Source organism: Erinaceus europaeus, chromosome 14 (assembly GCF_950295315.1).
Source record: "Erinaceus europaeus chromosome 14, mEriEur2.1, whole genome shotgun sequence".
Lineage (NCBI taxonomy): Eukaryota > Metazoa > Chordata > Mammalia > Eulipotyphla > Erinaceidae > Erinaceus > Erinaceus europaeus.
Genome location: NC_080175.1, coordinates 65,975,220 through 66,047,308, shown reverse-complemented (window position 1 = coordinate 66,047,308; position 72,089 = coordinate 65,975,220). Strand labels below are relative to the sequence as shown.

At 38.9% G+C, this 72,089-nt stretch overlaps 1 protein-coding gene across 1 annotated transcript; it reads right to left on the bottom strand.

Moving 5' to 3' along the window:
- Positions 1 to 43,418: 43,418 nt before the first annotated feature.
- On the bottom strand, positions 43,419 to 45,595 carry LOC103108860 (TBC1 domain family member 23-like). The gene has a single exon (XM_060171951.1). It carries the CDS (start codon positions 45,585 to 45,587, stop codon positions 43,797 to 43,799), a length of 1,791 nt encoding a protein of 596 aa, XP_060027934.1. The 5' UTR covers positions 45,588 to 45,595; the 3' UTR covers positions 43,419 to 43,796.
- Positions 45,596 to 72,089: the final 26,494 nt, after the last annotated feature.

The following is a 72,089-nucleotide window of genomic DNA, read 5'->3' as shown; positions in this document are numbered from 1 at the left end:
GGCAGAACAAAACTTCTCAATCTGTATAGCCAGTTTTTGCAGGTACATTTTCACATCTTATATAAAGTTGACTTGTAGTGGACTCACAAAATCTGAATGTAAATAAGATACCCACCAACAAGCTAATTAAGGGCTGACACAGCATCTCTCATTAGAAGAATATACATTGTACAGTCAAGTTATTGGGTAGCTTTACTGCCACTTCATTCAGCTTCCCAAGGATCAGCTCTCAGCCAGGAGGCACAAAGACTGGCAGCCCCACCATGGTAAATCCACAGAGTTCTTATCAGTCACCTTGGAGTCACAACACACCCCAGAGAACATTCTAACTGGAGTCCAATCAGCAACTGTCATCCTGGACTGTGACATGGTCAGGGGGCAAAGAAACTAGTAAATAAAATTTGATTGCTTTTTAAATATCCATCTTTCTTTTTTCCAAGAGACCCATTTGAACTTTAATAATAAACATTGGCTCAGAGTAAAGGTTTGGGGAAATAATCATACAATCAAATGGTAGGCCAAAAAGGCAGGGCCAGCTTTGTGGACAAAATAGACTTTCAGGTTAGAAAGGTATTAAAATTCAGGGACTATGAAGAGTGTGCAGCAGCTCTGATATTTTTCACTGTTTCCCAAGGACCAGCCCTAAACCAAGAACCACAGAAGATGGCAGGGAAATCTCTGCTCTTATTGTAACCATGGGTCCACCAACCACAACAAACTTCTGGGAATACCTCCACATTCCACCCAGAACTCAACCAACTGGCTTCTGCATTATTTAGTATTATGGGTCTTAGAGGTTGATGATAGAGGAAATTTGTAAATAATTTCCCTCCAGTAGCGTTTAATAATGATTCATCTTTACTTCTTGGGTTGGATGGGGAAAATTTCTCTCTAGTTATGTGCAGCCATATAATACTAACCTGTCTCAACACCTGTATCACATCCAGGTTCATAGGGTGGGGAAGATGAGGGCAGCAAAAGGTTATTGATGGTATATCTACTCCAGGTATCAACATAGTCTACCAAGTGACTCAAGAAATTTTCCAAATGTCAGGTGCCAAATTTCAAGTGGATTTCACTGTCCAAAGACTTGCTAGTACACCTGAGGAAGATGGGTCCTGAAATTGGGGCAGCTTGGAATATTCTTACTCATGATTACAGAATGTGAGCTCAGATCTACAGAGATGCAGAGGTCACTCACATAGGCTCCTAAGCTGAATATGAGCCCCAGATCACATCAAGTCAATAGAGTTCACAGTCAGCAATATTTATACACCTTTCCTTTATTAGGGAGCTACTCTGTTCTCTGATCCAGCTTTCTGGTCCTTTTTCCAGCCAGGACATCATCTCCCCAGACAATAACTTGGATCCCACTGCATATCAGATTTCAGGCTCAGGGAAAAAAAAAAGACAAAAAGAAAAAAAAAAACTAGTATAGCTACAGGTCCTTTGGAATATAACTAAAATAGAACTACTAGCTATCTATAAAATGGAGACCCACCTCCCCCAACTTTTCATCTGCACTATTCCAGCTTTTAAATTCATAATTAGTCAATAATTTGTTTGGCTTTGTATGTTAAATCTCTTTTCAGCCATCAGCTTCTGGATGCTAGCATGATGCCAACCAGACTTCCCTGGACAGACAGCCCTACCAAGGTGTCCTGTCCAGCTTAGGCAGAGCCCCGCCCCACTGGTGAAAGAGAGAGGCATGCTGGGAGTATTGATCGACCTGTCAACACCCATGTTCAACGGGGAAGTAATTACAGAAGCCAGACCTTCTACCTTCTGCATCCCACAATGACCTTGGGTCCATACTCCCAGAGGGTTAAAGAATAGGAAAGCTATCAAGGGAGGGGATGGGATACGGAGATCTGATAGTGGGAATTGTGTGGAGTTGTACCCCTCTTATCCTATGTTTTTGTCAATGTTTCTTATTTATAAATAAAATTAACAAAAACAAGAATATTATGGGAATTATTTGGAGTTATTAAACTGTGTACTTTCTTCTTACTTTTTTATTTTTCTGTTACCTACCTCTTCTCTCTCTATAACCTCTTTGTTGCCTGTTATGTCTCTGCTACCTCTTTCTCTATTACTTGGGGGAAGTGTGAAGCAGATTATGTTTCTAGGTATTAATTGCTACTACTCAACTTTGAAAGAGAAATTAGGCTAGGTGTTGAGAAAATAAAATGGAGATTAACCAACGTTAATCTGTATATACTGTATCTGTATATACTGTATCTGTTTACCAGATACAGTATAGGTAGGGACTTTCCTAATCTTGAAAGAAATTTATATGGGAGTAGGAGAATGTAGGAAGGAAGACAAGAATGTATCATAGGAAGAATTTAGGCTCTGTGTCTGACCTCTAGCAGCCTCAAGAAGGGAGTTATAAGGTTCCATGAAAGAAATGGATTCTTGGAATTCAAAGAAATGAAATGAAGACATTCATTCTTGCTTTAGCAACCATTCTGGAATTATTCAGATCAGTATACTGAATTACCTTGTATGCTTATGTAAGGTTTTTTTTCCCCCCTGGAATTTAAACTTCAGAAGTTGGCTTGCAGGGTCATAGGCTTCAAACTTTGTTATATATTGCCAAAAATGATTTCCAATTCATACCAATTTGCTTTCTCCACCTTGAATTTAAATAATACCCTTCAATGGTGAAACTTAAATGATCATTAATCATCAACAATTAAACTAAGACTTTGAAAGTTCCTGTTTCCTCTGCTTCCTCAGAGATTGCCAAAGACAGACTTATGAATTTTTTCCTATCTGATGGCATGAAAGGGGTCTTGTTTTAATTTGCAGGCTTCCATTACTAGCAACGTACACTCTCTTTCCCTCCCATGCCTTTATTGCTCATATAATACTTCTCTTCTGTGAACTGAAGGATTAGATTCATATTTTTTACTCATCTTGACTATAGAATGTTTTTTTTTAGATCTTCTAGATTGCAATTATTTCTAAAATGCCTTGTAGATGTGTTCATTCTCTCCAGCTTGCCTCTTTAACTTTGTGCATGATGTCAATACATACAAACTAAAAATATTAAGGTCCAGTGGCCAATGGTGGAGGAAAGTGACAGTATGATATGACATGACACCTGCCATTTACTATGAAATGCCAGTTGTCTTAGAGAGACATAAAACTATACATCTGTGATTACAGCAGTCTTATCAATATTTCTTCAATAAAATAACTAAAAATAAAATGTTAAGGTCATCAAAGACAGTAATCTCTTAGTTTGTGCTTAATAGGTTGCTATGTTTTTCTTGATAAGTTTTGTTTTCTTGACCAATTTCATTTTAATAGCAAAATTAAACAGAAGGTACAGAAATTTCTCACCTACCATTGTTTACACATATATGTAGTCTGCTTTAAAAAATATTTATTTATTTATTCCCTTTTGTTGCTTTATTGTTGTAGTTGTTGTTGGATAGGACAGAGAGAAATGGAGAGAGGAGGGGAAGACAGAGAGGGGGAGAGAAAGAGACACACCTGCAGACCTGCTTCACCACCTGTGAAACGACTCCCCTGCAGGTGGGGAGACGGGGGCTTGAACCGGGATTCTTACAAAGGTCTTGGGCTTCGCGCCACGTGCGCTTAACCTACTGTGCTACCACCGACTCCCTGTACCTTCTTTATTATTGACATTTCCACCAAAGTAGTACATTTGTTACAGGGATAGCCTTTTTTTTTAATTTTAAGAACTTAATGACTTATTTCAATGTTATGAGGTAGTCTCCTATGTATCTTTTCCTAAAACTCTTAAGGATTGCTTTTAGCCTTTAAGTCTCTAACCCATGTGGACTTCCCATTTGTCTATGGGATAAGCAAGTTTTAATTTTTTTTTTTTAAACACTTCTGGGTAATGAACCCAGAGTCTTGAGTGAAATGAACCTGACTATGGCCTTGAACATGCTTAATACCACAAAACAGCCTCCACAGCACAATTTCTATTCTATATTCAGATGACAGAGAGAGAGGGAGAGAGAGAGATAGAGATATGGAGAAACAGAGAGAGTTAAGAGAGGGAGAGAAAATAAAGTACTGGTCTACCACCCATGGAACTCCTTTTGTGTTACCATATGGTCCTAAGCATTGAATCCAGGACATTGTGTCTGCTGAAGCTTTATGCTCTACCTGTTGAGTCATTTCCTGGCCCCTTGATTTATGGATACGTTTTAAAATTTGTTCCTAATTACATGGGATCAGACCACTGTATTTGTAGATATACTTGCACCAGCATTGAAAAACTCAGGATAGTGAAGCAGTTGATAGCAAACATTTGGATAAGACATTATGAGGGGACAGTTGGGCTCCTGGATAAAGCTCAGAAACCAAAATGCAAACTAGTGGTGTTGTCTGGATTAGTGAGTGATGACCTCTGTGAAGTTCTCCATGGTGGGGACATTACTAGATAGGATTCAGGAACATTTACCAATTGATAATAGACACAACTGACCTGGCTTTCCAATTGAATTCCAGAATCTGTGTTTAAACACCCAACCAGCAAACAAAGAAGCAAATATGGCAAAACCAGCACAGCTGAAGTATTTTCCAAACAATGGACAGAGAACTCAGTGGGAAGCACTTTCTGAATAATATTTCCTCTTGGTAATATACTTATGTGATATATAACATTACTAGTATCTTCTTTAAGTTGTTAAAAATGAGCATAAAGTAAGCACAGTGGAAAATATGGGAAATTCTAGTTTTATTGTTTAACTGGAAACATGATTTGTATCTATCTCCCCCAGAGAAAGAAAATAAAATCAATTTAAAAAAATGATCAGAGATTAAAATTTTTTCCTATAGAAGTTCTCCTGTAAGTAAAAGAACTACAGGAAGTTTTGTGAAGACCCATATTTACTCAGTTTTTAAATAAATCAAAAAAATCTTGAATTATATAAAGTAGTTCTACTGGCATTTTGTTTTCTGAAATCAAGTCACATACATCATCTCAGCAGAAGAAAATGTATATCTCAAAATCCAGTGTGTAAATTCTAAGATGAATGTCAACTTACATATTTGAAATATAGAATAATTTTTATAGTAAAGTAAAAAAAATCAAAATAACTACGTGGGAATATCCCACATGCATTCTGAATGCCCCAGTTAGTTTGGGTAATTTTTCTTATTCTTCCACAGCATATAGCATTTTTTTTTTCTGTGAATGACATCAGCTTGGAAAAACCCTGTGCTTTTCTGAGTTATAAATGGATATCTCACTATGAACTCCTGATTATATTATGATTCATACTTTCACTTCTGTTTTTTTTTATACTATCATTTTGAAAAAGTGAAAATGAAACTGTTTCATTAATCACTTCACTAGGCTTGGGTGTGTGTGTGTCGGGGGTGAGTGTAATGATTTATCTGAGCATATGGGCATATTGTGAAAAATAGTTCTTAAGGAGAAGGCAATGCAGTTGTAACAAAAGTGAGCCTGGCATTTAACAGTTACTGTTGTCGGAATTCTGCTTTATTTTTTAAAATTTCTTTATAGGGGGATTAATGTTTTACAATCAACAGTAAGTACAATAATTTGTAAATGCATAACATTTCCCAGTTTCCCACATAATAGTACCCCCACTAGGTCCTCTGCCATCATGTTCCAGGACCTGAACCCTCCCCTCACCCACCCTACAGTCTTTTACTTTAGTGCAATAGAATTCTGCTTTAAATGTAAACACTGCTTAAGATGTCTCATGAGTCCTGTCTCTCATTTTTTTTTAAAATCTATTTGTGAAGTAGTTTTATATTGTGGCATAGACTTCCACCTGAAGAGGTTGTTCTCTTGATCACTACAGCATGGTAGAAAGGTGATAGCTAGCTTGATTTCACTGGGAAGAAAGAGAGAAAGAGGGGGTCCATGTGGTGGCACACCTGGCTGAGCACACATGTTACAATATGTGAGCATTCGAGTTTGAGCCCCCAGTCCCCACCTGCAGGGGGAAAGCTTTGCAAGTGGTGAAGCAGTGCTGCAGCTGTCTGTCTCTCTCTCTCTCTCTATCACCTCCTTTCCTCTAGATTTCTGGCTGTCTCTATCCAATAAATAAATAAATAAGATTAAAAAAAGAAGAAAGAGAGAAAGAGGAAAAGAAAGGTAAGGATGAAGAAAAGAGGGGAGGAAAAAAGGAAAGAAAAATGAAGAAGGAAAAGAACAACTAATGTGAGAAAATTTCAACATGATTCCGTATTTAAAGACTTTTTCATCCTTTATGCTACTTTAGGTTAGTGGGTCACACCTGCTCAAGACTGTATCCAGCGCTCCTTTGTCAGTCCCTGGTACATAGCACCATCCAACAAATATTTGTTGAATAAATTCACACAAGAGGTTGGAAAAAAATTGTACTTCATAGTTTTCTGTGGAAAACCACAAGAGAAAAGGTTTTCTGAGGTCTCAGTATTATAGTAACCATGGAGCATCTCTTAACAGTTCCTTAAAGTGGTAATATGTAGTCTCATGTGTTATGAAACCTAAGATTGGATGCCTTAAGGCCTTGCAGTTCTTTATTTGATATTACTTATAAAAGAATGGGAATTTTGGTGGGTTATGGGGATTGGGTGGTGGGAATTGTGTGGAGCTGTACCCCTCCTACCTTATGTTTTTGTTCACTAATCCTTTCTTAAATAAAAAATTTAAAAAAAATGAATGGGAATTTTGCCAGAAGAGATAAGTCCTTATAAAGATTGATTTTTAAAAATCTTATTGTTAAACATAAATTGCTCTTCCTGGGCTGCTTTTCATCATATAGCAGTTCCCAACAAAAACAATATGTCTTGTGGATTATATCCTTTCCTATAAGTGAATGAAGGATTCACTGTCAAATCTCTGTTTTTCCCACCTACTTTGCTTTGATGCTTGTATTCAAATCTCTCAGTTCCTTTAACTCAAGTCATTGGGGTATGGTCTTATGTAAGAGAGACTCATTTTAAAGAGGGAGCAGTTTATCAGACAGTAGTTAGGCACAATTAGTATTTCTAAGAGATCAGAATTTAGGAAAGTTATGGATGGGTAAAGGTAATGTATGAAAAGTATTTATAGGTCAGCACATTTTTTTTGGTAGGAGACAGAAAAATAGCTTCCCTTCAGAAAGTGTTAGTGAAGTTCAAAACCCTACTTGGAAATATAACATCCTCAAGTCAATGAAAATAACAATGAGAATGTATGAAGAATAGTAGTGATGCTTATAGGATGACTGTGTTAAGCCTTTACATTTTGATAATTCTTAAAAAATATTTTACTTTTATTTTTTATTAGTAGGACAGAGAGATATTGAGAGAAAAGAGGGAGGTAGAGAAGGAGAGAGACACCTACAGCACATCCTCACCACTTGTGAAGCTTCCCCCCAGCAGGTAGAGACTGGGGGCTTGCACTCTGGTCCTTGCACTGACTAACATTTGCATGCAACCATATGGCCACTTACCAGGCAGAAATACTACAAAGAAAAAAATGCATATCAATGAAAAGAAAGTTAAGCAGTAAGATATTTTCTTGAAGAATTAAGGAAATTAAGAACAGAAATGTGGAAGTTATCTCACCAGATAGAATAGTTTATAAACCAATAAGACTTCACTAGTAAACAGTTATATGTAATTTTAAAGGAAGCAACGTGCCAAACAGAAAAGGTGTCTATAAAACTTACATATCAAAAAAAGAAAACAAAGACTGTGAGGTACACTTTGGTAAAGATGTTTGCTCCTAAAAGTTTATCAATACTGGTGCCTTTTGTTCAAATTGTAGCATTAGTTTTAGTTTTGTTGTTGTTTGATACCATCTGATCTTGCTTGCTTGCTCTTTATTCAAACTCACTAAGTTATATTTTGATGACAATTTAGTTTCTCTTTTATATTTATTTTTAATTTATTATTTATTGGATAAAGACAGAGAAATGAAGAAAAGAGGGGGAGATAGTAAATGTAGAGGAAGAGAGAGAGAGAAAGGGAGAGAGAGATGCAACACTGCTTACCACTTGTGAAGCTTCCCCCTTGTAGGTAGGGACCAGGGGCTTGAACCCAGGTCCTTGTGCATTTTATCATGTGTGCTCAACCAGGTGACTTCCCAGCCCCTATAATTTACTTTCTAATATAACTTTATAAAGGAGGAATGCTTTAACTAGAGAAGCCCATGACAGCTGTTATCTCTCCTTATAACTATGAAGTATTTCCTTGGTTTTTCAAAGTCTCCTGAATCTAGTTTGTGTAAGTTACTATTCCCAGATTTGACTTGACTTTTCAAAAACACAAGACTGAGCACTGAATTTGGGATACAACAGCTTCCCCAAGACCATTGCCACTTTTATTAGATCTCCTGCCAGTGGCCCTTTTTGTGGAGACTTTGAATGAGCACTTGGGAAAAGTGTAACATAGAGTTGTGTATCACAAATGTTATCTTCAGTCAAAAGTATTTTCCTCAAGAGCTTGTATGAGAAAAAGGGAAAGAAATTTCTCTTGCTGCCATCCTGTATCTGGTGTTTTAAATTTATTTTATTACATATGAGACTTTCTTTCACATGACACACAGACATCACACACACACACACACACACACAAACATGTACACAGAGAGAAAGAGAGAGAGAGAGAGAGAGAGATAGAAGTCTGTCACTCTGTTCATAGTCATGCAGTACTGGAGATCAAACTGGGAACTTTAGGAATGCAAATCAAATGTTTTACCAGTTGAGCTATCTTCCCAGCCACTGTCTTGTGTCTTGTTATTTGCGATGACTTGTTTTTCTTTCTAAATAATTTTCTTAGGGAGGGATGGTGATTTATAAGACTGTCTCTGTCTCATGTTATACTTCCTTTTTTTCTCTGTGATAGGTGTCAGCATACACACCTTCTACCAACCTGTACTCTTCCAGCACCATGAGACACTGGGCCCTCAACTTCTATTCAGTCTCCTCCTGCCTTTTATCTTTTGAGTGTGGTCCAGGTCATGCTGCAATAGGCCATAGCAAATTAAAGTTTCACCCCACATCTTCTGAAATGGAAAAATAGATGAACACAGAGTACATACTCTCTTGATTCTCCTATGTAGGTATTTTAATCTATGTGTCTGGTAGAGGTTTGTATTTCCTCTGTGATATAGGGACATATAGCCTAAGGCTGTATTTCCTCTGTGCCTGATGGGCCTTCCAGCAGTGACTGCAGCTACTGTATGTCCTCCCTCCACATTCCTAAGCTAGTAGGTCCAAGTCAATGGTGCTTGAACATAAAGATGACTAGGGAGAAAGAATCCAGCTAGTCTGGGACTGAGACATACTAGGCCTCTATCTCTGCATGCACCAAGGCCAAATATCAGGTGCATGTATAGTAACTATGTGAAAGATTGCCTTTGTCTGTTTCCTGCTTACTTTGATGTAATGAGATAAGTCCATCTGGTCTGTTCCATTGCCCCTTTTTGAGGACTGCAATGTAACCAGAATAAAACTGTGGGCTTCTCCAAGGTTCGGGGGGGAACTTCCTGAAGTGATCCGGAGTCTCCTATACACACCAGTGTATTAAACTACTCTCTATTTCACCTTTACTGTCTGGTCTCATGTTTGGGGATAATTTCTGCAGCCAGCACTTCTCTTTCTTTCTTTCTTTCTTTTTTTTTTCTTAAGTACTACCTATGAGTGAGATCATCCAATATTTATCTTTCTCCCAGCTGATTTCAATTAACATCATTAACTCACATATTATCCAAACTGTAGAAAAGGTGTTATCATTTCTTTTTTAAAAAAATATTTATTCCCTTTTGTTGCCCTTATTGTTTTATTGTTGTAGTTATTATTGTTGTTATTGATGTCATCATTGTTGGATAGGACAGAGAGAAATGGAGAGAGAAGAGGAAGACAGAGACGGGGAGAGAAAGATAGACACCTGCAGATTTGTTTCACCGCTTGTGAACTGGGATCCTTGTTTTTTGCGCTGCCTGCGCTTAACCCACTGTGATACTGCCCGATTCCTTCGGTGTTACCATTTCTTACAATTCAATAATATTCCATAACTTCATTTGATATACTAATTTATCTCATAAATATCTATCCAAAGAACACAAAATATTTATCTGCTATGTTCATCAAAGTACTGTTCGTAATAGTCAAAAAATTCAAACAACTGAAATGTCCAATAACAGGTAAGTGATTATGGAAGTGATGGCTCACTTAACTGGGCCACAGAGCACTTGAATAATTGTTTAGCTATTCTTCTGGGTGTATTAGAAAGAGCAATCCTGGATGTGATTAACACCGAGTGGGCTTCATACATAACACCGAGTGGGCTTCATACAATCAGTTAAAGATCTGAACAGAATGAAAGGCTGACCATACTGTACAAGAGAGAAGTTCCCCCATTACCACTCAGCTTATTTTTATCAGATGTTTCTCTTAGTTTTCAAATTTAGCTGGAATATGGGTGCTTTTCCAGGTTTTGAGCCTCAAGGCATTGATGCTGGACCTCTATCATCAATTCTTTTGGGTCTTTAACTGCAAAGCTGGAGAAGGTCATGTGCCTGAAGATCTTGGTTAATGTCTTCGACTGTGGTCATTCAAGCTACTTTCTTGAAGTGAATCTTTTCTTTCTTCATCCTCTTGATTATGTTATTCTAGAGAACCTTGTCTACTTCTATATCAGGTGTCTTCAAAATGTAGCAAGTTACCAGAACACTTGAAAAATGTCTTTTTTTCTTTAAGAAAGGAGACATTAACAAAACCATAAAATAAGAGGGGTACAATTCCACACAATTCCCATAACCCAATCTCCATATCCCATCTCCTCCCTTGATAACCTTCCTATTCTCTGTCTCTCTGGGAGTACGGATCCAGGGTCATTGTGGGTTGCAGAGGGTGGAAGGTCTGGCTTCTGTAATTGCTTCCCCGCTGAACATGGGCGTTGACTGGTCGATCCATACTCCGTCTCTCTTAGTCTGCCTCTCTCTTTCCCTAGTAGGGTGGGGCTCTGAGGAAGCGGCTCTCCAGTACATATTGATGGTGTCATCTGTCCAGGGAAGTCTGGTCATCATCTTGCTGGCATCCGGAACCTGGTGGCTGAAAAGAGAGTTAACGCCCTTGTTCAGCGGGGAAGCAATTACAGAAGCCAGACCTTCTACCTTCTGCAACCCTCAATGACCCTGGGTCCATGCTCCCAGAGGGATAGAGAATGGGAAAGCTACCATGGGAGGGGGTGGGTTATGGGGATTGGGTGTTGGGAATTGTGTGGAGTTGTACCCCTCCTACCTTATGCTTTTGTTCACTAATCCTTTCTTAAATAAAAAATTTAAAAAAAAAAAAAAAAAGAAAAGAGAGTTAACATACAAAGCCAAACAAATTGTTGAACAATCATGGACCTAAAGACTGGAATAGTGCAGATGAAGTGTTGGGGGTATTCCCTGCATGCTCTTGTGTGCTTCTGCTTTCAGGTATATATTTTTCCCTAGTTTATGGGCACGTGTGAACCTATGCTCTATCTCAGGGGACTTGTACTATATCTAGGTTTGGGGACTTTATTGGGGAGTGGACCACCTGGAATGGAATTAGAGAATACTATGAAAGGAAAGGTCTCACCCGAGTGATGAAGCTGAAGGGTTGTCATTCCACACCTGAAGTCTCTGATCACAGTCCGAAGTGAAGCATGCTGGGGTGGCACTTGTTGTGTTGATTAGGTTGCGATCCATGGATGCAATATTATTTGATTTGAATTGAGAGCAGCATGCAGAAAAGTGGGCCCCACCCTAAGGTTCCAGGACTGGGGCAAGTATAGGCTCTATAGTGGAAATGTGAGGTTCCTGTTGTCTTAGGGTTCAGGAAGACAATGGACAGTTATTGTTATCGTCACATTATTTGGTGATAGGGTTAACTTTGGAAAGTCCCTTTGTTAGGGTTTGGGATATAATACCCAGCATCTTGTATATAGCTGTGCTACCGGTTGCTTCTGTTCTCCCTGGTCTAGGCTTTTAAAGAGTCAACAAAAAATGTCTTTTAATGTACTCACTGGCAGGGAGAAAATATTTTCATCTAAACTAGATTTTCTATGACTCAACTCAGTGTGAATATATTTCCTAGTTTTTTTTTTCATTAATGAGAATACATCCCATTTCATTAACACTTGCCAATTTTTTTTCAGTAATGGAAAATTTTACACAGTAATGAACTTAAAATCTTGGTGTACTCCTATGTCAGCTATGTCTGTGCTTTCTCTCGCCTGTTGGTTTTATTTGTGATGCTGCCACATTTCCTTTCGCTTCATAGGCTCTATTCCTTAACTCCTAAATTCAAACCTGACTTATCCTTCCACCGGACCACCCACTGCAATGTCAACAGTTTTGCAACTTGCAAGTCTTGTCATAATGCTTTTAAGAATGATTTATTAGAAGAAAATAGAAATCAACAAATGTATACACCCCACTACAGTAACATAAACCATTTGCAAATTCCACAAAGCTACAGAGTCCATCAATGTATCATACTGGAGGAAGAGAGCTAAAGCAAATATAGACCATTTTCTTAAAGAGGGAAGAAAGCAGCTATGAAATCTAGAAAGGGACGGAAAGCACCTGATGTTTACTGGGTATTTATAATTCCTTGGGCTTCTGTTAGAGGCTTTGCAATGAATCTTCACAAGAGCTCTCCAAGGTGGAAGCTATTGATATTACCCCTCATGTAAATGTATGAGAAAACCTAGACTCAGAGAGGTCTTCCAATTAGGACAGTGGAAGTTGTAGCTAGCATTCACCGAGTCTCTGTGACAGAGTGGCATTCAAGCCCAGGTCTCCAGCTTCACAGCTGCTTTTCTTTTCATGTCATCCTGTTGCTTTGTTGTAGACCCACAGTGTCTGATATATAACACTAGCTTCAGTTGGTTATTGAGCAACTGAAATGTGGTCAACTGAAACTGTTATGTGCTACAAGTATAAAATGCAAACCAGATTTTGAAGACTTAGTACAAAAAAATGAATATAAAAACATCTCATCAGTGATTTCCATATTGGCTAGCTGTAGGAGGGATAGCAGTTTAGATATATCGATGTATTATGTATTTATCAGTTTAAAATTTTAAATTATTTAATTTATTTATTGTATAGAGACAGTCAGAAATCAAGAAGGAAGGGGGAGATAGAGAGAGAGACAGAGAGACACTTGCAGACTCGCTTCACCACTCATGAAGCTTTCCCCCTGAGATGGGCACTAGGGGCTCAAACCTGGTCCTTGTGCATTGTAACATGTGCACTCAACCAGTTGTGCCATCACCCAGCCCCATCAATTATTTTTTTCAGAGAAGTAAAACCAGTAGCATTCCCCCCTCACCACCTCTCTCTCATCTTAGAATCATAGAAAGTGAGAGATTGGGATTTATTTTAAGAAAGTGGCTCAAGTGATAACATGATTTGACAAATTGGGAATTAGCAGAGCAGGCAGATGGAGATTCAAGAAAGACTTGACATCTGTCTTGAGTCTGAATTTTGCAAAGTAGACCAGACAGGCTACAATCTTGGGGAGCTCAGTGAATTGAATTCTTCTCTACAGCCCATAATTCAAATGTTTCAACCTTCACTACTGATGTGATTGTATTTGAAAAAATATGGTTTTTAAAGAGATAATTCAAGTTAAATAAAATCATGCTGCTGGGGTCCTAATCCAATAAAACTGTTGTCTTTATAAAAATAGACGTCAAGACTGCATGAGGCAGAGATGAACATATGAAGACATAGTTAAAAGGAAGATCCTTTGCAAGCTAAGGACCAAGGTTTTAGGAGAAAACAAATTTTGACACTTGGCTTGCCAGTCTTGAAGACTGTGAAGAAAATTTTCTATTGCCCTATGCCACCCATTCTCTGAAATTTTGCTATGGCAGCCCTAGGAAACTAACACAGGTCGCTTTTTCCATAGTGTTGTCTTGAGGTCAGATATTATAAGCCCTCTTGTGGGTTTCTATAGGACCTTGTCCTCAATGTAGAACTACAATGGTAGAAACTGTCCCACTCTCCAAAGGGAGGCTAGGTCAACATACTCTGTCACTCGAGGAAGACTGGTGCTGAAATGAGTGCAGCCTAGAATGTTCCTAGCTGTGACCATGGACTGTGAACTCAAATGAACAGGGATGCAGAAGTTACACAGGCTCCTGTGCTAAATATGAATAGATATAGGCACTAGGTCAGATTGGTGGGGTTTATAGTTAATGGTATTTATATACTTTCTTCATATATTGGAGCTACTGTCTGCCATGATCCAGCTATTTAATCCTATTCCCAACTCTGACACCATCTTCCGAGCAATACTTTCAGCCTACCTGCATGTTAGCTACCTAGCTCAGGCAAAAATTAGTAGTGTCATGGGCCCTTTGGTATATACCTAAAGTAGACTTCCTAGTTTCTTCCTACATGAAGACCTCAAATTTCATCTGCTCTATTCTTACCTTTAGTTTCCTGATTATTAAAGAATTTTTCCTGCTTTATGTCTTACTGCTTATCAGCAACCCAACCAAGTTGCAGATGCTACCATGACTTTGGCCTGATTTTCCTGGGCAGACGATCTTATCAATGTGTTCTGCTACTTCACTTCTCCAGAGCCTTACCCCACTAGGAAATGATAAATAGTCTGGGGTATAGATCTATTTGAGAAAGCCCATGGCCAGAAGAGAAGCAATTACAGAAGCCAGAACTCCCACCCTTTGCACCCCATAAAGAATTTTGGTCCATCCTCCCAGAGGGATAAAGAATAGGGAAGCTTCCAATGAAGGGGATGGGATACTGAACTCTGGTGTTGGGAACTGTATGAAATTGTACCCCTCTTATTCTACAATATTGTTCATCATTATTAAATAACTAATGAAAATAAGATAAAATAAGAATATGACTACATTTCTTTTGGATGATCTAGGATGTGAGGGTGATCTGGCTGTGATATCTGTCACCCCATTGATCACCAGGGTTGATTCAGCTGATGTGGCTGGCTAGGCGGGAGTCCCCTTCCTCCCTCACCGTTCCATGGGTGTCCCTTCTGAAGCTGGTGCTCAGTCAAAGAGGACTGCCTTTCCCAAATAGAGAATGACCGGTCTTCTGTCGAGTATAAGAGTAGCTGGGCTCCCCTGCTAGGACCTCTAAACAAGCTCTCTTTTGGGTGATCTAGAAGGAATCAGAGAAGTATGAATACTACATAATTGCACTTAGAAATAGAAATTAAGAATAAAGAAAGAAAAGGAAAACACAAAATGAAACTTGAACTAGATGTGATTTATTACAGTAAAACAAAGGACTCTGGGGGAGTAAGGAATGGTAGGGTATGGAAAGTACATTCATGTCTCCATATCTGACGGTTATGGTAGAAATAGACCTAAATTAGTGGTGAGAGTATTTTGTAGATATTGTTCACAGGGAGATGAGAAAGTATAGCTATGTGTTAAGACCTATATTGTAAATAATTATTCTTTCTTCTCAATAAAATATTTTGGGAAAAAAGAGAAGGTTTCAGTTTCTGAGTTTCTAGTTCCCAATCTTTCTTTAAGACTACCTTCTGGGACCTCACCAATATGTCCTGGAACCCCACCTCTCCAGAGCCCTGCCCCACTAGGGAAAGACAGAGACAGGCTGGGAGTATGGATGGACCTTCCAACGCCCATGTTCAATGGGGAAGCAATTACAGAAGCCAGACCTTCCATCTTCTGCCCCCCCCCCCCATAATGACACTGTGTCCATGCTCCCAGATGGATAAAGAATAGGAAAGCTTCCAATGGAGGGGATGAGATGGAGAACTCTGGTGGTGGGAATTGTATCCCACTTACCCAACAGACTTGTCATTCATAATAAAAAAAAAGAATATCTTCTGGAGGCCAGTGGTGGCACTCCAGGTTAAGCACACATAGAACAAAGCACAAGGACCTGCTCAACAATCCTGGTTTGAGCTTCTGGCTCCCCATTTGCATGGGGGCCACTTTACAAGCAGTGAAATAGGTCTGCTGGTGTCTATCTTTCCCTTTACCTTTCTATCTTCCCCTCCCCTCTCAATTTCTCTGTTTTATCCAATAAAATGGAAAAAAATGCCACTAGGAGCACTGAATTCATAGTGCAGGCACCTAACCCCATCGTTAACCCTGGAGGCAAAAACAAAATAAAACAACAGAACAACAACAACAAAAACAACAAAAGAATACCTTATGTACTTGATTTCTTACCACTGAACAGTCATGAAATTTGAATTTTTGAAGCCTTCTCATAGAGGTCATTTTGTTTGTTTTTGTTAGGGACAAAATTTCACTACTCTATAACCCACAATGTAGTAAATGTCATGAAGGACAATATCTAGTGATGAGTTAGCTAGGACAATTCCTGAACCATCCTAGCTAGAACTGAATGATATGATATATGTGAGGTTTTGCTTTCTTTTCTTTATGAACTATAAAGAGAACACTAGGGCAGTTATTTAAAAAAAAACTTTTTCTTGCGAAACTTGGCTTTCGGAATGGAAATTCATTTCAACCAAGAATCATTGTGGGGTGCAGAGGGTGGAAGGTCTGGCTTCTGTAATTGCTTCTCTGCTGAACATGGGTGTTGGCAGGTCAATCTATACTACCAGTCTGTCTCTCTCTTTCCCTAGTAGGGCAGGGATCTGGGGAGGGTAGGGCTCCAGGACATATGGTGGGGTTGTCTGCCCATGGAAGTCAGGTTGGCATCATGGTAACGTCTGGAACCTGGTGGCTGAAAAGGAGTTAAGATATAAAGCAGAATAAATTGTTGACTAATCATGAACCCAAAGGCAAGAATATTGCAGATGAAGATTTGGGGTCTCTGTTTTGGAAAAAGCTAGTAGATCTATTTTTGGTATAATCTAAGGGGTCTATGGCTTTACTAGTTTTTTCCTAAGCCTGACAGCTAATATGCAGGTGGACCCAGGTTATTGTCTGGGGAGATGGCGCCATAGTTGGAAAAAGGACTAGAAACCCGGATCAGGGAAGAGAGTAGCTCCCAAATCTGGGGATAATATATAAGTATTATTAATTATAAATCCTACTGGTTTCATCTGGAGCGCATATTCAGCATAGGAGCCTATGTAACCTCTGCAGCCCTGTTGGTTTGAGCTCACATTCTGTTGTCACAGCTAGAAACATTCCAGACTGCACTAATTTCAGGACCCATCTTCCTCAGGTAGTAGGTGGAGTATGTTGTCCAGCCTCCCTTTGGAGAACGGACCATTCCCTATCATTGCTGATCCACATTGAAGGCAAGGTCCTATAGGGGCCCACAAAGGGGTCCATTATGTTGTTCCTGATGGAGATGACCAGTGACAGTGGTGAGAGGGATCTATTAGAGGTCTAAGCACATCATGTCTGTGTGGGAATTGCAGGACTCCCTGACTAAGTCCCCAGGTGATTGGGTGACCTGGTAGTGACTAAAGAGTCATCATTAAAGTATGTCTGTATCTTACCCTTATTCAACTTTTATAGTCCTTACTTTGTCTGACAAGGTTAGGTTTGGAATGATAGCTATAACCAAAATTTAATCTGATTACCAGTTTGAATTTTTAAGTGCTTAGAACTATGGCCTATGCATCAAAATATTTGAGATATACAATCCGTTTTTCTCACTCTCATATTAACTCAATAGTTATTTGTGAGACAGTAAGTTAATGGAAGTGTATATTAGCACCATTCCCACCACTAAGGTCTGTGTCCCTTCCCCTGCCTTGACACTCCCCCCTCTCCAGTGAGGCTGAACATTTACCCTCACCCTCCACCCAGAGATTTTTACTTTGGTGCCATACTCCAGACACAGTCAGATTCTGCTTTGAGTTTCCATTTCTGTTTTTCCTTAACTCTGTTTATGAATGAGATCATCACATACTCATCTTTGTCTTTTTAATTTATCTCACTTCACATAATTCCTTCCAGCTCCATCCAAAATGGGTCAGAGAAAATGGGTTCATTGTTCTTAATATCTGTGTAATATTCCATTTTGTAATTATAACACAGATTTCTCAGCCACTAATCTTTTCCTGGGCACCTGGTTTGCTTCCATATTTTAGCTATTATGAATTTTCCTTCTATGAACATAGGTGTACACATATCTTTTTGGTTGGATTTTATGGAGTCCTTAGGATATATTTCTAGGAGAGAAATTACTGGGTGGTAAGGGAGGCCTGTTTATAGCCTTTAGAGAGTTCTCCAGACTTCTCTCCATAGAGGTTGGACCAATTTACATTCCCACCTGTAGTGTAGGAGAGTTCCTTTGTCCCTATAAAGGAACCTCTCCAGCATTTGTTGCTGGTGTCATTTTTGATGTATGCCATTCTCACAGGGGTGAGGTGGTATCTCAATGTTGTCTTTATTTACATTTCTCTTACAATTAGTGACCTGGAGCAACTTTTCATGTATTTGTTAGCTTTTTGGATCTCTGTAGTGAGTATTCTGTTCGTATCCTTTGCCCATTTTTTGGATGGGCTTATTTGCTTTTTTGTTGCTAAATTTGGTTTTTAGTCTCTTGTCTGATGTGTGGCATGTGAAGATCTCCCATTATGTGAGGATCTTTTTGTTTGTGTGATGGTTTCTTTTGCTGTGTAGAAGCTTTTCAATTTAATGTAGTCCCATTGATTTGTTTTTGTTTTAGTCTTCCATGTAAGTACAGCATGCTAACCAGTTGTTTTGGTTTTACTTTTCCTTGCAGTTGGGTTTGTATCATCAAAGATGTCCTTGAGGTTTAGGTGGGAAAGTGTTCCACCAATGTTTTCCTCTAAGTATTTGATAGTTTCCGGTCTAATATCCAGGTCCTTGATCCATTTGGAGTTGATTTTTGTTTCTGGTGAGATAAAGCGGTTCAGTTTCATTCTCCATGTTTCAACCCAGTTTTCCCAGCACCATTTATTGAAGAGAGCCTCCTTCCTCCATTTAATACTTTGGGCTCCCTTATCAAAGATCAGAAATCCATAGGTGTGGGGGTTTAGTTCTGTTTCTTCGATCTTTTGGAAGAGTTTTAGAAGTATAGGTATTAAGTGTTTCCTGAAGGTTTTGTAGAATTCATTTGTTAATCCATCTGGTCCTGGACTTCTGGGAAGATTCTTAATAACTATTTTGATTTCTTTGTCTGTGATTGCTCCATTTAGGTTTTGTAGTTCTTCCTGGTTCAGTTTTGGATGGGTATATGTTTCTAGGAATTCTCCCATTTCCAGAGTGGCATATAATTGCTTGTAGAAGCTTCTTAGGATTTTTTGGATTTCAGTGGTGTCTTTTGTACTATCTTCTCTATCCTGTACAATTTTATTTATTTGATTCTTCTCTTTTTTTTAGTGGGTCTGGCTTGTCAATTTTATTTAATTTTTCAAAGAACCAATATGTAGCCTCACTGATTTTTTTTTTGTATGGTTCTCTTATTTTCCATGTTGCTTATTTCTGCTCTATTTTAGTGATTTCAGTCCTTCTGTTTAATTTAGGGTACCTCTTCTTCTAAGTAGTTAAGGTATGCAGTAAGGTCATTTATTTGAGCTTATTCTTGTGGTATTGTATCCCTGTTATGTCATGCTACAATTTTATATACCAATATTAAATAAGTAATAAAAAAGCAGAGGCAAATAAAGAAGAAAATACTCAAAGAAGATTTTGAATTTTCTGTCTTGACAATTTGATCAAAGGAGTTGCTGCTCAGGAGGAAGAAGAGATCATTGGGGAAATGATGAAATGCTTCAACAAGATGGGAAGGTTTAGCTATCTACAAAAGGATAAGCAGAGAATTAATTACAAGCTAAAGATAGATTCATGCATTAATTAGCATAAAGGTGGTGAGTGGTGGCACACCTGAATAAGTGCACATGTTGCCATGCATGAGGACCGAGGTTCCAGGTCTTGACACCCACCTGCTGGGGATATTCTTCATAAATGGTGAAACAGTGTTACAAGTCTTTCTTTCTCCCTCTCTATTCTTCTCTTACAATTTCTCTCTGTCCTATCAAAATAACTATCTAACTAAATAAAAATGAGTAAAAAATAAAGGAAGGGTAGAGGAAACAGAGTCCTTGAAAAATAAAATCAAAGAAAAACAAAGTAGATAAAAGTAATTTAGTTAATAAAAAAGTGGCAGGAAAAAAATTCCCCAAAGGGAGTGTAGCGAATAACTACACATTCCTCAGAGAAGTGAAAAAAAAAAAAAAACAATTGAAAACCATCCTTCACATTTAGTAACAGAGTAATGATTGTGATGGCTCTTATCTAGCTTAAAGAAAACTATTTTTTTATTTGATAGTGATTTATGCTATTGTAAGATAGGCTGAGTAAATTTCCACACCACACCCACCACTAAAATTATGTACCTGCCCTTTAACAAGCATACACCCTAGTTCTTCTAAGATAAGACAACTTAAAACTTTTTTTAAAAAAAATCTTTATTGATTTTGAATAGAAACAGAGAGAAATTGTGAGGGGAGGGGAAATAGTGCAGAAGAGAGACAGAGAAACCTGTAGACCTGCTTCACCACTTATGAAGCTTTCCCCTGCAGGTAGGGACCAGGGACTTGAACCCCAATCCTTGCGCAATGTAATGTGTGTGCTTAACTAGGTGCGCCACCGCCTGGCCTCAAGACAACTTTTTTTAACAAAAAAAAATTTTTTTTCTATACTTATCATTTTATTGGGTCATTAATGGTTTATGGGGCAGTTATAGACACACAAGTACAATTTCTTATCTCCTCGTGGCAGGTGTTTAACAAACACTCTCAACACTCAACTAAGGTCCCTTTCCAACATCCTGCATCAGGACCCAAAGCTCCACCGCCCTGAACCTCCCTCCCTTCATCAGTTCCCAAAAGTTCTTTGCTTTCATGCAATACACTTAACTCGATCCAAATTTTACTTTGTATTTTTTGTTTCTGAGTAAGATAACTTTTGTTCTTCTCTTTCCTCACTGGGAAAGGGATTATGGCTAGAGTTGTCTAGGGAGAGTGGTGTTAAGTTGTGGTACACACACCACCTCAATGTTCACAAACAAGTAGTGTGATAGAAAGACATTTATTTTTAACTTTTTGAGACGAAATGATGACAACCAATCAGGTATAACTTCTCTATTATTTGTGTAGCTCATTCATGAATATCAGGGGGACTGATCATTAGAAGGAAACTCCTTTAGGGATAACGTTTACCCAGGTGACAACAGATGACTTAATAATTATTATTTTCCTAGAAAAACAATAAGAGGAGGTTAAACAATAAGTAGCAGGTTAAAAAAAACAATTTATTTGTTTATTTTCTCAGAGACCACTGAAATATAATCTGTGCAGCAAACACTGGATGAAGAATCTGTATTTTCAGCATCTAACATTGTGAATGTCTAAATTATATATGCTTGGAGATCAGTTTTAAGACATAACATCTACAATTAGGCTGTGTAAAAATTGCATAGTTTGATGACACTATGCAATTAATCAAAAGCCAAACCATCCGATGATTGAGCTTGAAATCAGTAAGTCTGTGTTTGAATGGTACCTCCTGTTTTCTGGGTTATCTGGGCAAACTCCTTCATTTCTTTTAGTTTCAGTTATCTCAGAGGTGAAGTGAGGAATGTTGATGCTTACTTTATTATGTTTTTATTGGAATTTAAAGCAATGATTTACATTAGACACATAGAGCAGTTCTCTGCATATAACTATTGCATAATGACTGTTAACCACTTTTATCATATCTATTCTAATCTCTAAATTGTCTTTTCTTCTCATCCAGGGATCTATCCCTAACTCAGATCAGAGACAATGCACCTTTTCCTTTCCACACCTCCCCACCTTACCCTTCTTGGGTTCATTTTTCTTTCATTCTTTCATTTCCCCCTCTAAAATTTATCTTTGCTGTAATTATTCCATGAGGTCAATTATCTTAAACCAAAACATTTTTTTCATTGGATCTTATTTATTTATTTAATAATTTATTTCTTTATTGGGGAATTAATGCTTTACATTCAACAGTAAATACAATAGTTTGTACATGCATAACATTCCCCAGATTCCCATTTAACAATACAACCCCCACTATTTTATTCATCATTTTTCATGGACCTGTATTCTCCCCACCCACCCACCCACCCCAGAGTCTTTTACTTTGGTGTAATACTCCAATTCCATTTCAGGTTCGACTTGTGTTTTCTTTTCTAATCTTGTTTTTCAACTCCGGCCTGAGAGTGAGATCATCTCATATTCATCCTTCTGTTTCTGATTTATTTCACTCAACATGATTTTTGCAAGGTCCATCCAAGATCAGCTGAAAACGGTGAAGTCACCATTTTTTACAGCTGAGTAGTATTCCATTGTGTATATATACCACAACTTGCTCAGCCACTCATCTGTTGTTGGACACCTGTGTTGCTTCCAGGTTTTGGCTATTACAAATTGTGCTGCCAAGAACATATGTGTACACAGATCTTTTTGGATGGGTGTGTTGGGTTCCTTAGGATATATCCCCAGGAGGGGAATTGCAGGGTCATAGGGTAGGTCCATTTCTAGCCTTCGGAGAGTTCTCCAGACTGTTCTCCACAGAGGTTGGACCAATTGACATTCCCACCAGCAGTGCAGGAGGGTTCCTTTGACCCCACACCCTCTCCAGCATTTGCTGCTGTTACCTTTTCTGCATGCCATACATCAGATAAGAGTTTAATAACCAATATATATAAAGAGCTTGCCAGACTCAACAACAAGACAACAAATAACCCCATCCAAAAATGGGGGGAGGACATGGACAGAATATTCATCGGATCTTAATACCTACTTATTAAAATCTGAGTGTATTACCTTCTTTTTCATGTTCAGCTCTTCAAAATACATGGTTTAACATCTCCCTCCCCTCCCTCCTTCCTTCCTTCCTTCCTTTCTCTATTTCTTTCTTATCTGTTTCTTTTACAAATTTGAAATGAAAGATTTTCTGCCTGAAACTGCTTCTAAGAAGGACTTTGATGACCTAGTTCTAGTGAAAATAACCTTTAAAAAAACTTTGGCCTCTTGGATTATTCAGCAGCATGTGGTTCTGTTGAGATCTCCCTCCTTGAAACACACTCTACTCAGGGGGCCAGGTGTTGATACATTTGGTTGAACACACATGTTCCAATGTGAAAGGACCCAGGTTTAAGCTCCTGGCCACCATCTGCAAGGAGGAAGCTTTGCAAGTGGTGAAATAATATTGCAGGCTTCTTTTTGTCTCTTTCCCTCTCTATCTTTCTCTTCCCTCTAAAACTCTCTTTCAAAGAAAGATAGAAAGGAAGAAAGAGAGAGAGAGAGAGAGAAAGAAAAGCATCTTATTATCTTATCAATATCCTCCACCTTTTCTTACATGTGTCTCTTTCCCTCCCAAATCCCAATCACTGGAGTTTCACAGGATCAGTCATGAGCTTTCTTTTCTTTTGCATATAGTACTTTTTTCAAAGAGGTGTCTCTGCTTAGGAATTTCACCATAACATTGGTGATGAAAAGAACTGCATCTACATTTGTACTCTGTCTTTTAAAAACTTGTACTTAACCTGCATTTTTCCAAACACCTAGGACCTCTGTGGTCTTCTCGTTCTTCTGCAGGTAAACTTGACTGTCATGCCTTACTTGGGCTCTGACTAATTTTAAACCAATTAATTAGTTTCATTTTCTCTGTGCTTCTTTTAAAATTTATTACTTATGTACACAGTGTGAAAAAAACAAAACAGAACAACACTCTAGTAATATTCAGTTTCCAGGATTGAACCCAGTGCCTCAGACAAGTCAAGCATGTTCAACCTAGATAATCCTTCTGTACTTATTTTATGTTATATATTTCTGATTAATACCTGCCTTAATTGGTGTGAAAGTGCTATCTCCTGCAGTTTATTCACAATTTGACTATAATGCTCAGATCGTATTTCTTCTGTGAAACTTAGAATTAATAACTCATAATTGTGTCTTCTTAAAAAAATTCAGTGATGAAGATGAAAAGCAAAACATAGATAAACATCAGAGTAGAAACTATTTCACACCCTTGAATACTGTAATACTTATTTAGTTGGCATTAAGAGCCATAAATAGAATATGAGATTTAAGTGTATTTAATATTTAGGGTCATTAGGGTCAAATTAAAACAGTAAATAAATGTTACTGGAACTTAATCTCCTCTAATCTCTTTCTTCACAACCCTTATTTTGAAATGAACATAGAGAATGACATTTATCTTTCTCTGGAATGTTAAAATTGGATATTTAGCAAGCATTTTATGACTCACAATTTGAGAACACGATTAATTTTGAGTGTAATTTATTTCATTAAAAAACATTACAATCTGATTTGTGCTGTTTGGAAAAAAAATAGGTGGCAAACACCAGTGTTGAAGAGCTGTTATGTGTGTGGCATTGAGAAAGCTTTCTCAAAATTTCTTTTTTTTTTTTTTTGATTTGAACAGACTCAAACTTAATCTCAAATTATTAGAAGACTCTGTAAAAAATAAATGAAATAGTATCCATGTTTCATCTTTGTATAAAAGGAAACAATATTTCATCAATTTGAACAAAAGGATTATTTCCCTTGTCCTTAGTTGGTATACCAACTTCAGTCTCAGAAAATTCATAGACTTGTTTAGGCATTGTCTGGTTGAGAAATGACTAAGATTCTATTCTGGACAGGGTCACTTGGAAGGCTTCTTGGCAGTGGTCAAATATTAATTATGATACTATTTGGGGCTATATGCTGGGATATTGAAAGCCCAGTTTGAATTGTTTTCAGCAGCTTACCGCATTGCCTCTGTGATGAGGTTTTCTTTTACACCTCAAATTTTCTATCACATTTCAAAGGGGGGAAATTTTGATCAGAAAATATAATAAGCTGTAATAGTGAGAAAAAAAATAGAAGTCAGGAAAAGGGAAAATGAAAAAATGAGGGGCCAGGTGGTGGTATATGCTACCATCACGCAGTTTGAGTCAACCCTATCCCCCACTCCCACCTGCACCCCAACTGTTGGGGGCAAGACTCACTAGTAGTGAAGCAGGTCTGCAGGTGTCTATTATTATCTTTTTTTTTTTTTTAAAGATTTTTATTTATTTATTTATGAGAAAGATAGGGGAGAGAGAGAAAGAACCAGACATCACTCTGGTACATGTGCTGCCAGGGATTGAACTCAGGACCTCATGCTTGAGAGTCTAGTGCCTTAGCCACTGCACCACCTCCTGGACCACATCTATTATTATCTTTTGCTCTCTATTTCTCTATGTCCTATCAAGTAAAATGGAAAAAAAAAAAAAAGGCTGCCAGGAGCAGTGAATTTCTTGTATTGACCCACAACTCCAGTGACAATTTTGGTGGGGAAAGAAAGTCTTGGCAATTTTTTTTAAATTTTTTTATTTAAGAAAGGATCAATAAACAAAACCATAAGGTAGGAGGGGTACAACTCCACACAATTCCCACCACCCAATCTCCATAACCCACCCCCTCCCCTGATAGCTTTCCCATTCTCTAGCCCCCTGGGAGCATGGACCCAGGGTCATTGAAGGTTGCAGAAGGTAGAAGGTCTGGCTTCTGTAATTGCTTCCCCGCTGAACATGGGCACTGACTGGTCGGACCATACTCCCAGTCTGCCTCTCTCTTTCCCCAGTAAGATGTGTCTCTGGGGAAGCAGAGCTCCAGGACACATTGGTGGGGTCTTCAATCCAAGGAAGCCTGGCCAGCATCCTGGTGGCATCTGGAACCTGGTGACTGAAAAGAGAGTTAATATACAAAGCCAAACAAATTGTTGAACAATCATGGATCCCAATCTTGGAATAGTGGAGAGGAAGTGTTAGGGAGATACTCACTGCAAACTCTAGTGTACTTCTGCTTTCAGGTATATATTTTGCAGTAGTTTATGGATACATGTGAACATAAGCTCTCTCTCACAGAAACTGGTGTATATCTAGGTTATGGGACTTTGTTAGAAAGTGAACCACCTGAGATGAAATTAAAGTGTACTATAAAAGGAAAGGTCTCACCCGAGTAATGAAGCTGAAGGGTTGTCATTCCACACGTGAAGTCTCTGGACACAGTCTGAGGTGAAGCATGTTGAGGTGGCAATCGTTGCGTTGGTTAGGTTGTGATCAGCAGATGCAATATTATTTGGTATGGATTGGGAGAGGCATACAGGAAAGTGGGCCCTATCCAAGGGTTCCAGGACTGGGGGAAGTAGGGGCTCTATAGTGGAGATGTGAGGTTCCTGCTGTCTTAGGGTTCCAAAAGACAATGGTTAGTTAATGTTATCATCACATTATTTGGTAATTGGGTTAACTTTGAAAAGTCCTTTTGTTAGGGTTTGCTGTACAGTATCCAGTATCTTGTATATAGCTGTGCTATTGGATGCTTCTAATCTACTTGGTCTAGGCTTTTGAGAGAGTCCGCATATCAAATACACAGCCTATATATTAAAAAGATTCAGTTTGTGTTTTGAGAAACTTTGAGATATACAACTGATTTTCCCCCTCTCATATTAATTAACTACTGATTTATATGTCTACATTTTGCTAGGAGTGTACAAAAACACTATTCCCATCACCAAAGACTGTCACCCATCCCTCCCACCCACTCCCACCCCCCACTGGCCCAGGAAGATGCATGTATACCCCTCACCACAGGGATTTTACTTTGGTGCCCTACTTACAATTTGGTCAGGTCCTGCTTTTAGTTTCCCTTTTAGATCTTCTTAGTCAACTTCTGTTGATGAGTGGGATCATCCCATACTCATCTTTATCTTTCTGACTTAGTTCACTTAACATAATTCTTTCTAGCTCTGTCCAAGATGGGTCAGAGAAGGTGGGTTCATTGTTCTTGATAGCTGCATAGTATTCCATTGTGTATATATACCACAGCTTTCTCAGCCACTCATCTGTTGTTGGGCACCTGGGTTGCTTCCAGGTTTTGGCTATTATGAATTGTGCTGCTATGAACATAGGAGTACACACCTCTTTTTGGTTGGGTGTTATGGAGTCCTTGGGGTATAACCCCAGGAGAGGAAGTCCTGGGACATATGGAAGGTCCATGTCTAGCCTTCTGAGAATTTTCCAGAGTGCTCTCCACAGAGGCTGTACCAATTTACATTCCCACCAGCAATGTAAAAGGGTTCCTCTGTCCCCACATCCTCTCCAGCATTTGTTGCTGCTGTCCTTTTTGATGTATGCCATTCTTACAGGAGTGAGGTGGTATCTTAGTGTTGTCTTAATTTGCATTTCTCTGACAATCAGTGACCTAGAGCAGTTTTTCTTATGTTTGTTAGCCTTTTGGATCTCCTCTGAGGTGAATGTTTTGTTCATATCCTCTGCCCATTTTTGGATGGGGTCATTTGCTTTTTTGGTGCTAAGTTTGCTGAGCTCTTTATATATTTTGGTGATAAGTTTCTTGTCTGATGTCTGGCATGTGAAGATCTTCTCCTATTGTGTGAGGGGTCTCTCTGTTTGTTTAATAGTTTTTTTGGCTGTGCAGAAGCTTTTCAATTTGATATAGTCCCATTGGGTTGTTTCTGCTTTAGTCTTCCTTGCAATTGGGTTTGATTCATCAAAGATGTCCTTGAGGTGTAGGTGGGAAAGTGTTTTACCAATGTTTTCCTCTAAGTATTTGATTGTTTCTGGTCTGAAATCCAGGTCTTTGATCCATTTGGAGTTGATTTTTGTTTCTGGTGAGATAAAGTGGTTCAATTTCATTCTTCTGCATGTTTCAACCCAGTTTTCCCAGCACCATTTATTGAAGAGAGCCTCCTTTTTCCATTTAATTATTTGGGTCCCCTTATCAAATATTAGATGCCCATAGGTGTTGGGAGTCTTGGCAATTTTTTTTTTGCCATCTCAGAGCTGGGGGATCCAATGTAGCTATATTATAATGAGACAAGTGTGGCAGAATTGGTATCTTAATTCAGTGTCGTTAAAAGAAGTCTGACTCTACTCTGGTGGTGAAGACTGGAATTATACCCCCGTTGTATGACAATCTTGCTAATCATTATTAAATCACTAATAAAAATCATTATCAAAATTTAACAAAAGAAGTCTGATTCTATGATGACATATTTCTAGCATCAGGTAGCAGCTTTATTTGATGTGTTGCTGCTCTGCTCAATTATGCACACTTTTATTCTGTCAGACAGATAGGTATTACACACCAACTATGTGACAAAGTACTGGTAATTGGTATAACCAGTAAAGCATATGTTAAGAGTTACAGTCCTTAAGTTTTCATTCATTTTCATCTGGACCATATATCAAGATAGGAGTTACTTATAGGAATCACAAAATGTGGGCTTAGTACTTTGGTAATTGTGGGATCTACATAGGGAAAATATCCTTCTGGTGTTTGAACACTCCCAGTTTTCTTTTTGGTCCTAATTTCTTAGAAACAGCAATGTTAGGAATATTAGGAAATAAAAACTAAGAGGTGAGAGTGGGAAAGTCTGAAAGCTATTTTGAATAATTCCAGTGCCCTTAAGAGGAGAAAAACAACTGCTCTAAGTTCCAATTCTGTGGCTATGTGGTCTGTTAATGACTATGCTTAATGATTTTGTGAGATGTATTTAGGTGACAAATAACTTTTAGAATATTCAAAACTCAAAGTTGGCATAACTATTTTAATAATTTTTGATTCTAATGAATTGTTTATTTTGCCTTTCAACTAATGAAGTAGGTTGTAGAGTACTATAGAAGAAGTACTCTTTTAAATAGTTCTGTTGCTTTATTTTCTTTGTTTTAAACTTTTCTATCATTTTATTGGTGGGGCATTAATAGTTTATAGTACAGTTGATGATACATGGGTGATTTCTCATCTTACTGCGACAGGTATTTGCAAAATACTCACTCCCGACTTGAGTCCTTTTCCATCATCAAAGACTAGGACTCCAGTCCATTCCCTTTCCCTCCTTCCTTAGAGCCTTATGCTTTGTTGCAATGTTCTTTTTAAGAGGAGATTTTTATCGCAGTTATCCTGTCTCCTTTTTTCTCTCTGTTTTTTTACACTTTGTAAATTTACAAAAATCTTTTTTATAAAAAAATCTTAGTGGTACAGGTCTTGGACTATAATGTCAGAGGAAGACCTAGAGGAGGTTGAGTTGTTCTGTGAAAAATGTGAAATATTACACATGTACAAATTACTGTATTTTATTGTTGAGTGTAAACCATTAATCCCTCCAATAATGAAAAAAACCCCAGAAAAAATCTTAGTGGTTTATAAATAAACTAAAAAATGAACAACATAATAACCCTGGAGGCAAAAAAAAAAAAAAAGAACAACATACTGGTTTCTTTCTTAGATGTTAGCTTTATGAAAATTAGAATACTTGTTTGGAAATAGATTCTATAAAGGATAAGTAGTATAGAAGAGATGCAAATTTTCACAGTATTTCTATATAAAATTGAGGCAAATTCCAGCATGACTTGGCAGTCCTAGAGGATATTTTCTACATGAGGGAGAAACTAACTACTGCATAACTCCTACCCTCCTAGGGTATGCCCCCAGCCAGACTTACCCTTCTGACTTTCTTGACCCAGTATAACTTATAATCAGAGGGGAATTTCCTGTCTTTTCAGTGACTTTCTAGACAGAAATGGGAGAACCCAGAAAAAATTCTGAAAATATAATATTTCTTTCCGGCAATTACATTTCCCTCCCTATATTTCTCTGAGCAATAAATTGCATTTTGGGTCAACAACTATAGAATACTATTTTCTCCTTTCCCATAAGCTCACACTGGAATGTATATGTTCATTGTAACTGAGGACAAAGACTACAAATGCTGTTTTTTATTCATATGGGTTCCCTTGGATAAGTATAATAAAGGCACTAAGAGTATCAAATTTATACATGTTCCAATTTTCTTAATATTTAAAAATGGAGTATATTGTACACATTGGAGAGTCACCTGGAAATTTACTTCAAATTTCCACTATCTCATGTAGAAACAGATACCATCATATTGCTTTTCTAAAAAGTGAAAAAGAGAAGTGACAAGTGTTCACATGCATCATTGGTTAGAAAACTCAAAAGGACTGGCATGTGTGCCTGTTGTGTATGTGAATAAGAGGGAAAACAAAAGAAGAGAAAGAAGCTTGAAGGAGGATAATGGAAACTTTTATAAAATTTATCTTGTATATACCTATATATAAAACAAGTTTTAGCCCAAGTAGTACAAAGTAGAAAAATGACTATAAAGTAAAGCAAAGGATAAAGAGATTGGGCGTATAGGACAGAAATTGAAAACTTTATAGTTATGTTTTTATTTTCTAAACTAAAGGAACTGGCTCTGAACACAAACTTTTCTTTCTTTTTTTTTTGTAATCAGGGTGAAAAGTTTTATTTTTTTTAATTTTTTTTAAAATTTTTTATTTAAGAAAGGATTAGTGAACAAAAGCATAAGGTAGGAGGGGTACATCTCCACACAATTCCCACCACCCAATCCCCTAACCCACCCCCTCCCATGGTAGCTTTCCCATTCTCTATCCCTCTGGGAGCATGGACCCAGGGTCGTTGAGGGTTGCAGAAGGTAGAAGGTCTGGCTTCTGTAATTGCTTCCCCACTGAACATGGGCGTTGACTGGTCGGTCCATACCCCCAGTCTGCCCCTCTCTTTCCCTAGTAGGGTGTGTCTCTGGGGAAGCTGAGCTCCAGGACACATTGGTGGGGTCTTCAATCCAGGGAAGCCTAGCCAGCATCCTGGTGGCATCTGGAACCTGGTGATTGAAAAGAGAGTTAACATATGAAGCCAAACAATTTGTTGAGCAATCATGGATCCCAAGCTTGGAATAGTGGAGAGGAAGTGTTAGGGAGGTACTCACTGCAAACTCTAGTGTAATCCTGCTTTCAGGTATATATTTTGCAGTAGTTTATGGATACGTGTGCACATAAGCTCTCTCTCACAGAAGCTGGTGTATATCTAGGTTATGGGACTTTGTTAGAAAGTGAACTACCTGAGATGAAATTTGAGTGTACTATAAAAGGAAAGGTCTCACCCGAGTAATGAAGCTGAAGGGTTGTCATTCCACACGTGAAGTCTCTGGATACAGTCTGAGGTGAAGCATGTTGAGATGGCAATCGTTGCTTTGGTTAGGTTGTGATCGGCGGATGCAATATTATTTGGTTTGGATTGGGAGATTCATACGGGAAAGTGGACCCTATCCAAGGGTGCCAGGACTGGGGGAAGTAGGGGCTCTATAGTGAAGATGTGAGGTTCCTGCTGTCTTAGGGTTCAAAAAGACAATCAATAGTTAATATTATTATCACATTATTTGTTAATTGGGTTAACTTTGAAAAGTCCCTTAGTTATGGTTTGCTGTACAGTACCCAGTATCTTGTATATAGCTGTGCTATTGGAAGCTTCTAATCTACTTGGTCTAGGCTTTTGAGAGAGTCCGCATATCAAATACGTAGCCTATATATTAAAAAGATTCAGTTTGTCTTTTGAGAAACTTTGAGACATACAATTGATTTCCCCCTCTCATATTAATTAACTACTGATTTATATGTCTACATTTTGCTAGGAGTGTACATAAACACCATTCCCACCACCAAAGGACTGTGACCCATCCCTCCTGCCCACTCCCACCCCCCACTGGCCCAGGAAGCTACATGTCTACCCCTCACCACTGGGTTTTTACTTTGAGGCCCTACTTACAATTTGATCAGGTCCTGCTTTTAGTTTCCCTTTCATATCTTCTAAGTCAGCGTCTGTTGATGAGTGGGATCATCCCATACTCATCTTTATCTTTCTGACTTAGTTCACTTAACATAATTCCTTCTAGCTCTGTCCAAGATGGGTCAGAGAAGGTGGGTTCATTGTTCTTGATAGCTGCATAGTATTCCATTGTGTATATATACCACAGCTTTCTCAGCCACTCATCTGTTGTTGGGCACCTGGGTTGCTTCCAGGTTTTAGCTATTATGAATTGTGCTGCTATGAACATAGGAGTACACACCTCTTTTTGGTTGGGTGTTATGGAGTCCTTGGGGTATAACCCCAGGAGAGGAATTATTGGGTCATATGGAAGGTCCATGTCTAGCCTTCTGAGAGTTTTCCAGACTGCTCTCCACAGAGGCTGTACCAATTTACATTCCCACCAGCAATGTAAAAGGGTTCCTCTGTCCCCACATCCTCTCCAGCATTTGTTGCTGCTGTCCTTTTTGATGTATGCCATTCTTACAGGAGTGAGGTGGTATCTTAGTGTTGTCTTAATTTGCATTTCTCTGACAATCAGTGACCTAGAGCAGTTTTTCATATGTTTGTTAGCCTTTTGGATCTCCTCTGTGGTGAATGTTTTGTTCATTTCCTCTGCCCATTTTTGGATGGGGTCATTTGCTTTTTTGGTGCTAAGTTTGCTGAGCTCTTTATATATTTTGGTGATTAGTTTCTTGTCAGATGTCTGGCATGTGAAGATCTTCTCCCATTCTGTGAGGGGTCTCTCTGTTTGTTTAATAGTTTTTTTGGCTGTGCAGAAGCTTTTCAATTTGATGTAGTCCCATTGGTTTGTTTCTGCTTTGGTCTTCCTTGCAATTGGGTTTGATTCATCAAAGATGTCCTTGAGGTGTATGTGGGAAAGTGTTTTACCAATGTTTTCCTCTAAGTATTTGATTGTTTCTGGTCTGACATCTAGGTCTTTGATCCATTTGGAGTTGATTTTTGTTTCTGGTGAGATAAAGTGGTTCAATTTCATTCTTCTACATGTTTAAACCCAGTTTTCCCAGCACCATTTATTGAAGAGAGCCTCCTTTTTCCATTTAATACTTTGGGTCCCCTTATCAAAGATTAGATGCCCATAGGTGTTGGTGAACACAAACTTTTAACTTAATTTATGAACTATATTTTTATTTTTTCCTTTACTTAAGTGTCAGGATGGTCACACTCTTGCTAAAAAGAATTTAAATTAGTGTGAAAAATTACAGTAGTATTAGATCAATGAGTTAGGCTAGAATTATTATCTAAAGAGTTTTAAATTATATAAAGTAAATCTATTCTAACAATTTTTTAATTTCCTAAATCACAGAAATAGGTTCTGATTAGAAACTTTTAATTTATTAATTGTATTAATTTTTTGTTTTCCTTTATTTAACTGTCAAGAAAATCTGCTGCTAGAAATAACTCATATTAACAAAATAATTTGTAATCATACCAGATTGGTGAGTTAAAAAAAAAACTCATCCTCTAAAGTTTTAAATTACATAAGTTGAATCTATTCAAATAACTTTATGTAAAATAGTGAAAAATAGAGTAGCTAAAGGCACAGTTCCAAGAGAGAAACACTTCAAGTATAAGACTATTCACTTCATATTTAAAAAAGTATTAGTAGTTTTGTTTTCAGAGAGAAAAATTAATTTCCCAGGATAAATAGTTCTGTGATTTTTAAAGTGTTACAAGTGAATGAAACAGATGCTATGTTTGATGTTTGTTCACAGATACATAACATATTAATAAACCCAAACAAAATTTTCCTCTTTTTTCCTTTTGAATAGTAATAACAATAACAATAATATTCTCATGCTTCTAGGAACATTCCTAAAATAGACTTTCTAGCTTCTACCCACCCTTAAATTCTTTATTCCTATGCAGCTATCAAGAACAATGAACCCACCTTTACTGACCCATCTTGGACAGAGCTAGAAGGAATTATGTTAAGTGAACTAAGTCAGAAATATAAAGATGAGTATGGGATGATCCCACTCATCAACAGAAGTTGAGTAAGAAGATCTGAAAGGGAAACTAAAAGCAGGACCTGACCAAATTGTAAGTAGGGCACCAAAGTAAAAACCCTGTGGTGAGGGGTAGACATGCAGCATCCTGGGTCAGTGGGGGGGTGGAAGTGGGTGGGAGGGATGGGTCACAGTCTTTTGGTGGCGGGAATGGTGTTTATGTACACTCCTAGTCAAATGTAGTCATATAAATCACTAGTTAATTAATATGAGAGGGGGAAAATTAATTGTATGTCTCGAAGTTTTTCAAAACACAAACTGAATCTTTTCAATATATAGGCTGTGTAATTGATATGCAGACTCTCTCAAAAGCCTAGACCAAGTAGATCAGAAGCAACCAATAGCACAGCTATATACAAGATACTGGGTACTGTACAGCAAAACCTAACAAAAGGACTTCTCAAAGTTAACCCAATTACCAAATAATGTGATGATAACATTAACTATTGATTGTCTTTTTGAACCCTAAGACAGTAGGAACCTCACATCTCCACTATAGAGCCTCTACTTCCCCCAGTCCTGGAACCCTTGGATAGGGCCCACTTTCCCATATGCCTCTCCCAATCCATATCAAATAATATTGCATCTGCCGATCACAACCTAAACAACATAATGATTGCCACCTCAACATGCTTCACTTCAGACTGTGTCCAGAGACTTCACGTGCGGAATGACAACCCTTCAGCTTCATTACTCAGGTGAGACCTTTCCTTTCATAGTATTCTCTAATTCCATCTCAGGTGGTTCACTTTCTAACAAAGCCCCCAAAACTTAGATATACACCAGTTTCTATGAGAGAGAGCATATGTTCACACGTATCCGTAAACTACTGCAAAATATATACCTGAAAGCAGAAGTACACTAGAGTTTGCAGTGAGTACCCCCCCCCCCCAACACTTCCTCTCCACTATTCCAAGCTTTGGGTCCATGATTGCTCAACAATTTGTTTGGCTTCGTATGTTAACTCTCTTTTCAGTCACCAGGTTCCAGATGTCATCAGGATGCCGGCCAGGCTTCCCTGGACTGAAGACCCCACCAATGTGTCCTGGAGCTCCACTTCCCCAGAGACCCACCCTACTAGGGAAAGAGAGAGGCAGACTGGGAGTATGGACTGACCAGTCAATGCCCATGTTCAGCGGGGAAGCAATTACAGAAGCCAGACTTCTATCTTCTGCAACCCACAATGACCTGGGTCCATGCTCCCAGAGGGATAGAGAATGGGAAAGCTATCAGGGGAGGGGGTGGGATATGGAGATTGGGTGGTGGGAATTGTGTGGAATGTACCCCTCCTACCCTATGGTTTTGTTAATACTTTCTTAAATAAAAAATTTAAAAAAATTAAAAAAATTCTTTATTCCCATCTACTCTATTCCTACTTTATGGGTCCTGTTCATTAAACATTTTTTCCTGCCTTATATTGTACTACATTTGAGCCACCAAGTTGCAGATGATACTACATTTTCATTCTGATCTTCCTGGTCAGTTGACCTCACCAATGTGTCTGGGAAACTCTCTAGACCTCTACCCCTCACTAGGGAAAGATAGGAACAGGTTGGGTGTATGGATCAAGGCCCATGTCCAATGGGGAAGCAGTTATGGAAGCCAGAACTCCTACATTCTGCACCACAAAAAGAATTTTGGTTCATACTCTTGAGTGGTAAATGTTAGGGACAGATCATCAGAGGGCTCTGAACTCCAGTTCCATTAGTAATAGATGTAGACTTGATTTAGAAAGGAAGAAAAGGAAGGGCCATAGGAAACCCCCCCCACAAAAATATAGATATAGTTATACAAATAATTGTCAACCCATGACTGTAAACTTGGGAGAACCATTGTAGTTTCCAGTGGTGAATGAGACACAAAACTCTGGTGGTGGGAATGGTGTTTAATTATACCCTTGTTATCTTGTAATTTTGTAAACCAGCATTAAATTGCAAATAAAAATATAAAAAATAATTAATGGCTTTTGTCACATGTCTAGCTAGTCTTTTTCTCATGACTATTTTTCCATTATGTTTCTTTAATTTAAACTTTATTTTTTATTTAGTAGAGACAGAGTGAAATCAAGATGGAGGGGGGAGATAAAAAGGGAGAGAGAGAGACAGAAACCTGTGGTATTGCTTCACCTCTTGGGACGATTTCCCCCTGTATGTGGAGACTGGGGGCTTGAACTCATGTACTTGTGCATGGTCATACGTGCACTTAACCAGGTTCATCACCATCCTGTCCCCATCTTGAATTTTGTGTACCTAATAAATCTGCATTTTGATAGAACACCCCCCACCACCAAATAAAAAAAAATTACCACAGCCATCCCAAGCTTTAGCAGCTACCATCATAAAGAATCAGCAGCAATTAACATTGAAATAAGACCCTCCACTAGCAAAATATTAAAAAATGCTCAAAGACCAGATGGTCAGCTAAACTTTTATTTATCTGACAACAAAGGACTCTTTAAAATTGCCACCAGGATTATTGTTGGGACTCTTCTTCTTCTAGTGTTTGCCCTTCTTCCGTAGCCAGTCAACAGCGTCAGGTTGAGCCTGATGTAAAGTTTCGAGACCTCCTTTAAATCTGGAGAGGTGGCAGTCGTTGACTATGTGGGTCATAGTCTGTCTGGAGCTGCAGGGGCAGTTCTCTGTACCTGAAAGATAAATGCATTGACCCCAGGGGCCATTACCTCCCTACTCTATTTTATCTTTTTGATAGAGACAGAGAAATCGAGAGGGAAAGGGTAGGTAGAGAGGAAGAGAAAAAGAAAGACACCTGTAGCACTGCTTCACTGCAACTGAAGCTCTCCCACCACCCTACAGATGGGGACTGGCAACTTGAACCCTAGTTCTTGCTCATGGTAATGTGTGCTATCTACCAAGTATGCCACCACTGTTCCTTATAATCTAATTAAGATATATATGTATTTATATATGACATGCTATTGAACACTTATAATTACATTACAGTATAGATCTACTTTTTACATACACTGTGTAACCAAGAAATTCATGAGATACTAGTCTTATTGTAGTGGTCTAGAGTCATATAGGCGATGTCATGATGGTGTCTATATTAAACCCACTGGTTACTTGGTTTGTCCTTCAGTGTGTCCTGGTTTTATCTATCATGGAATGCTATTAACCTTTCATATTGCAGAATTTAGAGTATAATTGTCATACATTCACTATTATGTATATATTTGGAGATGGGGACCTTGCATATATGCAATTTCACTGCTTCAGGCCATATTTTTTTACTCAGGTCAGGAGGAAAAAGAGAATTAGGAGGAGACACCATACTACTAAAGTTTCTTCTGTTGCCACAGCACCTCCCATATGCCTCTGGGACTCAAACTAGGGTTATAGGCAGGGTGATTCAGACACCCTGCCCTGTGAGCTATCTCTCTGGCCCCAACTTATTCTTTAAACCACTTACTAAATATTGAGATCTTCAGTAGGTTACCACAGGGTGTATACCAGTCATAAGGATAGAAATAAATTCTCTTCATGCAGAGCATTCTTATATTAAAAATTAGTATGAAGGAAAATTTTTGGAAATAATTTTATTTATAAAAAAGAAACACTGACAAAAACCATAGCATAAAAGGGGTATAACTCCACACAGTTCCCACCACCAGAACTCCGTATCCCATCCCCTCCTCTGATAGCTTTCCTATTCTTTAATCCTTTAGGAATATGAACCCAAGGTCATTGTGGGGTACAGAAAGCAGAAGGTCTGGCTTCTGTAATTGCTTCCCTGCTGAACATGGGTGTTGACAGGTCAATCCATACTCCCAGCCTGCCTCTCTCTTTCTTTAGTGGGGCAGGGCTCTGGGCACTGGGGCTCCAGGACACATTGGTGGGGTCATCTGCCCAGGGAAGTCTAGTTGGCATCATGGTAGCATCTGGAACCTGGTGGCTAAAAGAAGAATAAACATATAAAACCAATCAAATTGTTGACTAATCGTGAACCTAAAGGCTGGACTACTGCAGCTGAAGATTTAGGGGGTCTCCATTTTGAAGATAGCTTAGTAGGCTTATTTTAGTTAGATTCCAAAGAGCCCATGACTATACTGGTTTTTTCCTGAGCCTGACCTCTAAATGCAGGTAGACTCAAGTTATTGTCTAGGGAAATGATGTCATGGCTGGAAAAAGGGCTAGAAAGCTGGATCAGTGAAGAGAGTAGCTTCCAAATGTGGGAAAGGTATTATCAATATTGTTGACTGTAGACCCCACTGATTTGATCTGGAGCCTATTATCAGCTTAGCTGCATCACTGTAGGTCTGAGCTCACATTCTGTGGTCATGAGTAGGAACGTTCCAAGCTGTCCTAATATTTGAAAAATGTAAATATTGACAAGACCATAGGATAAAAGTGGTAGAATTCCACACAATTCCCACCACCAGAACTCGTATCCAATCCCCTTCCTTTATAGCTTTCCTATTCTTTAACCCTCTGGGAGTATCGACCCAGGGTCCTTATGAGGTGCAGAAAGCAGAAGGTCTGACTTCTGTAATTGCTTCTCGGCTGAACATGCACATTGGCAGGTTGATCCATACTCCCAGCCTGTCTCTCTCTTTCCTTAGTGGGGCAGGGCTCTGGGGAGGTGGGCCTCCAGGACAAGGGCTAGAGTTGAAGCCCCCAGTCCCCACCTGCAGGGGAGAAGCTTCATGAGCAGTGAAACAAGTGATGCAGTTGTCTTTCTGTCTCCTTATCTTCCCCTTCCAAATTTCTATTAATAAATATAAAGAATAATAATAATTAGAAAAAAAAAGCTGCCCAGAGCAGTGGTTCTGTTGTGTAGGCACAGATGCCTCAGAAATAACCCTGATGGAAATAACCCTTATGGCAATAAAAAAAAAATCTTGTTTTGTCATGTGCACTGTTCAGGTTCGAGACTGGTACCCACCATACAGAAGGAAGCTTTTGTGCTCTAGTTTTTTTTTTTCTCTTTGTATTTCTGCCTCCTTGTCTTGCTCTTTCTATCTGAAATAGTTTCATTTCTTTTTTTAAAAAAGAATAAATAATGCAAGCTTTGGAGTGAGTGAGGGAAGTGTAATAGGAAGTAGGTGAGGAGGGTATCTAAGTCTAAGTAGGCACTGTTTCATTATGGACTTTATACTGACTCACTGCAGACTATTGTGTACTTTTGCTTTCAGGTATATATTTTGCCTAACTTATGGATACATATGAACATATGCCCTATCTCATGGGATCTGGTCTATATCTAGGTTTAGGACTTTGTTAGGAAGTGAACCATCTGGAATGGAATGAGGAAGATGGGTCCTAAAATGGGGGCAGCTTGGAATGTTCCTACTCATGACCACAGAATGTGAGCTCAGATCTACAGGGATGCAGAGGTCACATAGGCTCCTAAGCTGAATACAGGCCCCAGATCACATCAAACTGATGGGGTTTATAGTCAACAATATTTACAAACTTTTCCCACATTTGGGAGCTACTCTCTTCCCTAATACAGATTTCTGGTTCTTTTTCCTGCCATGAAATCATCTCCTCAGACAATAACTTGGATCCACCTGCATATCAGATTTCAGGCTCAGGAAAAAAATAGTATAGACATAGGCCCTTTGGAATATAACTAAAATAGACCTACTAGCTATCTGCAAAATGGAGACCCCCCAACTCTTCATCTGAACTATTCCAGCCTTTAGGTCCATGATTGTTCAACAATTTGTTTGGCTTTGTATGTTAACTCTCTTTTCAGCCACCAAGTTCCAGATGTTAGCATGATGCCTACCAGATTTCCCTGGATAGACAACCCCACCAGTGTGTCCTGGAGCCCCACTTCCCCAGAACCCCACCCCACTAGAGGAAGAGAGAAGCAGGCTGGGAGTATGGATCAACCTGTCAATGCCCATGTTCAGTGGGGAAGCAATTACAGAAGGCAGACCTTCCACCTTCTGCACCCCACAATGACCTTGGGTTCATACTCCTAGAGGGATAAAGAATAGGAATGTTATCAGGGAGGGGATGGGATACAGAGCACTGGTGTTGGGAACTTTGTGGAGTCGTACCTCTATTATCCTATTGTTTTGTTAATGTTTCCTTTTTATAAAAAAAAATAATAATAATAATAAAGACTAAGCCCAAAACATGAGAAAAAGAGAATAAATAATGCTGGCCATAATATCATGAATCAGTATAGGAATGGAGAGTGTATATAACAGTATAAAAGATCCCTAATTTCAGAACTGGCTCTAGAGAGTATTAGTGTTTATTAAATAAGTCAGGCTGAGAAGGACAGGCACTATGATTTCACTTTTGCTTTCTGGTATATATTTTGCCCTAATTTATGGATAAATGTGAACATATGCCCTATCTCATGGGACCTGGTCTATATCTAGGTTTTGGGACTTTGTTAGGAAGTGAACCACTTGGAATGGAATTAGATAATCCTATGTGAAAAGAAAGGTCTTACCTGAGTAATGAGGCTGAAGGGTTGACATTCCATGCCTGACATCTCTGGACACAGTCCAGAGTGAAGCACGCCAAGGTGGTACTTGTTGTGTTGATTAGGTTGGGATCGGCAGATGCAATATCATTTGGTATTAATTGAGAGAAGCATGTAGGAAAGTGAGCCCCACCCTAGAGGTTCCAGGACTGGGGTAAATATAGGCTCTTTAGAGGAAGCAGGAGGTTCCTGCTGTCTTAGGATTTAAGAGGATAATAGATAGTTGTTGCTATAATCAAACTATTTGGCAATTGGGCTAACTTTGAAATATCTCTTTGTTAGGATTTGCTGTATAGTACACAACATCGCCATTTATGACCTTTGGCATTATTTATATATAGCTGTGTCTTATAGAGTAACCTGGCTTTATATCTTAACTCTTTTTCAGCCACAGGTTCCAGATACTACCTGATGCCAACCTGACTTCCATGGGCAGATGACCCCACCAAGGTGTCCTGGAGCCCTGCTTCCCCAGATCCCTGCCTAACTAGGGAAAGAGAGAGACATGCTGGATGTATGGATCGACCTGTCAACAACCATATTCGGGGGAAGCAATTATAGAAGCCAGACCTTCCACATTGTGCACTTCCACAATGATCCTGGGTCCTTACTTGCAGATCATTTTTTAATAGCTCCCCCTACCCACCAAACTCTTATGTGGTTGAAATGCCTCCTTTACAGACCACATGCCCCTTCCCAGACTAGGCTAACCCTCACTTTCCATGTTCTTCTACAACCCTGTGGCTCATATTTGAACTTCTCTCATTGTATTCATCATACTATTAGTAAATATCACTTCACTTGTTTCTGTCTGAGAGTCACAAGCTACTTGAGGGCAGTGGCAGATGTTCTTTATCTTTCAGCCACAATCTTTACAATTTAATAGGATAAATATGTTAATGCATCCACCGATAGTGTAGTTTTTATTGGAAGAGGCCGAGTGAAAAAGGAAATCTTCACTTTGAAAGAGAACAGGAAGGCTCAATTCTTAAGTTACCACTAACAAGTTTGTTATAGGAACTAAACAGAAAGAATTACCATGAACTTGGGTGGCTGCTTTAGGCTCAGAGCTTTTGGAACCCTGGGATTCTTTTTAGTCCACTTCTGATGTCAGCCACAGTTTAGGGAACATTCCTAGGGACCTTGGATTCATTTCCTGCTGGTGGCTCTGTTATGTTTTTGTGGCAGTTGGCTCAAAGAAGTGCAGACTGGAAGTGGCAAGAATTTTTGTCCCTGTGAGCAATTCTTAACCAAGGAGGATGGAAACTATTGAGAAAATGCTTCAGCTCCTGTTCTTTAAGAGGGTGAACTGATTCTCTGAGGTTTTCAATTCTCTTTTAAGGGATCTTGAAAAAATAAAAGCCTCCATTTTGATAAAGCAGCTTTCTATTTCTTCCCCTTCTGACCATGTCACTCCCTCATTTCTACATGGTATCTCATCTCAAACAAACCATCTTCTCCCATACTCAAGTTCCTACTTTAGACTCTGCTGTCAGGGAGACTCAAACCAAGGTACCGGTGTAAGTGGCAGAGGCAAAAAGGAAAAAAAAATCCTTATCAAAATAGACTACACGTTAAACAGAGCAATTTCCTTTCCTTTTGTTTAGCCTTCTTACTCCACACTCTGCCTCAGACACTGCCTTTTTAAATACCCAGCAATATCACATATAAAATGCTAGTTTGAATTCTATTTAGTAATCAAAAATTATAGAAACTTTGAACTTTTTTGTGGTGATAGAAAGGCAAGGAAGAGAAGTAGTAAGGGATACCACAGCACGGAAACTTCCTTCCATGTAGAGGGACCAGGTTCAAACGTAGGTCACATAAAAGAAAAGCAACACACTATCCAAGTGAGCTATTTAGCCAGCCTTGCTAGAAACTGAAAATAACAGCTTTTCAAGATGTGTTTTACGTATTTTACGGTTGGAGAGATAACACACCAAGAAGAATGCATGCTTTGCTGTGCATGAGGTCCAGGTTCAAATGCTCACCTCATATGGGGGCTGCATGGAGCTCCAGTGTGTGCTATTTCTTTTTTTCTTTTTTTTACTGGTATATTTACATTTTTAATTTATAAACAGTAACACATTTTTACATTATTATGAAAAAAGTCTTATGAGACAGGCAAAAAATGAGATTTCAGGATATTTTTCTAAAGGAGATGCAAAAAAAAAAAAAAACCCAAAAAACAACCCAATACAGTGGTCACCACGGAGTTGTAAATATGGAGTATTGCACTAAGCACACTTCCATGCGGATGTCTTCAGCCAGTCCACCTTTGATTGAAATTCTACACTAAGGGATTTTGGATCATGACTTCTGTCCGCTTGATTCTAGTAAGTCAATCAAAGTAATGGAGCCCAAGCAGGGCACAGCTGGGCGTCTCTTCTAACCGAGTGGCCTGCTGACCATCTGCGGCCTCCAGGACTTCCAGAGAAGTTATCCCATGGCCCTACAGGTGTGCCCAGACCTGTGTGTGTGTGTGTGTGTGTGTGTGTGTGTATGTTAGCCAACAATGTCTAATACAAACCTCAATAAATTAAACTGAGAAAGTGACAAACAGGAGAGGGGGGGATTTACTTTTCACTTCTGTTAAGAAAACAAAGTTCTGAACCAGTGGAGCTTTAGTAAGTAAGAAAAGGCAAAAACCAAGGAGAGAGAAATTCTAGGAAGTGAGGATAAAAACCTGTTAACAGAGCTCTCTGGTTATCTAGCTTTCACTCACGTGGATATTCGTGTGGCCACGGACCACAAGCTCAAGGTGGAGAAACCCACATGTGCTCAGCGGCTGCTTGGTCAGAGAAGACCAGGACCCCAGTATTCAGAGAGAGAGAGAGAGAGAGAGAGAGAGAGAGAACTGTGCCGCAGTGCCGCTGACTCCGCACCCACACACGGTGGTGCTCTTGGCTGCTCCACAGAAACCATGGAGGAGGAGGAGGTGTTCAGACTGTTAGTACACAGTACAGATGGTTTAGAAATGCCAAAACGTCTCACTTGCTGGCCTGCATCTGAGCTGGCTGGAATCTTCTCTGCACTGGGAAGATCTCAGCTGTTAGACACAGACACGGCCACTTCCTCACTGATCAATGTGATACTCTTTAGTTTCTGCTACTGTTCACTGGGTACAACTAGACGCAGCGACCAAAGGAGTCCTATATCTGTTGTAGTGAAACCATTGCAAACAGAAGTGTGTGCTGTTCTTAAGTCTAAGTAATGCATATTCCCTTCAAACAGCTCTTCAGAATAGAACTGCTTTCTGTATCCACACTTCATAAGGGGCAGGGGCAGTTACTCAAAGTCACTTAATAGCTGACATTTATAGTGAATCATTTTATAAAACCAAAAAGGCAAAATAATTTTTTTAAAAATTGTTAAACTGTCCAGAGAGTGATTATAGTAGTTCACACTTTCAGACTGACAATCCAAACATCCTCATGAACAAACATCTCCGCTTAGTATTCAGCTGAGAAAGTAGCTCTGTGTTTCTTTTGGTTGCACTGATTCCTTTGAAAAATAATCCTCATTCATATTAACTTTCCAAAGCGTCCAACACTTTCATGATCTGCTGCTTTATGGCTTTGGTTGCATCTCCTGCATTCGGGATCAAATACCTTTCAATGGCCAAGATCTCTATCCCCGAAGCACTGCTGTTCCCATACTTGAAAGTAATTAGTTCAGGATGCTTTTTTTAAGATGTGATTTTAACTACTGAATTTAGTGCTTGTCGAGACTGTATGTAGGCCAATCCTTTCTGGGAGAGAATCTCCCGTAAGCAATACATGTGCGTCGCGGTGACCAGCAGGTGACTAGGAAACATGTGTCCACTTTCTTTCACTTCTTTACAAGGAAAATGGTGTTTGATGTCGGGCTTGTTTATCCAAGTCTGAATGTTCACGACCTCTTTCCTGTCATCGTCTGACACTGAAGAACTGCCAGTCTCATCTGTGTCGTACTCCTCTTCGTCGCCAATGCTGAACACGGGCTTCACGCCGCGGTAAGGCTTGCCCACCCGGTCACTGCTGCTCACGTGCCGCTCAGTACGTGTTCTGTCTGGCCAAGGAAGATTGAAAGACATTCGGTCCACAGGAGTTGATGTGTTCTCAATGAAACTGATAACTTTTTCCCTGACATTAACGGATTTTGTCTTGAGAGCAACAGTCATCTTATTTACTAGAGATTTCATTCCTCTATCATTGGAGCCATTAGAAGATTCACCCTGCAGGAAGTGTGCGAGCACCATGTTCGTGTACATGTCCTCCTCCTCCAGGCCGCTCCCCATGAAGCACAGGTGCTCCCAGCCCGCCACAGAGCCCGACTCGATGGACTGCTTCTGGGCCTCTAGCAGGGACGTGGCTGACTGCGCGAACTCCGAGGGGCTCTGCAGCATCAGATCTGAATCTAGGTGGAACGCAGTGGACAGATGGCCAGCATTATACTGTTCTGCAGGGCGGCAGTCAACCACAAAGAACCAGACTCCATCCCCTTGAAACTGGTTTGCTTGAAGGATCTCCGGCACTGACACAGCCAGACAGAGAGCCTGACTCAGGTCTGAGTCGTCATCCTTAATCCCCAACAAAGTGCTACCAAAGAGATGGTGGTTATCCTTCCTAAAGGAAGCTGGTGTTCTGCTGCAGTAATACTGAGCCAGGGAGAAAAGGTCTTCTGCGTCTTCCAGATTTAAACTGCATGGAGTGTTTTCTAAAAACTTGATGACGTCCTCCCTGCTGTCACACTCTTGTGCTAAAATCACTTCTTTTGCATTAACAAGGATTATCAGCATTAAGAAGTAAATAAAAAATGGATCTGCTTGCTGAAGATACCCATCCCATATTGCCTGAGTGACTTCAGTGGGGCAGTAGCACGCAAAAAGGCTTCCGAGCCAGTTGAGTGCATAGGAGTCTGGAGTGACTTTCTTTGTATCAAGAAAAGAACATAGCTCAGGCTCATGGTATTGGATGAGTAATCGAAAAAGATGGAATGGTCTCCCCTTCAGCGAGCAATCTCTGTAGATGTATCTGTTCATGACTGCGTAGAAGCAGTTGTACAAGTCGCTGCGTGGCAGCTGGAGATGCACCAAGGGCTTGAGTAGATGCAGCCAGCCACGTGAGGCACAGTACTGGACGCTGCGCGACTTACAGTAGAAGGTGATCACAGACTCGACGTCCAGGAGAAGCTCTGCTGCCTTTTCTTCCGGCACTGCAAGTCGCTCCAGAAATGACAGACAATCTTTGTGAATAGTGTCTTGTTCTGGCAAGTCTAAAATGCCATCCCATGAGGCCAAACTATCACCTTTTCCTGCAACACCGAGTGCAATCTTCCAAACTTTGGCCCTTAGGTCAGCAGGCAATGGTCTCCCTTGAATTATATTTCTTAAAGTTTCAAGGTCACAACCTCCTGCTTCCAGAGCATCTTCAAGATCGTTCTCCCAGCTGTCGCCGCCCGACGTTGGCAGCAGCAGCACTTCTTCTCCTTCCGCCATTGCTGTTGACGTCCCAGTGTGTGCTATTTCTCCCCTTCCCTCTGGCTATTTCTGTTAGAACAAAAAAGTGCTTTAGGGTGGTGAAAATGTTCATCACATATGAAGCTCTGCATAAATAAATAAATTACAGCACATTTGCCTATACATATGTATGGTTTCCCAGTTTTTTTTATCTTAACTTTTTTTTTATTAGTGATTTTTTATTAGTGACTGACAAGATTGTAGGATAAGAGGGGTACAATTCTATATAGTTCCCAACACCAGAGTTCTGTGTCCCATCCTTCATGAGAAGCTTCCCTATTCTTTATCCCTCTTGTATATGGACCAAAGATCATTATAGGGTGCTGAAGATGGAGTTCCGGATTCTATAGTTGCTTTTCCACTGGACATGTATGTTGACAGGCTGATCCATACTCCCAGCTTGTTCCTATCTTTCCCTAGTGAGGTAGGGTTCTGGGAAGGTGGGGTCTAGGATTTGATTATGAGGTCATCTGTCCAAAGAAGTCAGGTTGGTGTCATGGTAGCATCTACAGCTTGGTGGCTGAAAAACATTAAGATATAAAGCAGGCTGAGAAAGTTGGAATGGAATACTACTTAGCTATTAAGAATAATGAACCCATCTGACCCATCTTGGATAGAGCTAGAAGGAATGATAATAAATGAGATAAGTCAGAGAGAGAAAGATGAGTCTGGGATGATCCCACTCATAAATAGAAATTGAGAAAGAACAGAAAGGGAAATGCAAAGTAGAATTTCACAGGAGTATTACACCTGAGTAAAAAAACTCTGAGTGGAGGGTGAGAGTAGATTTTCAGCTTCATTAGAAGGGGTGTGTGTGTAATAAAAATATATAAAATAGGATGAATTATTTAACAATCAAGAACCTAAAGGTAAGAATAGAACAGATGAGATTTGGGGTCTTCATGTTGGATTCCAAGTGGCCCATGACTACTAGTTTTTGCCTGAGCCTGATAGCTAACATGCAGTTGGACTGAAAGTATTGTCTGGGAAGATGGTATCAGAGTTGAGAATAGGACTTAAAAGCTGGATCAGGACAGAGAGTAGCTCCCAAATATGAGAAAAGTATATTTATACTGTTAACTGTAAACCGCATCGATCTGACCTAGGGCCCATGTAGATATAAAATTCTTACATGATCTCAAGTTCAAAATATTCCCATGGCTCCGTCACCATGGGATTTTGTACAAGAAGTAGGAAATCCAGATTGTAGTAAATTTCTCATAAAATATGAGGGTCAGGTTTCCACCAACAGTCTTTCATCAACAGTCAAGTAGAGCTCAGATAATTGGGAAGGGTTTCTCACCCTTCCATGATAGGTGTCTACACATCACTTTCACCCTCCAGGTTAAGTCCTCTTTCACTATCATTTACTGGGTCTCCAATCCTCTCTCAACTGCTCCATTGGCCTCCACACCACTTCCTGCACCAGACCACATCTAATCCAACTTTCACCCTGTGTTTTGCCTTTCTTACCTTGTTTCTTAAATTTCATCTGTAAGTAAGATCATATGGTATTTATCCTTCACCTCTTGGCTGATCTCACTTAAAGGGATTCTATAAAGTGGAATGGAAAATTATTAATATCAGAAGAGATGATTTTTATTTGCATGTTTTTTTTTTTTTTTTTTTTTTTTTTTTTTTACCAAACTACATATCTTTGAGTTGGATTTATAATGGTGCCTTGGCTGTCCTTCTGATGTTATATTATGAGGTCAAGACAGTCTAGCTAAAATTCTAATTTCTGAGGGTAGGTGTGGTGGGAAAAAGATAGAGATCATAAGTCTAACTTAATAGTGATCTTTTAGATTATTTCTCTGAGTACTTTTGCAGCCTCACTCTATTATTTCTCTTTCCTTTATGGGACTCAGTGACACATAAACTAGAAATTTGATTATAGATTCACAGGTTCTTGGGGTCCTGTTTATTCCAACCTCCTCTATTCTATGTGCCCTCTTCTTTCAAGTTGGTAAATTTCTCTCCATTCTACTGTTGATGCTGCTCATTTTTTCACTTGTTAGAGTTTTCAGTTTTAAGTTACCACTTGATTCCTGGCTACACATTTGTAATTCTTGAGTGAGGTTTTCTGTCTGTGCTATTTTTTCCAAGATTATTCTTTTATTAGTTATTTTATATTGATTTACAAAATTTCATGTCATAAGGGGTATAATTCCACACCAGAGTTCTGACTACCCAGCCCCTCTGTTGCAAGCCACTGCATTTCTCCCAATGTTGCAGATATGGGTTAGCTATCATCTCTACAAATATATGTTTACATTTTTGTATAATTGCCTCATTTTTTTTCCAGGTCAAGTCCTGTCCTCTCCTCAAAGCCACACATGGCCATATTACTACTTTTAAATGTCCCTCTCTTTTTCCTCCTCTCTGTGTCCCAAATGGAGCTGGAGTACAGAGCCCTCTTATCCTCTTCCTCCTATCACTTCTCCCCCACTAGGAGTATGGAACTTGTTTTGGGGGTGCAGGAGGCAGGAGTTGTGGTTTTTATAATTGCTTCTCCACCAGACATGAGCAGTGGCAGGTCAACTCATACCTCCAGCCTGTTTCTACCTTTCCATAGTGGGGTAAAGCTATGGAGAGACAAGATTCTAGGACACATTAGTGAGGTTTTCTGTCCAGAGAAGTCAGGATGGAATCTCAGTAGTATCTACAACTTGATGCTAGAGAGGTGGCAAGATATAAAGTGAGACAAAATGGTTAATGAACTGGAACCAAAAACTAAGAACAGAGCAGATGAGATTAGGGATCATAGAATGGAAGAAAGCTGGGAAGTATACTTTAGGCATGTTTCGAGGGGCCCACAACTATGGTAGTTTTTGCTTGAGTTTGATAGCTAACATGAAGTTGGATAAAACTATTGTGGGAGAAAATGGTGTCAGAGTGGAGAAAAGGGTTAGAGAGTTGGATTAGCGTAGAGAGTAGCTCCCATTCTTGAAACAATTCTACAGATAAATTAACTGTTTACTTCCATGCAACTGACCCAAGGCATATATATATATATCACCAGAGCCTGTGCAACCTCTGAGTCCCTATTGGTCTGAGCTCACAGCTCATGGTCATAGCTAGGAGCATTGTAGGTTGCACTCATTTCAGGATCAGTCTTCCTTGAGTGGCAGGGCAAGATAGGCAGTCCCTACCTATAGCTTGTTTTTTATTTTATTTTGCTTATTTATTTTTGAATAGAGACGGAAAAAATAGAGAGAGAGAGAGAGAGAGGGAGAGGGAATGGTGGAGGTGGAGGGGAAGAGGGAGGGGGAGGGAGAATGAGAGGGAGAGGGCATGCAGGGCTGATGTGTTACCACTTGACTATATCTCTGTCTCTAATTCTTCTCTGAAACCACACTGATGAAAGTTGAAATGGGTGGGAGTCTGGGCGTTCTACTTGGTCTTTGCTGGTGAGAGGCAGGGTGCTGGGGTGCGGGGAGCACACCTTCATCTTTCTGCAATGTTGAGCTTCAACACTGTAGTTATTTTCTAAAAGCTCCCTCTCATGTTGGGATGTTCCTTTTGAACAAAGGCTTTACTTTGCCTTTTGTTTCATTTTGTTTTGTTTGATGCTCATTGGTATTTCTGAATTTCTGCCTTTTCTAGAAAGCATTCTGGGAAATATGGGTCAGAGAAAATCTCCAGTCCCAGGAACTTACATTGTCTTTCCATTGGTTCTGATGTTACACTGTGACTTTCCGTGATTATTTGTTAAATTATGTCAGATGAATTTCTAAATGTTTATTTATTTTAAAGAAAATTTATGTATAGTAATGAAATATAAATATAGATAAGTATATATAGTATGTAGATCATTGGTAGCTATATAGGTGATGATAGGCAGATAGATAGATAGATAGATAGATATGTAGATAGGCAGATAGATAGGGTCCAATCAGAATACTACTCAACTCTGACATACCATGACGCTGAGAATTGAAGCTGGGGCCTTTAGGGGATACAGCATTCTGTCCTATTATGCTACTCTTGTGTTATCTTCTTGATTCTAAAAATATCTAGACATGTTTCTAAAGATATCGATATAGAGTCACAGATAATCTTACTGGAAATAAGAGAGATTACATTGTAGCCCCAGAAACTGACTTCAACTGACCTTAGAGGGTGTGACTGATAGAGGTTGACATATGTTGGTTGACTAATTCACAGTTCATGAGTATTCCTGATCTATAATCAGTATTCTTTCCTCTGTTTACCATTTAGAGTCTTAAATTTATTTTACTGGGGGCGGAGCCAAGATGGTGACTTGAAGGCAGCTGCTTTTCAGCCACCAGGTTCTAGATGCTAGTAGGATGCGACCAGACTTCCCTGGACAGACAACCCCACCAATGTGCCTTGGAGCTCTGCTTCCCCAGAGCCCTTCCCCACTAGGGAGAGAGAGAGACAGGCTAGGAGTATGGATTGATCAACATTGCCCATGTTCAGTGGGGAAGCAATTACAGAAGGCAGACCTTAAACCTTCTGCATCCCACAATGACCTTGGGTCCATACTCCCAGAGGGTTAAAGAATAGGAAAGCTATCAGGGGAGGGGTTGATATATGGAGGTCAGGTGGTGGGAATTGTGCGAAGCTGTACCCCTCTTATCCTATGGTTTTGTCAATGTTTCTTTTTTTTATAAATAAAAAGTTAAAAAAATTATTTTACATATAATGTCCTGAATTAGTTTTCAGTGTAATAAATATTATAGCTACTCTATTTTTTGAAGTAGACATTTCTCTTGTATGTTTACAAAATATTTTGTTTATTTTATTTTAATGCTATCTATCATCTTTCTACCTATCTACCTCTATTTATCGTCAATCAATCAGTCATCTATCGTCGTCGTCATCATCATCATCATCATCATCATCATAATCATCATCATCATCATAGAAAAAGACCAGAGCACTGTTTAGCTCTGGTTTATTTTCTTGTGTTGGTGACTGAACAAGGGATCTTGGACCTCAGGCATGAAAATCCTTTGCATAATCATATGTTGCATATGTTCTTAGCCTCTCTCTAGTATGTTTTAAAAATAAAATGGCATAGAAGAATAACTCAAAACTACCCCCATACAGCCAGCTATTGGTATTTTGGAGACTCAGAAGACTGTTACTAGACTCTTTAATCATTGTTTGGTCATCTGCTTTTTGAAAAAAATGAACTACTCAAAGGAGTGTCTGGCTGCATTATGGGTGTGCTCTTTGCTGCTGTGGTTGCTACTGTGTTACATTCCATTCTCCCACTTTACCCTTAAGTCTGTATGCATGCTCCCCCCACGTACTTCATCTATGTCCTTCTCAGGATCTATCTCTGCACCATTCTTAAAAATTGTATGAAAGTTCTTTATAGTCTGGAAAATGAGTGTCAAATGGGATACAAATGAATTCAATTACGCCATAAATTACATGCTCTAGTATTTGTACCAATCAAGCTTAAATTGATCATTGAGTCATTTTATTTTGAGTGGGTTTATTTGAATTTGACAAAACGACTTCCTCACAAGAGAAAATTTTGATTCTTTTTTTTAAAAAAAAGGAAAAAAGAAAAGAAACTGCTGAACATGATATATTACCGAATAGTAGAGAAAAAAACTAAATAATATTGGCAATAATAGGATGTATGAAAGATATCTCAGTTTAAATACTGTCTCTGTCTGGTTAAAAATTGCTTGCATAATTATTTTAATTCAAATGGCTCAATAGTCACCATCATTACTGTTTCCCCTCCAGCATCAATAGTCAAGAAATGCTAACAGAGAGAATGTGAAATAGAATGGTTACTAATGCAGAGGATGTGTTTAACCTCAAAGCCCTAATATCAATTAAACTAGTATTATGGCTTCATGATTTTCTTTCAAAAATGATTTTCCCTCTCTCAAGACCATCTTTTGACAATTTTCTTCCTACTACTAGCCATGCCTCAGGGGATATTTACTGACTGGAAATTTTGAGCATCTATAAAAGTGTTTATTGAATTTTTGAATAACAAGATTAAGCACTAACAATAAGCAATCATCATTTTTATGTCTGTTGAGCAATTTCTCCTCATTTAACCAATTCAGAAGGTAGAACAAAGTGCAGTGAGTTATTTGTGTGGATAACACACTCATGGATACTAAGAGAACAGAGAAGTTGACTAGTCAATCAAACAAGCTTCTATTACGCCTAAGCTGAATGTGACAATAACACTGAATATGTTCAATGTACTTGGAGGAAAAAAAAATCATGTTGCCTGTTAATTTGCTGAGAGTTTGTCTACCCTTTTCCTTTTATTTAAAATCTTTCTTGATTTAAAGATTCACTTACTTGTTATGGAGGCACAACAAGAGAAATAATCAGAGAATCACTATGAAATACAGGCTTCTGGAATCAAACTTGAGACCTCACTCTTATAAGTCCTGTATTATGCCAGGTCCCAGGATACATATTTTTTTCTTCTTAATGAAACCCTTTTCTCTTTAAACTTGGGATGACTTCACAGTGAAGGGATAGTGTATAAGTTTTTACATTTCCTTCTCTTATGAAAGAATGTGATCATGTAGAAAAGTTAAGGCTCATGTGTTCCTACAGTCTGTCCAGTGAGGAAATAGCTTCTCAGTCATGTCTGTCCAAATTAGAGTAGGTGTAGAGGGACTGCTCTTATAATGATGCATGCCAATTCAAAAATATTTTTATTGGGGCTATTAGTAGTTTACAGTAAACATTAATAGAATTGTAGTTATGTTGTAAAATTTCTTATTTTTCTGCAAAGAATTCTATCCCCCTACCTACTATCATGCCCCAGGACCTGAAACATTGCCCTCCGACACTCCCCTACCCCAAGTATTTTAATCTGGTGCAATACACCAAACCTAGTCCAGTTCTAGTTTGTGTTTCCCCTTCTATTCTTGCTTCTTAAGTTCTTCTGCTCATGAGTGAGACCATCCTATGTTCATTCTTCTCTTTCTGGCTTATCTCACTTAACATGATTCCTTCAAGCTCCATCCAAGATGAGATGAAGAAGGTGAATTTGAATTTATCATTCTTTTTCTTTCTTTCTTTCTTTTTTTTGATTACAGGAGCTTAGTGTCTGCACTATGAATTCACTGCTCCTGGAGGCCATTTTTTCCATTTTGTTGTTGTTGTTACTATTGTTGTCATTATTGTGTTTTGTTGTTATTGCCGTTGTCATTGTTGAATAGGACAGAGAGGAGGGGGAGACAGAGTGGGGGTGAGAAAGATAGACACCTACGTATGGTTTCATTGTTTGTGAAGCAACCCCCACTGCCGGTGGGAATACGGGGGCTTGCACTTGGTGTCATGTGTACTTAACCTGGTGAGTCACTGCCCAGCCCCTGAAATTCATTATTCTTAATAACTGAGTAGTATTCCATTTTGAACATATACCACAGCTTTCTCAGTCACTCCTCTGTTGTTTGACACCTGAGTTGCTTCCAGGTTTTGGCTATTACTAATTGTGTTGCTGTGAACATAGGTATACACAGATCTTTTTGTATGAGTGTGTTTGGTTCCTTAAGATGTACCACAGGAGAGGAATTGCAGGGTCATAGTCTAAGTCCATTTCTAGCCCTATGAGAGTTCTGCAGACTGTTCTCCACAGAGGTTGGACAAATTTACATTCTCACCAGCAGTATAGGAAGGTTCCTTTGCCCCTAGAACCTCTCCAGCATTTGTTGTAGTTATCACTTCTAATGTATAACATTCTCATGGGGTGAAGTAGTATCTCCTTGTTATTTTTATTTGCATTTCTCTGGCCATCAATGACTTGGAGCATTTTTTCATATGGTTAGTGTATCTATTTTTGTTTCAGTACCAGGCAGTTTTGGTTACAATAGCCCTGTAATATTGTTTGAGATCTGGGAGCATGATGCCTCCAGTTTTGTTCTTTTTTCTCAAGATTTTTTTTTTTGGAAACATTAGGTGTTTTCTGCTTCCAGATAAACTTTCGTAGCTTTTGTTCTATTCTCCTAAAAAATGGGTGAGACCTTGATGAATATTGCATTAAAGTTGTATATGGCTCTGGGTGAAATATTTACTTTGATGATGTTATTTCTTTCAATCTATGAACATGAAACATCTTTCCACTTCATTATGTCTTTTTCTATTTTCTTGAGTAGTGATTCATAATTTTCAGTATACACACCTTTCATTTCATTTGTTAGGTTTATTCCTAGATACTTTGTTGTTTTTGTTGCTATGGTGAATGGGACTAATTTCTGGATTTCTTCTTCTGACTTAGTGTTCGCATAAAAGAATGCCACTGACTTTTCTATGTTAATTTTGTAACCTGACACCTTATTGTAATGCCTGATAATTTCCAGGATCTTTCTGCAGGATTATTTAGATTTTTCTATGTATACTATTATATTGTCTGCACATAGTGATAGTTTGAATTCTTCTCTTCCAGTCTGTATCCCTTTAATTCCTTTCTGTTGCCTAATTGCTATGGTAAGAATTTCCTACACTATGTTTAGTAGTGATGGTAGGGGAGAGCCCAGTCTAGTACCTGATCTAAGTGGAAATGTTTCCAGTTTTTCACCATTGAGTATGATATTGTCTGTAGGTTTGCTGTATATGGACTCTACTCTGTTAAGGAATTTTCCATCTATTCCTTTTTTTTTTTTTTTTTTTAGTATTTTTGAAAGGATATTGGATTTTGTCAAAGACTTTCTCTGCATCTATTGAGATGATCATGTGCTTTTTGGGTTTTCTTTTATTGATGTGATGGATCATATTGCTTGATTTATGTATATTGAATCAGCCTTGCATCTCTGAGATAAATCCCACTTGGTCATGATGTACAGTCTTTTTAATATACTGCTGTATCTGTTTGGCTAGGATTTTGTTCAATATTTTAGCATCTATGTTCATTAGAAATATTGGCCTATAGCTTCCTTTTTAAATGAACTTTGAATATGCAGGATGTAAATATTTTCCTTTTTTTATTTTACTTTTCCTCTTTTGTTGCCCTTGTTGTTTATCATTGTTGTTAGTATTGTTGTTGTTGGATAGGACAGAGAGAAATCAAGAGAGGAGGGGAAGACAGAGAGGAGGAGAGAAAGACACCTGCAGACCTGATTCACCATTTGTGAAGTGACTCCCATGTAGGTGGAGAGCTGGGGCTTGAACCGGGATCCTTACCCTTGTCCTTGTTCTTCTTACCATGTGCACTTAATCTGCTATGCTACCATCTGCCCCCCCCCCACCCGTAGCTTCCTTTTTTTTTTGTTGTGTCACTATCTGCTTTAGGTATCATGGTGATATTGGCTTCATAGAAGGTGGAAGGGAGTATTCCTGTGTCTTCAGCCTTTTGGAAGAACTTAAAAAGTAGAGGTATTAACTCTTCCTTGAAGGTTTTGTAGAATTCACTTATAAAATCATTTAAGCCTGGACTTTTATTGTTGGGAAAGTTCTTGATATTTGTTTCAGTATTTTTGTCTGGGATTGGCTTGTTCATACTTTATAGTTACTCTTTGTTGAATTTTGGAAGGTTATGTTTCTAGGAATTTTTCTGTTTTTCTTCTAGGTTCTCTAGCTTGGTGGCATATAGTTGCTCATAACGGCCTCATATACTTTAAATATCTGTTGTAATATCGTACCTTTCATTTATAATTCTATTTATTTGATTTCTTTCTTTCTTTCTTTCTTTCTTTCTTTCTTTCTTTCTTTCTTTCTTTCTTTTTTGTTTTGTGAGTCCAGCCAAGGGTTTGTCAATTTTTCTTACCCTTTTGAAGAACCAACATTGAGCTTCACTTATTTTTTTTTTGTGTCTGTGTGTCATATTTGATGCTATTTATTCCTGCCCTAATTTTAGTTATTTCAGTTCTTCTAGTTTCCTTAGGGTTCTTTGTTCTTCTTTCTCTAAATTCTTAAGGGGTGTAGTTAGGTTGTTTCTTTGAGCATTTTATTCTTTTCTAATGTGTGACTATATGGCTATGAATTTCCCTCTTAGTACTGCCTTAGCTATGTCCCAATATTTTGATAACTCATTTTTTTCATTGTCATTTGTTTCTAGGAACACTAAAGTTTTTTATTATCTTTATTTATGGGATAGAAACATCTATAAACAGGTAAGGGGGAGATAAGTAGATAGATAAAGAGAGATACCTGAAGCACTGCCTCACCACTTGCAAGGCTTTCCCCCTGAAGGTGAGGACTGGGTGCTTGAATCCAGGTCCTGAGCATTGTAACGTGTACTCAGCTAGGTGCACCACAACCTGGCCCCCTCTAGTAACATTTTAATTTTTTCCCTAGTTTTCTCTTTGGCCCAGTAGTTGTTAACTAGTATATTATTGAGTTCCCATATTTTTGGACTTTTGATAATTTTCTCTTTGTTGTTCAGTGCTAGTTTAATTCTACTGTGGTCTGAGAAGATAATTGGGATGATTTCAGTGCTCTTGACCTTGTTGCCACAGTTTTTGTGGCCTAATATATATCATCTATCTTGAGTATGTCCCATCTGGACTAAAAAATAATGTATATTACAGTTTCTTGGGATGAAGGACTCTGGAAATGTCCAGTAGGACTAGGCTATTTCTTTGTTTAGTTCTTTTTTTTTCTTTATTAACTCTCTGTCTAGACAATCTGTTAATTTGAGAGAGTGGAGTGTTGATTATTACTACTATTATTATGTTTTTGTTTTGAATGTATTTTCATAGCTCTTTCAGTAGATATTTGATGTATTTAGATGTCCCCTCATTGGGTGAATAGATGTTAAAAATTGTTAAGATCTTGGTTGACTGATCCTCTAATGTACATTCCTATGTAATGTACATCCCTATCTTTTATTACTTTATATATTTTAAATCTTACATAAAATATATTTTGATAAAATACATTCAGAATAGGGTAACATATCTATAATTTAAAAATATTTATGAGACAGAGAGAAATTGTGAGGGACTGTGAGGATAGAGAGAAAGTAAGAGAGACACCTGAAGCATTGCTTCACTGCTTGTGAAGGTTCTCCCTGCAGTTAGGAAAACACTAGTTCCTGCCCTTTATTTTGATGCCCACTAGCTTGTATGATAGTTTTTCGTCTTTTCACTTTGAGTCTGTGTTTGTCTTGTTGAGTTAGACAGGACTCCTGCAGATAATATATGGTTGTGTTATGTTTTCTGACCCATCTTCCTACTCTGTGTCTTAATGGGTGAATTCAGGCTATCGACAGCTATTGATATAGATTTAAGATACTTCTATGTCATTATTTTAAACTTTTCTGAGTGTTATGATATGGAATATTTTTGGTGATGTTATTTATAGGAGGCCTTTTAGAACTTCTTACAGAGCTGGTGTGGTGATAGTTGATTCTTTTAACTTTAGCTTGTCATCTAGTCTGAAATATAACCTACCAGGATCCAACATTCTTGCTCAAAAGGCTTTCTCATTGAGAACTCATTATATATTTCTTGCCAGTCTCTTCTCGCTTTTAGAGTTTGTATAGAGAACACTGCTGATAATCTTGTGGGTTTTCTTCTGTATGTGATTTTTTGTTTTTCTTTTGCAGCCTTCTGAATCCTTTATCCTTACTGCTCAGTTTTGACTTATGGTGATGCAGAGAATTGAACTTGGGCTTTTGAAGCTTTTGACATGGGAAGCGTTTTGCATAAACATTATACTATCAACTCTGCTTTAACTCATTTTTTTTGTTTGTTAATTTCAATTGTTGGCAAGTTTTTGTTTTTTTCTCAGACTGAGGTAACTCCTTCCTCCATGTATTAGTTCAGTTATAGAGAGTGTTTTTTGGTTTTCTGTCTGCTAATATTTAAATTAACAAAACAGAAAAAAATTCCCTAAAGTAATTAGAACAATTTGGGCCCCTATCTTATAGATACACCTACTAAAATATTATGGGCAAGATGAATCAAGAAAATTTCAATTCAGTTCAATTCCAGCAACAGTTATTCAGCATGGCTAATGTGTTATATACTCTGTTGGGTCCTGAGGCAAAGTAAGTGAACACAGCCATCTGTCCTCCTAAAGATCACAGTTAGCCAAGTCAGACATTCAGTGAGTAATTACAGCTGTGATGAGTGTTATGAAAGAACACAACACGTAGACCATAACTTTGTCTAGAATGAGGGGGAACTTAACTAATCCTGGCGTTTCATGGAAGGTCTTTTATCATGAAGATTTAAGTGAAGACTCAGAATGTGAATAAAAATTAGCTAGAGGTCCAGGGGAAAGAAGTGATGCCTGGGAGAAATTGGGATTGAGATATGCCCCAGGGTCCATGGGAATGGAAATTTAAGAAGACTCCCACTTGTAACTTGGTTAAGAGGGTTCTGGTAGTTTTCTCCACTAGGTGACAGGGGACATAGCTGTTCAGAAAGATCAAAGTGCTCAGCTTTCTTCTTTTTATGATTTGCTACTTAACCTTCACACTGCTGTAACTATGCAGTTATACTGTAGTTTTAATAATAGTACTGGTTTAGTGGGCATTTTGTCTCAGAATTAGTACTTCAAGTATTTTTATGTCCAAGGATTTCACAACTACATAATTGCTTATTTACAATTTAATTTGTAAGAACAAAATTTAACAGAATTAATGTTTAGGAGAGGGCATCTTATAATAATGTTATGTGATGAAAAAGAAAATTAGGTAGTATACATTGAGATGATAAAGTATTCAAAATGGGATAACACATCTGTATATTTTTTAAATACTTATTTGATGAGACACAGAGAATTGAGAGGGACTGTGAGGATAGAGAGGGAGTGAGCAAGAGTGACAACTGCAGCACTGTTTCAATGCTTGCAAATCTTCTCTCTGCAGATGGGGCCGGGGGGCTTGAAAGCACACCTTTATTTTTACTATAGTGAGTCCATTGGATTACACTTTTGAAGCAGAAAATTTATATTATTTATTTATTTTTATTAGATAGGACAGAGAGAAACTGAGAGAAAAAGGGGAGATAGGTAGGTAGGTTGTAGATATATGATAGATGATAGATAGATAGATAGATAGATAGATGATAGAGACTTGCAACACTGCTTCTTCTTGTCAGATAGGACCAGAGGCTTGAGCCTGGGTCCTGGTACATGCCAATGTGTGTACTCAGTCTTGTGTGCCACTGCCCAACTCCCAAGAAAATATTTTCAAGCTTGCCTTTACTTTCCAACAATTTGTCTTTTCCCAAGTTATGTAACTTTGCCAAGACTCTACCCACTTTCTGTAAAACAGGGATCCTGGTACTCAATTCAAATTTTTGTTTCTGTGAAGAAGAAGTAATTCTTGTAAATTTCCTATTATAGTTAGTAGGCACTAAATGGTAGTTCATACAAAATTTTAGCGGAACATGGGTCTTGAAGAAGAATAGGACTATTACACTATCATGCTTTGCTTATAGTAGTTGTTACCTAAAAAACTGGGGAGAAAGAATTGAGGGGGGTGTTACGCACAGTATAACCACATATATAAGTTTAAAAATTATGTAAGTGAGGGTCAATAATATATAATCAGCTGTGTCTACATGTCATGCTCCTTATATGAGGGAAGCCAAATACCTGAAAACCAAGTTATAAACTGAAATTTGTAATTGAGATCTTAATTACATTGCTTATTACAACAGGTACAAATTCCACTCTAAAATGAACCAAATGTGTAAGGAATGAGACTTTCTTCTACACGTTAACTACATGGTTCTCTGCAGCTTCCTTTTTTCAGGACTGCAGATATTAAAACTCTTGTTTGCCTAAGTTACAGTGAGACTTGTGTCATTTCAAGATGCTATGTGATTCAGTCGTATGTCCACATGGATATTGTGTGAAAAATCCTTTGTTCCACTTGATCCTTTTCCCTGAGGCAATTATGATGATTCTCATTCCTGCCCATGTAATGTCTGAGGATAGTGGGTCTCTCTACTATTTTCAGGCCAGGCTTGAGACCTAGAATGTCATTCTATTGCTCTCTGGTTATTGTTTGCTAAGGGACTTCTTAAGGGCTGCATCACTGATTTCATTTGCCTTGATGACTAAACAGTGATACCTAATCCAGGAAAATGACCAACTAATTCTCCTCTCTCTCTCTCTATTCCTCCCTTCCTCCCTCTCCTCTCCCATCTCTCTTTCCTTCCTTCTCTTTCATTTTATTGGGGTTAATGGTTTACAGTGCAGTTGTTGACACATGGGCACAAGTTCTCATCTCCCTGTAATAGGTGTCTGCAAAACACTGTCACTATCAATTTAGTTTCTGCTTCACAATATCATGCACCAGGATCCCAAAGCCTCCCTCCCACAAAACTACTTCCTGCTCTTCTGCCCCAGAGCTCATCGCTTTGGTACAACACACCAAACCTAGTTCAAGTGTTACTTTGGGTTTTCCATTTCTGTTCTTTTAAGTTCTGCCTATGAGTGAGATCATCCCATATTATTTCTTTTTCTCTTTTTGGCTTATCTCACTTACATGATTTATTCAAGCTCAAACCATAGCAGGTCTTGTCCTCTCACTGAAGTTTTTATGTAGAAACAGAATCACATTTGTCTTTCTTCTGCTGTTCCTCTGCCTGCATAGTAGTTTATTTTTTGAGGCTTCAGGGAAAATCCCTCCCTTTATAAATCTTGGTGGTTTTCCCCATTTTTATTTTTGCCCCCAAAATAACCCTTCTATGTTTTTAGGATTTTGGAAACTATAAATCAGAGATGTCACACTGTCATACCCACATCCTCAGGAAATAACTCAGAATGGACTATTTGCTTGAATTGGCCGAGCAGGTGGGGAGGGGAGGTGGGAGCCTGAGGAAAGTCCACTTACATTACTGCATCTTAAGAAACCATGATACTCTATTGCATTACTACTTTACCAAATTGATGAAAATGTTGCATTGGTTATTTCAATTTAGCAAGTCTCCTTCTATAGCATATTTAAGCACTCTTTTATTCATCTGTGTTCCTTGTGCTTATTGTTTGGGAAAAAAAAAACTCTGTACAGATTCCTTTAGCTCAATTGATGGCAATTTAGATTAGCAGGCAGAGAAGTTAGCAGCTGGCAACCAGTTCTGAGATTGTGTCTTTCAGCTCATTTTACAAAGAGGGTGGCCACAATTTAGAGTTCCTTGTCTTGGAAGATTCTTGAAAGGCAATATTGCTTTATGTGTATAAAGTTCTTTGGTCACTACAAGGGGTATAACATTACTTCTGGAAATTTTATACTAAGTAGTAGAGCATACGCTATTTTTTTTTTTTTTACTTTAAAATTCTATTCAGTATACATCAGAAATGGTCCTGCCTTGTGATCCAGCAATCTTTCTCCTGAGGATTCAAAGAAAACAATAATGGCATCCAATGAGATATCTGTACATCTGTGTTCATAGTAGCACTATTTATAGTAGCTTAAACATGAAGGCGATCCAGATGCCCAATCACAAAACCATGGATAAGGGTACTGTGGTGCACATATACTCCATGAAATACTACTTAGCTGTCAAAATGATGACCCAGTACCCTATGCTGGAAGAAGACCTAGGTTGGTGATAGAATAGTGAACAGATACTTATCATGAAAAGATGAGAATTTGTACCCATGTGATAATTGCCTTGTGAGTCACTTTCCTATTAGAATAATTTTAAAAAATATATTACAAAAGACCAATTATCAGGTGGGTAGACAACTATTCTTACTCAGTATGTTTGTGGTAATCAGTCCCTAATCTAGTTTAAGTAGAATTCACAAACCATCAGGACAGGTTCTACCTGGAAGCAGATTTTCTTTTTCTTTTTCTTTTTTATTTAAGAAAGGATTAATTAACAAAACCATAGGGTAGGAGGGGTACAATTCCACACAATTCCCACCACCCAATCTCCATATCCCATCCCCTCCCCTGATAGCTTTCCCATTCTCTATCCCTCTGGGAACATGGACCCAGGGTCCTTGTGGGTTGCAGAAGGTAGAAGGTCTGGCTTCTGTAATTGCTTCCCCGCTGAACATGGGCATTGAGTGCTCAGTCCATACTCCCAGTCTACCTCTCTCTGGGGAAGCGGAGCTCTAGGACACATTGGTGGGGTCTTCAGTCCAGGGAAGCCTGGCCGGCATCCTGATGACATCTGGAACCTGGTGACTGAAAAGAGAGTTAACATACGAAGCCAAACAAATTGTTGAGCAATCATGGACCCAAAGCTTGGAATAGTGGAGAGGGAGTGTTGGGGGGGGGGTACTCACTGCAAACTCTAGTGTACTTCTGCTTTCAGGTATATATTTTGCAGTAGTTTACGGATACGTGTGAACATATGCTCTCTCTCACAGAACCTGGTGTATATCTAGGTTTTGGGACTTTGTTAGAAAGTGAACCACCTGGGATGGAATTAGAGTATACTATGAAAGGAAAGGTCTCACCCGAGTAATGAAGCTGAAGGGTTGTCATTCCACACGTGAAGTTTCTGGACACAGTCTGAAGTGAAGCATGTTGAGGTGGCAATCGTTGTGTTGGTTAGGTTGCGATTGGCAGATGCAATATTATTTGATATGGATTGGGAGAGGTATATGGGAAAGTGGGCCCTACCCAAGGGTTCCAGGACTGGGGGAAGTAGAGGCTCTATAGTGGAGATGTGAGGTTCCTGCTGTCTTAGGGTTCAAAAAGACAATCGATAGTTAATGTTATCATCACATTATTTGGTAATTGGGTTAACTTTGAAAAGTCCTTTTGTTATGGTTTGCTGTACAGTACCCAGTATCTTGTATATAGCTGTGCTATTGGTTGTTTCTGATCTACTTGGTCTAGGCTTTTGAGAGAGTCTGCATATCAATTACACAGTCTATATATTAAAAAGATTCAGTTTGTGTTTTGAAAAACTTCGAGACATACAATTAATTTTCCCCCTCTCATATTAATTAACTAGTGATTTATATGACTACATTTGACTAGGAGTGTACATAAACACCATTCCCACCACCAAAAGACTGTGACCCATCCCTCCCACTCACTCCCACCCCCCACTGTCCCAGGAAGCTGCATTTCTACCGCTCACCACAGGGTTTTTACTTTGGTGCCCTACTTACAATTTGGTCAGGTCCTGCTTTTAGTTTCCCTTTCAGATCTTCTTACTCAACTTCTGTTGATGAGTGGGATCATCTCATACTCATCTTTATCTTTCTGACTTAGCTCACTTAACATAATTCCTTCTGGCTCTGTCCAAGATGGGTCAGAGAGGGTGGGTTCATTGTTCTTGATAGCTGCATAGTATTCCACTATGTATATATACCACAGCTTTCTCAGAGGAGATCCAAAAGTCCAAGAAACATATGAAAAACTGCTCTAGGTCACTGATTGTCAGAGAAATGCAAATTAAGACAACACTAAGATACCACCCCATTCCTGTAAGAATGGCATACATCAAAAAGGACAGCAGCAACAAATGCTGGAGAGGTTGTGGGGACAGAGGAACCCTTTTACATTGCTGGTGGGAATGTAAATTGGTACAGCCTCTGTGGAGAGAAGTCTGGAACACTCTCAGAAGGTTAGACATGGACCTTCCATATGTTCCAGTACTTCCTCTCCTGGGGTTATACCCCAAGGACTCCATAACACCCAACCAAAAAATTGTGTGTACTCCTATGTTCATAGCAGCACAATTCATAATAGCTAAAACCTGGAAGCAACTCAGGTGCCCAACAACAGATGGAAGCAGATTTTCTAGACTAACAAGGTGTTTGGATTTTCAATTCATTTTCATTCTCCAAAAATTATCTCTATTATTTTGTCTCCATGCCTAGAGATATCTAGAGGTCTAGCATTGACATTTACAATGACACAGCACAATATAGTTAGAGATTAGTTAGGCAATGACTCATGGCATGCATATTCAATATTGCACTCCTAGATGTTCAAATATTTGTTTCTTGTCTTGAAGAGAGAACAGACCACCAGTGAATGCAACACAGATGAAGGGAAGAAGCAGTACAATCCCATGATAAAAGTTTTTTTTTGAGAAGCTGTGATCTATGCCAGTTTTAGAAGCACAAGTATGAAGGCAGCTATAAGACTTCTTGTTGCCCATGAAGACAGCAAAGACCTGACTAAAATAAACTTGTGTTCAAACTGTGATGGTGTTATTTTTGAACATTTGTTGTCTTTGTGCCATCTGGCATTCTGTGGCTAGGCATAGCACTAGCACCATGTGGTAAAGTACTAGGGGCAGGAAACTGTGGTTTATTTTGTTGTATGTGTGTGTGTTTAACAAAGATTCAGAAGTCAGTAACTGCTTAGCATTCCTGAAAGTGTTGTCAAAGTTGGAACATCCACATATAGACAATGAACTAGTGGAAAGTTTGGGTAAGGAATGAATATATATGTGCGCATGCTTGTGTGTGCATGTTTTCAGTGCACAGTTTGAGGATATGTGAGGATCTGGTTTTGTTCCTGGAGAAGATAAATTACAGAGGAGTGTCAATATCTGCACACCACCGTCCCCAGTGAGTCATGTAATTCCAGCTGACTAATGTTTGAAAAGGTTAGAATTTCATTTTTCTGTTTTCCCTCTGACTCAGACGCATGGAGTATACAGACAAAGGAGGCCTGTTAGATTATGCCTCTGACTGAGTTTGTGCCAGATATTAGTTCTGCAATTAGGACACATTCACCTATGATTACATGCTTGTAGACCCAGATGTCTGGGTTTTCACAGCAGTCTTAAAAAATTCCAGAAGACACAAACTGTCCAAATCACTGTAAAGTGTCTCTCAGTAGGTGTGGGTTATTTGAATATCTGCACTAGAGTCTCTTATAGTTAAAATTATTGCTAAATTTGAGCCAGGGCTTCACCATCTGGCTAGCTTTTGGTCTTGTCATACAATTGCATTTATAGTCAGAATGGTAGAGTTGAAATTTTTGGTGTTAACAAGAGCAGAATATTGAACCTGGGTCCCAACATCCAGTAAGTCTGAATGGAGGGAAAATTACTAAACCCATCTGAATATTGGTTACATTATGAAGACAATGACAACTCTCTTAGAATGACATTTTAAAAATTAGATGAGAAGAGAAATATGAAATCACCTTATAAAGCTTTAGGCTTTAATTTTAGGTTCATCTTTTTTTTTCTTTATTTTCTTTCTTTCTTTCTTTCTTTCTTTCTTTTTAATTTATTTTTTATTTAAAAAAGGATAAATTAACAAAACCATAGGGTAGAAGGGGTACAACTCCACACAATTCCCACCACCCAATCTCCATATCCTATCCCCTCCCCTGATAGCTTTCCCATTCTCTATCCCTCTGGGAGCATGGACCCAGGGTCCTTGTGGGTTGCAGAAGGTGGAAGGTCTGGCTTCTATCATTGCTTCCTTGCTGAACATGGACGTTGACTGGTCAGTCCATACTCCCAGTCTGCCTCTCTCTTTCCCTAGTAGGGTGGGTCTCTGGGGAAGTGGAGCTCCAGGGCACATTGGTGGGGTCTTCAGTCCAGGGAAGCCTGGCCGGCATCCTGATGACATCTGGAACCTGGTGGCTGAAAAGAGAGTTAACATAGAAAGCCAAACAAATTGTTGAGCAATCATGGACCCAAAGCTTGGAATAGTGGAGAGGAAGTGTTGGGGGGGGGTACTCACTGCAAACTCTAGTGTACTTCTGCTTTCAGGTATATATTTTGCAGTAGTTTACGGATATGTGTGAACATATGCTCTCTCTCACAGAACCTGGTGTATATCTAGGTTTTGGGACTTTGTTAGAAAGTGAACCACCTGGGATGGAATTAGAGTATACTATGAAAGGAAAGGTCTCACCCGAGTAATGAAGCTGAAGGGTTGTCATTCCACACGTGAAGTCTCTGGACACAGTCTGAGCTGAAGCATGTTGAGGTGGCAATCATTGCGTTGATTAGGTTGCGATTGGCAGATGCAATATTATTTGATATGGATTGGAAGAGGCATGCGGGAAAGTAGGCCTTATCCTAAGGTTCCAGGACTGGGGGAAGTAGAGGCTCTATAGTGGAGATGTGAGGTTCCTGCTGTCTTAGGGTTCAAAAAGACAATCAATAGTTAATGTTATCATCACATTATTTGGTAATTGGGTTAACTTTGAAAAGTCCTTTTGTTAGGGTTTGCTGTATAGTACCCATTATCTTGTATATAGCTGTGCCATTGGTTGCTTCTGTTGTACTTGGTCTAGGCTTTTGAGAGAGTCTGCATATCAAATACACAGCCTATATATTAAAAAGACTCAGTCTGTGTTTTAAAAACTTCAAGACATACAATTAATTTTCCACCTCTCGTATTAATTAACTAGTGATTTATATGACTACACGTTACTAGGAGTATACATAAACACCATTCCCACCACCAAAAGACTGTGTCCCATCTCACCCACCCACTCCCACCCCCCAGTGGCCCAGGAGGCTACCCCTCATCACAGGGTTTTTACTTTGTTGCCCTACTTTCAATTTAGTCAGATCCTGCTTTTAGTTTCCCTTTCAGATCTTTGTTCTCAACTTCTGTTGATGAGTGGGATCATCCCATACTCATCTTTATCTTTCTGACTTAGCTCACTTAACATAATTCCTTCTAGCTCTGTCCAAGATGGGTCAGAGAAGGTGGATTCATTGTTCTTGATAGCTGTATAGTATTCCATTGTGGATATATACCACAGCTTTCTCAGCCACTCATCTGTTGTTGGGCACCTGGGTTGCTTCCAGGTTTTAGCTATTATGAATTGTGCTGCTATGAACATAGGAGTACACACATCTTTTGGTTGTCATTCCACATATGAAGTTTTTGGACACAGTCTGAGCTGAAGCATGTTGAGGTGGCAAACATTGCGTTGATTAGGTTGCGATCGGCAGATGCAATATTATTTGATATGGATTGGGAGAGGCATGTGGGAAAGTGGGCCCTATCCTAAGGTTCCAGGACTGGGGGAAATATAGGCCTATTATTATTAGGTGTTAATCTCACCCTAAAACAATCCCAAAGACATGCCCAGAACAATGTCTGATTCAGTACCTGAGTTACCATGCCATTGTCAAGTCAACATGACAGTAACCCCACACAGATTTCACTGTATGAATATTAAAACAATGAACTCAATAAAAGTCATACTGTTAGGAGGTTCACTTCCTAACAAAGTCCCTAATCCTAGATATAGGCCAGCTCCTGTAAGATAGAGCATATGTTCACATGTATCCATAAAGTAGGGCAAAATATATACCTGAAAGCAAAAATACATAATAGTCTTTAGTGAGTCAGTATCAAGTTCATAATAAAATAGTGTCCACTTAGACTTAGATACCCTCCTCACCTACTTCCTATTACAGTTCTCTCACTCACTTCAAAGCTCAACTTAGCAAAGCAAGGACTGCAAAAGCTGAATAAGGGCAAGAGACTGGCATACTTTAAGGATGAATCTTTAGTCACTATCAGGTCATTCCACCAGCTGGTGTCCTAATCGGGGAGTCCTGAGTCTCCCAAACAGACATGATGGGCCTAGACCTCAAGTAGATCCTTCTCTCCACTGTTACCGGTCATTTCTAACAGGAACAACAAAATAGACCCCTTTGTGGGCCCCCGTAGGACCTTGCCCTCAACCTGGATCAACAATGGTAGAGAATGTTCCATCTTGGACAACATACTCTATGCTACACCTGAGGAAGATGGGTTGATACTGGGACAGCATGGAATGTTCCTATTCATGACCACAGAATATGAGCTCAGATCCAGAGGGATGTAGATGTCACACAGGCTCCTAAGCTAATTATGAGCCCCAGATCACATCAGATTGATGGCGTTTACAGTAATATTTATACCCCTTTCCCATATTATGGAGCTACTCTATTCCCTGATACAGCTTTCTGGTCCTCTTCCCAGTCATGACATCATCTCCCCAGACAATAATTAGATATCCACCTGCATTTCAGATTTCAGGCTCAGGCAAAACACACACACACACACACACACACACACACACACACACAAACAAACAAAACAAAACACTAGTATAGCTACAGGCTATACTAGTGAAATATAACTAAAATATACCCACTAGCTATCTCCAAAATGGAGGACCCCCCAACACGTCATCTGCACTATTCCAGCCTTTAGATCCATGATTGTTCAACAATTTGTTTGGCTTTGTATATTAACTCTCTTTTCAGCTACCAGGTTCCAGATGCTAGCAGAATGCGACCAGACTTCCCTGGATAGACAACCCCACCAATGTGCCTTGGAGCTCCGCTTCCCCACAGCCCTTCACCACTAGGGAAAGAGAGAGACAGGCTGAGAGTATGGATCGACTGACATCAACGCCAATGTTCAGCGGGGAAGCAAGTACAGAAGCCAGATCTTCAACCTTCTGATCTTGGGTCCATACTCCCAGAGGGTTAAAGAATAGGAAAGCTATCAGTGGAGGGGATTGTATATGGAGTTCAGGTGGTGGAAATTGTGTAAAGCTGTACCCCTCTTACCCTATGGTTTTGTCAATGTTTCCATTTTATAAATAAGAAATTTAAAAAAGTCATACTGTTAATTCAAACTTTGTTTCTAGTATCTTAATTTTGCAGTGTTACCCATAACACCCACATCCTGCTTTGTCCATGTGGGAGAATTTATTTATTGTTTAATTTTATTGAGGGGAATTAATGGTTTACAGTATAGCCTTTAACACATAGGCACAACCTCTCATCTCCGCTGGATTGGTGTCCACGAGACATACCAACATCCCAATGTCCTTTCATCCTGTATTTTCCTTCCTTTTCCAGAGTCTTTTGCCTTGGTGCAATACTCCCACAAGCAGTCTAAGTTTCACTGATACTTCCCATCCTGTTCTTTGTTTTTACGTTCTGTCTATAAGTGAGGTCAATTGGTATTGATCTTCCTCTTTGTAGCTTGTCTCACTCAACATGATGCCTTCAAGTTCTGACCATGATATTGAAAAGGAGATGACCTCATCATTTAAAAAAATTATTTATTTATTCCCTTTTGTTGCCTTTTTGTTTTATTGTTGTAGTTATTATTGTAGTTGTTGATGTTGTCGTTGTTGGATAGGACAGAGAGAAATGGAGGAGGGAAGACAGAGAGCGGGAGACAAAGATCGATACCTGCAGACTTGCTTCACTGCTTGTGAAGTGACCCTCCTGCAGTTTAGGGAGCCAGAGGCTCAAACCGGGATCTTTAGGATGGTCCTTGTCCTTTGCACCATGTATGTTTAACCCTCTAGGCTACCACCCACCTGCTGACCTCATCATTTTTAACAGCTGCCTAGTACTCCATGATATATATATATATATGGTGCAACTTCCTTAGTCACTCATTTGTTGTTGGGCATCTGGGTTTTGTCCAAGTTCAGGCTATTACAAACTGTGCTGCTATGAATACTGGTGTTTTTGTTTATTTCTTTGTTTTTGTTTTCCTTGGGTAGATCCTTAGGGGAGGGAATGCTGACTCATAAAGTAGGTCCATTTCTAGAGTGTTGATGAATCTTCAGATTGTTTTCCATAGAGGTTGGACCAATTTACATTCCCACTAGCAATGTAGGAGAGTCTCTGCCATTCTAACAGCCTCTCCAACAGTTGTATTTCTGTCTTTTCTAATGTGTAACATTCTTTTTTAAAATTTCATTTTTTCCCATTTTTATTGGATAGGACAGAGAGAAATTGAGAGGGGAGGGAAATCAGGGAAGAGGAGAGAAAGACAGACACATGCAGACCTGCTTCACCACTTGTGAAGCAACCCCCCTGCTTTTGGGGAGCCAGGGGCACAGACTGGGATCCTTGAGCAGGTTCTTCAGCTTCATACTATATGTGCTTAACCTGGTGTACCATTGCCCTGCCCCCCATGTGTGACATTCTTACATGTATAAAGAAGTAATTATTACTTTTTTCCCCCAAAATACTCTTTAACTTGTTATCATAAACTCTATTCTGGAACCAAATATTCTAAAGCAAATACCGGTCAAAATTGCTGAATATTTTATCCCTCTTCTGTCTTCACCCAGTTAATACCTCTGTTAACAGCATTTTCATTTCAATTACTAGAAATCTTATATCCCTGCCTAGGCTTCTTGCACTTGACCTTTAGACTGCCTTATAAATGCATCCTATTCCCCCACAAGGCAGATATCTAACAACTTTGGCTATTTAAATTTTATGTTGAGGGCTAGAACACTAGATAATTCTCCTTAAGGCTAGTGAAGACTCAATCTATGTAGAATAAAAAAATAAATAAACAGGTTGTAGATTAAAATGCTTGAAAATGTTTTATATAAATATAAGGACCAAAACATTTGGAGATTGGAAGTTTCCTTTTAAACTAGGACACTTTAAGTTGTATTACTAAAAAGCACTGTTGTATAAACAATCAGGAATTCTAAAAATATGTAACAGAACAACGAAGATATTTCTGTGGAGATTTTAGACATAGTAAATGCCTGAGAAAAGGTACCTATCATAGAGATAATGAATTGTTGTATGACTCTAAAGTTCTAATTAGTTCTAATTGGATCATTGTATAGTGAAGGAGAGACTTGGATATTTAGTGGTAAAAATAATGTAATATATACACATGATTATTTTCAGTGCAGCACACTTCAAACAGAATGCTATAGTGCAATTTTATTCCTTTAAAATTACAGCAAATAAAAAAACTATTTAATCTTTATCTCACATGTACGGTAATACAGAGGGAGCTCTTATCTAAATAGCCTCTTTTGGCATACTGCTTGATTTGAATGGGATGGACCATAACCACGTAATTGTATTGACAAAAAAGGTTGAATAGTTTGGGCATTTGAAAGCGTACTGGACTTGTACTTTCTGCAGCCCTTATGGTTTTTCTTTTAGATTTTACAGCAGTGAGTGTAATAGTAGCTCTCTAGAACTGAGTGATGATTTGAGGCCTGGAAAACTCCTCCAACACAATCAAGTTCCTACTGTCTAATACTGTGATCACCAAGAACAGCCTGAGCCCTTGGGGCTGAGGCTGTAGCACTGGCTCTGCTTGACACCGATGGTTGAGTTTCTAAGAGACTTCATCTCAGTGGGTGAGTTGACAGTCCAGAAGACCTCCATCCTACACTGACAGACTACTGAGGGTGGGATATGATAGTGAAGGGGTCAGGGATTGTGGGTGTGATGAATGTCCAAATGACTCATAGGTGAGGGGGCTGTCAACAGAACTCATAACCAAAGGCCACATGCTGTAATTTTTGTATGATACAAGTGGAAAGCCCCTGCATAGAGGAAAGAAACTGATGCTGTCTCTTTCTAAACTGTTCCAGTTGAGAAATGCATCTCCATTTTGAGTTCTTATTTTTACAAGCCATTTTTTTGGGGGGGATTAATAGTGGTTCATAAGATTATAAGATTATAGAGTAGTTCCACACTGATCCCACCACCAAAGTTCTGTGCCTCGACCCTCCCAATGAATCACCATAGCTTTCATAAAGACTTAAGAGACTGTTTACTTATGATGTTTTGTGTGGTTGTAAATTCATGTGCCTTAGTTCTTTAGCTTCTGAATATGAGTAAAACCATCTGGTAGTTGTCTTTCTTCTCTTTACGTATTTTGCTGAATTATATTATATTGAAAAGATATCTAGTTAGTAAATGTACTGAGTCCCACACCTCACTCTAAGTATTATTTGCTTCCCCTCTGGGGAGATGTACTCACTCCTACTGAAATTTGAATCACAAAAGGGCTTAAATCAGGCTGACTATATAATCTTTTTGTTCAGTTCAGAGAAGTGTGCTTCTCAGTGACCTAAGGCTAAATTATCTATCAGGTAATTATTTCCCTCAGATTTTCTCCTATGTTTCCTAAAAATAATTAACCTAGATTTTATTTTTAAAAAAAATTAAAAAATATATTTATCGGCCAGAGAAAGAGAGATTGAGAGAGAAGAGGGAAATAATGAGAGAGAAAAAGATAACTGCATCACTGCTTTACCACTTGTGAAATTTATCCCTTGTAGACAGGAACTGGGGGCTTAAACCCATGTCCTTGCACATTGTAACATGTGTGCTCAACCCAGTTCACCACCATCCTGTCTTTACACAGGTTTATATATTACAGTTAACCTCTGGGTACCATGGAGATTAGGAATGTTGGGGAGACTGGCTGCAGCACAGCAGGTTAAGTGCATGTGGCGCCAAGCTCAAGGATACTGGTTTGAGCCACCGGCTCCTCACCTTTAGGGGAGTCCCTTCACAGGCAGTGAAGCAGGTCTGCAGGTGTCTGTCTTTCTCTCCCCCTCTCTGTCTTCCCTCCTCTCTCCATTTCTCTCTGTCCTATCCAACAACGACGACACCAATAACAACAATAAAACAACAAGGGCAACAAAAGGGAAAATAATAAATAAATATAAAAACAAACAAACAAAAGAAGTGTTGATACTGTCCTCAAACTGAATATTTTCATTTGCATTTTGACTCTCCAGACAGATTGCTAATACCCTGATGTTGACTGGAAGCCTTACTGACAACATAAAGTGTAAAATAATACACATTTTGACTATGTATCACATGATATCATCTTATAATAAAGCAAGTTAGAAGAAAATAATAAAAA

Coding starts and splice junctions, on each gene's coding strand:
- LOC103108860 (XM_060171951.1), bottom strand. CDS start 45,587: ATGGCGGAAGGAGAAGAAGTGCTGCTGCTGCCAACGTCGGGCGGCGAC.